The following is a 72,089-nucleotide window of genomic DNA, read 5'->3' as shown; positions in this document are numbered from 1 at the left end:
TATATGTACAGTTATTGGATGCATCACAAAGAGAATGTCTCATAGGAACGAAATTGGACCGAATACAATTGGAAACCTTGAAGAGATGTAGAAAATATTGAAACTGTAGCATGATATATTTGGAACATACATTAAATCAACTTGATATTTTTTCTTTATACGAATGCCAATTATGATAACCGAAAAAGCAGCTTGCATAAAACTATTTAGTTGAGATTTTAGAGTATTTTCTATATTCAGAGCCTCCCAGAGGTCTGTCGAATATAAACCCTATAAAGTTGCAATGATGTAGTATTGCAAAAAATGACCAAAAACCTTTTGAATGTAACGAAACCAAGACAAATTTGAAAAGATCTGGGAGCAACAACTATCTGCAATTATATCGATACCTTATGATGAGAGACTAATATTTCGCCATTTTTTGATCTGCCATAAATTTTTCACACGCATTCCAGTGCACATTCTATACACGTTTTGTTTTTTGAAAATTTTAAACGGTTTTTAATTATTCTTGGAGCTCAATAATGTGACTTATTTTGTGCACCTGCACCTTTAAAATGTCTTTCTTTCAATCTCTCTCTCTCTCTTATTAGTAAGTGCACTCATATTCAAGTTTTTATAGCGATAGAGGGTATGAAGGTGTGGTTCATTAAACGATATTCATTTTGGAGCTCGCAATTCTTCCTGATCTTCGCCTCTCTGCATTATTATTTAGGTTTCAATACATTTTCATTCATCCCCCTTGTACATTTAACAATTTAATTTAGTATATCTCATTGAGATTTACGTTCATTTTGTAGAGTTGATACCCCTTATTCTCTCTTCAGATGTACAATGAGTAAAAGCTTCTCCATTTCGAATTGATATTTTGCATCGAATCTAAATCAAAATTAAATAGGAAAGAATTAGATTTTTCTTAAAATCTTCAACAAAATACGGAATATTCCTATACATATATAATATATATAAAAAATTTGATACATTTAACAAATAATAATAATAATAAGTTTTCATTAAGAAAATGAATATCCTTGTAGGATAAATAAAAATTAATAGCTGTAAATGTATATATTTATATGTACATATATTTTTATTTAAATTACGTACAAAAAATGAAATAAGTAATTCTTAAAACTAGAATATAAAATTATATATAGTTGAATTTTCTAATATAATAAAATAAATATATATATATATATATATATATATTTGTGTGTATGTATATAAGAGTAACATTAATAATAAAAATAATAAAAATAAAAATTTATTTAATTTACTTTTTATATATAGATATGTAAAACAAACATAATACATAATAATGGTGAGAGAATGAAAGAGAGACAAAGAAATAATATATATGTAAAATGGTCATGCCACTAGTATAAAAATTTAGTGTTAAAATAAAATAGAAATGAGATAATAATAATAATATTAGAGAAACAAACAAACAAACAACACAGTAAATAACATAATAATAACAGTAACAGTAACAGTATATAAATCTATACTGCAATTAGAATAAAATTTTATCATATACAATATAGAGTAGTCTAGTAATGAGAGAAAATTAAGAAGAATTTCTCTCGCAAATTTTATACAATATATTATTAATCTAGGCTACCATTTTGTATATAATGATTTGTATATAATGTATATTAAAAATTTTTGTTATAAATTATGTATTGCTAAAACAAAATTATAATATAAAAATTTGTTAGAAAATTTTAAAATATTTTTCTCTCAATTATTTATTACGATCAATAATAAATTAAATTTTCTCTCTTTCAATACCATTATTTGGGGCTCTTTTCCTCTATTTGTATGTACAAGCATACCATTCAAAATCATATATTATGAAAATATATTTACCTATACATTCATACATCCAATTTATTATGAAAATTTTTTAATTTATTATTCCAGCATTTTATCTCTCAAATCACCAACACATTCAAAAAAAAAAATTCTATATAAAAAATATTATATAAAAACAACAACAAAAATAACAAATATTTAACCTTAAAATTTTTATCTTTTTTTAAACACACACACACATTATAATATTATCCCTCTTTTATATATAACCTATAAGTTTTACAGATTAAAATGTATAATATGTATATAACATTATAAATGTATATGTAAGTAACAAATAAATATATAAAAATTTTTCTGCATTACAATAAATTTAAATAAGTATGTATGTATATATGCAAATACATACGAAAAATTATAATACACAACATATTCTTTCTAAATTTGTATATGGGCTGGCCTCATTTCCATATCATATACATTTAGTATGTGTATTGTATATAGCCGCAAAATTTTAATGCGAATTTTCATTATAAATTAAACAAAAACAAAAAAAAAAATAAGTATGTTTGTATATATGCGGATACGTATAACCTGAAAATGAGACATGACAGCAGTATTTTTAAATAATTTCGTTAATTTAATAAAAATTTAACGAAAATTTTCATATAACATACTGTATTTGCAGTACAACAAATATACTAGCACATTATTAAATTAAATTTTCGCATATAATATAACAATAATGAGCTTTGGCATTAAATATCTATACAACAATAATACAAATTGTAAAATAATGCTGTTTTACAGAATTATATACTGCAAAATTAAATACTAGAGCATTAACATTTTGAACTATGGTATATACCAGTAATTATACTAGTACAATTACATATGACTGCGTGTAATTTTTAACGACGAAACAGAAAATAATTTTGATGATAGTGATAGCACGAAAAAAATTGAGAGAACAAAAAAAATAACAACCATATTTCGTAATATTTTTTCTTGTTATTGCCAAAGGGACGAAATTGCAAAGTATACACAATCAAAACAAAAACAAAAATTAATCTACTTTTTAACGAAAAATTTATTTTTCTTCTTTTATTATAGCAGATATTTTGCACTATTTTTTAATGGGAATAACATTGAAGAGGAATAATAAAAAAATAATTAGACGAAGAAAAATGAGAAGGAAAGAAATAAAGAGAAAATATAATTTCAAAAACGTAATAAAATCCCCAGAACGTATAGAATTTTAAATATAAGCTTTTTAAATCCTCTGCATAGCGAACACACACACATACATACACAATATAATCATAGAATTTTACATATTTATTTTTCGTTTTTTCTTTGTACTCATTTTCCATTTTCATTTTCTTTAATTTACATTTATTTTCTTTACAGAAACCGGACGAAATTTTACAAAAATACATGAGAGAAAATTTAAGAATAAATCCCTATATACAGAATCTGCACAAATATTTTAATTCTGTTCAATGAGCAGATATAAAGCAAGTATATCTGTTATATATGTATGTATATCAATGTAGTGTAGTATCAAGTGCCAGTGAGCTGAAAAATAATAAGAATTACAAACAAAATATTAAAAAATAGAGAAATATTTTAAAATTATTTACAAAAACAAATTAACGAATGTCAAAAAAAATATAGAGAATGTAATTACCGAAAAAAAAAGAAAACGGTAAAGAATATTTTATAATTAAAATGAAGGACAGACAAGATTTTTTTGTTTTTGTAAAATATACGTGCACACACACACACATATTCTATATTTTGTAATGGGTTCTTTATAACTAGTCAATATAATTATGTATGTGTGTACGTATGTGTTATACTTGTATATTTTTCATTTTATCCTATCTATATTCTTTCTTTCTTTTTTTCTTTCGTTGTAAGCTCATCATTTGCGCCATTTAATGCAGCAATCATGCGCATGCCTTACTATCATATACGCGAAAATATAAATTTTTAGTAGTTACTTGTTGCTGGTTTATTATATAGGTAAAGCTTAAGTTTTATTTTATGTTTTTTGTTTGTTATTTTTATTATATTTTGTTCTTATATCATTAAATTTTGTTTTTTATTTTCAACTGTTCTACTGTAGGTAACTATATGTACATACATAAAATTTTTTAAGGTTTTCTTATTTAAAAATAATTCATAATGTTTCCATTTAGCTTTGTCATGTCTATATATTCATTTTTTGCTACAAAAATAATAACTAAGTTATAGATATATGCATGTGTATGTGTATATGAATAGATTTATATTATTATTAATTTATTTACAGGTATACATTTATTGCGTTTATATTACAGGAAAATTTTATATACACACATATATAATTTACATAAATATTATTATTCAATAGAATTAAAAAATATATTAGAAATATTTTTAGTATCTTGCATAAAAGGCTTTATAACTGTTATACGTACAATACTCGTATATTAAAAATAATTATAATGATGTAAGAGAATATTAATAAGAATGTAATAATATTAGTGCATATATGTATGAAATAATCATATTGTAGCAAAATTTTGAAATGTGAATGGTGTTTTTCGTTGTACCTCCTGTACCATAAAAATTTTTTATATTCAATGACTTGAACTGACAACTTGACAAAATTCTGTAGAGAGCATTTTGGAAGTTTCAAAAAAATTTCATGAGAAATTGCCGAGACAATAAAAAAATAAAAAATGAAGAAATTTGGAATTCTCGTAAAGTTCGAACGCTTCTTTCTCCGAAAAAATCATGAGAAACAAATAATGCTCTCTACCTTCTTTCAAAAACTATTTTTTTGAAGTTTCTATCTTCTTGGAATGAAAGTTATAATAAAAAACTTGGGTGTGCTCAAATTTCGCCCAATTTTCGTAAAATCCCTGTAGCCCGATGCTATATAGCTCCCACATCGTTGCTGAATCACTCTGTATAGAAAACAAAAAAAAATTTTTTTAATAAATAAATTATGAACAATATATACAAACAAAAAAAAGCGGACATGAATTTCTAATTTTTAAGAAAATTAATTTTAGCTGAACGAAATTGTATTCAATTATTGTACTGGGAGTTATACTGGGAACAATACAGCATTACATACGTATACAGTTGTGTACAAGTAAACTGTATGTATTTGGGAGGAAAATTGTATACAAATATCCTACAGATATTAAATAAAGAATATACATAGGTACATATGTTCCTTCTTCTCTTTTGTTCACTCTCTTTGGGAGAATAGGGCTTCCACGTAGCCTCATGTTTTTTCTGTGCCCATATCTTACAGCTTACATTTATCTTAGGGGTTCCACTCTAGTGCCTTATGTCATATTGCAGCCTACGGTCTCCTTAAAGTATGGCGTACTCCCCAGAAAACTGCCAGCTTTCTTCTTGTCTGTGTCATTACGGGCTCTTCACTTTCAAGCTCCCACAATTCCACATTGGAGATTCTTCGTGATCAGAAGGGCATATTCTTCTGAGATATTTATTTATGAATGTCTGGACAATATTAATATTGAACTGACCTGCGTGCTAGGTTTCACTGGCTTACAACAATATTGGTTTTATGCAAGCTCCAAAGAGCTCTAATTTACTTCTTTTACGTCAACATTTTTCCAAATGCTGCTCCAGCAAGCCTGATTCTATTCAAAATGTTTTCCTCTGTATCCCTCCAATTATACTACCGTGGTAATTGGGTTTTGTTACATTTTCTATAGTTTTATCATTTATCTTGTACCATTATTATCATCATATGTAAATGTATGATAATATAAAAATAGATAATTAAAGTAATAAAAATTTTGAACTAGGTGTGTGTATATACATTAGACTAATTGATTTGTTATAGTTTTCTGTTATAGTTTCTGTTAGGATGTAGTAGTAGTATTAGTAATATATCCTTTTTTTCTAACAACAAACTAATGTGATGTGAATACAATTTTGTTTGTATATTTGCTATATATGAAAAATTTGGTAGTTTGTATATAATAGTTATATTGTGTACTTGCTGGTACATTGTATTTTGTATTTTATACGAATTATTTTGTATTACGTGGACGTGGCAGGTACCCTCCCAATCTCCTTCACTCATTAAATATACGACAATAGTACGAATCCGATTGTAGTTCATCTGCGAAAACAGTGAGAACAGGGTTTCATTTAACGTAATGGACGAAATGCTTTCGTATGATGTCATCTTTCTTAAATCATGGAGTGAAAATTGGGCAGGATCTTAGAAAAGGAAGCGCACTTTAAGAAATTGGCTTCGCCATATCTGTTCACAAATTCTTTTCTGTAAATGTGGGAAATGATTGGCACATAAATTTAAATGCAATTTACGCTTACTGGAGCGTATACAGCTGAATGTTCTGTGCTGAATGTTCTGTAATACTGTTATAAATGTCCACATTCTCCTTCAATACAGCATTATTCTAAGATTAATTATTTTATTATTCCAAAAATTAGTCAAAATAGTTACAACAGAATAACAGTGAAGAGCTTAAAATTATGCTCTGTGTTCTCCATAAATTCAAATTAGGTAAGAGCAATTTTACATATTCAAGAGAAGCAGAAATTTTCTTTATATATCGGATAAAGACTAAAAATAAAATTAGTATAAAAAAATATTTTCGTCCTTTCAAAATTTTTTTTTTTTTTTTTTTTTATATCAAATTAAAATTTAATTAGATATATTGAAATATAATATTGATATTGATCAAATATTCATTTAGAATATTAAATTTCTGATTTTCAACAAAATTTTCTTATTTTATATTTTATACACAGGCATAAAAAATCTACTTATATACCTTTATATACCGTATATAAAGCCTTTATATTATTGAAATGTTTACCTAAGCAATTACACGGAACATTAAGATTTAATAATTGAAAGTACTTGGCAAAAAAAACGTTCATTTTATTTTTTTGTTTTGTTTTTCTTTTGTTTTCAATTACATTATCAGAAAACAAAAAACTCTGTATTAGTGTGTATGAGTGAGTAATTTAATTAAAAATGAATGGTTGTTTTGTTTTTTGTACAAAATATTAAAAATAATTTAAATTAAGCGCCACTTGATTTAAAAAATTGGTTTAAAATGAATGCTATATAAGTGACTCTCAACCTGTGGAAATATTTAATAAACAGCAATTTCAATAAATAAGTATATTTTATATATATACTAACTTTTTTTAAAAATGAATTTGAGATAACTATTACAGATATTTTTACAGAATACCCCACATTGGGCGCCATTTTCTATTTTGGTGTATTTGATGTAATGCGATGGGATTTGCTGGAGGTTATTAGCTAGGATTTCGTTCGTCATAACTGCACTACCAACTTTAAATTGTAAATTTTTTAGTTACAATTCAAAAGACTGGTTTAAGGCTTTTGCATGCCTTTGTTCCCTACATTGGGCGGCAATTTTTCTTACAATTTTCATTGAGTTGGTGTGATTTTGCATGTAGTTCACTATAGGTAGGATATTCGGCCACCTAAAATCTAAAAATTAAAATTATTTATGGCCTTCGGGCGGCTTCTATACCCTATATTGGGCGCCACTTTTTCTTATAATTTAGTTGAGGTGGTATGATATAGCATGTAGCTCACTGTAGGTCGGGTATTCGGTCGTCAAAGATCCAAAACATTGAAACAATTTAAGGCTTCCGCACGGCTTTTGTGCCCTACACTGGGCGCCACATTCTTTTATAATTTAGTTATAAGGTATGGTGTGTAGCTTAGCGATTCACTGCATTTCCGAATCCACCTAATTAGTGGTGGGTAAATACAGAAATTAAAAATTTTACGCTGTGAAATGAAAATTTTAAACTAAAACAAAAATCAACAAAAAATTTTAAATAAAGAATTTTCACAGAATTTTCTACGTAACCACGGCATTCTTCTATAATTAATGATTTTGTCAAAAATTTTGGGTTTCAAAATCAAGACGTTAAAATTGAAGAGGGGGAAAATTTGATTTACAAAATTGTTTATTGGATTAAAAATCAAATAAAAACTTTTTTTTATTAAATTTAAGAATTTTTTCTTTTTGTTTTCGTTTTTTTTTTTTAATTATATTGTATAACAGAATTCAATTGATCCTTTTTCTGTTGGTTTTCTCCTTTTTTTTATATGGGATGAAAATTTTCGCATACTTTTATTTTTCCACTTGGTTAATTTTACTTGACTTTTGTTTCTTTTTCAATTTTTTTTTTGTTTTATTTAAATTGATTTTTATATTGAAAGCTTATAATATCGAAAGAATTGTTAAACTAATAGAATTTAGGACAATTTTAAGGTTCAAAATATTTAATTTGCTTTTTCGTTACGTTTTAATTAAAATATTAAAAAAATCATAATTCAAAAAAATTTGTTGTTTGATGAAGGTTTTCCATGTCGTAAATACGTACGACATGTAGTTATTTTAAGTTTGAATATTAAAAATTTTGAATATTTGAATTTTTTAATTTAAAAAGTATTTTTAAAGTATCATTTATCAAATGTCAAGTAAAAGATGAATTATATTGCATAGCATTTCCCTTCATTAGAGGGAAAATTGTACTTCAGAAAATATTGCATACAATACGGGGCGTATTATAATTGCACGCCATTTCTCCTGCCGAATTGCTTTTTTTCGGGTTAAGAAGCGTAAAAAATTTATTTTTAATAAAATTTCGGTTTATTGGTCTGTCACTTTGTCTACGCTTTTTCTTCCTTCATCTTACAGCTCCAGTGCACAAAAGTTTAAATGAAAATTTATTGATTATATTGAGTAATTGAAAGTTTTAGGATTACCATAACTGAACTTTTACAAGTAGATGTCAGCATTTGCCAGATTTAACCAGCAATAATTAACCAGATTATCTTTCTTTTTTTTTTAGTGGAGTGAAATGTACGCGGTGAATACGGTCAATGCGGTAAACGTGGTGAAAGCAAATTGAGGCTATTATAAGTATTTTATTCGAAACGTTATAAGATTCTTAACAAAAAGCTATAATAATTTTAAATATAATTCCTCTTCAAGGTCATATTCTCATACTCAATAAAATGAATAAAGCACCGCAAAAGCTCAAAATCAACAAAATTAACAATAAAATCTTTATGGAGAATAAAAACTATTCAATGATAAAATTGGAAACTTTTTTAACAAAAATTTGTTAAAATAAACCATAAAAAAAAGTAAATAATGTTTCCAATGTAATTTTGTTTAATGTTTAGTTAAATTTTTTTTATGTAAGTACCTAAAGTAAAGTCTAACATTTTACATTTGTACACAAAACTTATTTGCCACTTCATTTTGTGTTTTCATTTTTCTCTTTTTTTCACAATATTCTTTAACATTACATGATTTTTTATTATTCGATTAACTATAAATACCTTATAAAATCCAAATTAAATACAGACTTATATTTTATTAAATCAATATTGATTTTGGGAACAAAGAAACATTAATATCTTTTAATAAAGTTTTGCCAAATTGAAGGATAAATAAATTTATTGCCAAAGAAAAAAATTATTGATTCAAGGGTATTTTGTTAATTACGCTATAAAATTTAGATGAATTCATTTAATTTTTATAGTGTATGTATTCTTTACGAATGAGCACTCTGTTGTGTTCGAATTAAAGAAAAGTTGAAGAGATTCCTTCAAAAAATTGTGATTCCATCAAATGAAAACATGTCATCTTAGAAGTTTTTTGACTGAATATCGTCGGCTGAGAGAGCTGAACTTAAATTTTCCAAAAAATACTTGAAAAGTTCACAAAATACTTTAATTATAACTGTATATAAAAACATTTTATGCATATAAAAAATTCGCATATGTCCCATAATTATTGTAATATTCTAATGATTAAACAATATTGGCTTTTGTATTTGTATCCCAATACATACATGTATTTGAATAAAGTTGTAATTTTTACGTGACATAAGTACAAAAATTTGTAAATGAAAAAAAAATCTTTATACTTTTCTCATTTATTTCTGAATGGTTCTATTTTATTTCTCAGTAACAATTTATTAAGATTCCAACCGATTAAGGTTTTCTTATATCTTCGTGGTACAACAAAGAACAATGTATAGCAATGATAAAAAATGTTTACGTATTTGCGTTCTATTTAAGATTATATAACACCCGGCAACAAAAATTAGGAGTTGAGCTCCACTTGACCAGCATCCACCCTCAACTTTGAACTCCTGTTTGCTTCCCTGAACAGGACTTGCACTAAATTGAGAGTGACAAATCGAGAAAGGCCTTCATTTCAGCTGTTGTGCATATGCATTACAACCTCTTACGCCTCTTCAATTCTTTTTGTACATTGTACGTGAACGTTTCATGGAATCCTCACCGTGGCATGCATCTACCTTAATATGAAAGAGCTCAATTTTTAAAAATAGCACGCGTTAATCTCACATATCATGAAAATCGTGGCAGTCGTTGCCGTGACTATCTCTTTGTGTTTGTTCCACCAGAACCCTTCGCCAAAAATCATCCCTAAAAATCTTCTTTCAGTTCGATGATTTCTCCATACAGAGGTATTGTACGCATATGTTCGAGAGTAAGAGTATTTCTTTTCTAGTGTGAGGCACCACCGTGGTCTCAATCTCAACGCCATCTGTGTGAACCCACAGATGATCATGTTACACAAAATCTTCTCGAACTTCCCCCTGGAAATAATGAAATTTAATTCACATAAGCTTGTCGCAAAACCTCGTTGACCAACACATCCAGAGAGAAACAGCCAGAGTTCACATTACAGGTGAAAGACTCTCTCTCTTTCTCTCTCCCCTCGTGAAAATTTTCTTGTTAGAAAAACACCTAAGAACGAATGGAAGTTTCTGCTGTTCATGACGCCAGTATGTTGCACATCTATAGAAAAGCTGCAGAGATTCCGCATGGAAGTGAACGGGGCAATGCGGACGGCTCCTACCATTGCATTGGAGGTAATGATTGGCTTCTGTTTTCCGATCGATGGACCTGAGATCGAGGTGGCCTGGTACTTGAGTTGAGTTCGAGCGTGTAGTATGCACGCGGGTCTAAAACGGGTGTGGGTTCGGGTGTATAGGATGCCCGCCCGGACACGCGTATATATGCGACCCTTGACCCGTATTGCACGGTGTTACAAGCCGAAATACATGCAATAGAGATCTGGCTGAGAATCAATTTAGAAAGGGGTATGAAGACCGACCGTATGTGTTCTCGGACAGCAGGGCTGCATTATTGGCGCTTTATTCGGCTCAGGTTACATCCATCTGGGGCTACCTTGCTGCACTTGCGGAATTTGCATCGGATAACAGAGTCGAACTCATTTGGGTGCTGACCCACAGTGGTCATGCGGGCAACGACATTGCCAACGGGCTGGCGCGGAGAGTATCTGGGATTGACTTTGTGCAGCTGCTGCCTTTCTGTGGTCCGTCTCAGAATCAAGGCCTATATATAAAAGAGTTAATATATAAAAAAAAGTGCTCTAACTATTCCGGATATTAATTTGTATATAGCGTATAACAATATTTTAAAAGAAACGCACCCAATAGAGCAAAAAAATAAAATAAAATAAAAGTAAAACGAAAAAAAAAAAATTAATAATGAAGAAAAAAAAATTAATTTTCCAGGTAACCTAGAGCTAATAATGACATCTTACATATATATAAAAAGGTTTATAATTACCAATACTTATTTGTAACTATAAGAATATAAAAGCAAAAAAAAGAGAAAAGAAGAAAAATGAATTTTCCTTCTCGTTTTTCTTTTCTTTCTTTTGCTCTTAATTAATTCAGTAGATCCTTAGATTTTCATTTCTATTTCTTGTTGTTTTTTTTCCATTTTTTTTTTTGTTTTTCAATTTCTAATAATGTGTGTTTACTTTACAGTAAATTTCAATATACAAAACATATGTGTATGTCCATATATACATGTATACATACATACATTTTCATACAATAGCCATAATGTAAGGTGAAAGGATATAAAGAAATGAACCAACCTAGGTCTACATACAATAACGTAAACGTAACGTAAGTTATACAAAAAAAAAAGAGTAATAAAAAGAGAAAAAATTCAATTGACGTCATAAAATGCAAATAATTTCTCTTTTAGACTGAAATGTGAAAAGCAAGAAACAAAAGGATGAAGGAAAAAAAATTCTTGAACTGAAAAGGAATAAAATAATGATTACACCAAATATCAAAGTACCCATATAACCCTGTATAACGTATATGATGCCCTAAATTGTTGTCAAGTACAAAATAAAGTTGACTTAATTAAAAAGACAAAACAAAAATGAGAAAGAGAACAAAAACAGCAATAATAAAAAAAATATCCTTTTTATATTTTTTTGTTCTTTTTGGTGCCAATGGGCTGATTTTATATTATTATTGTACACATTTCATTTTACCTATCCATGTGTGAGTTTGTGTGAGGATGTACTGATGAAAGCATACATTTTGTATAACAACGCATAGCTATAAGGTACAGGCTTGAATGTATGTATGTATGCAAGAATAAATTTTAATACATACTGTACCATGTACATGGGTTTGTATGTGTATATGCATATGAATATTTCCTAAATTAAATATTCTAGAAAATTATTATTAAACATGTGAAATAAAAAATAAGAGAAGAAATGGAATTTTCATTTTAAAGGATACTTGTTTTTTTTTTTGTGTTTCTTGTTATTTTTTGTTTTTTTTTGTAATGCTTAATTGTTTTGGTTTTTTTGTTTTTTGTTATTTTTTCTCTTGTAATTTTTTTTTAAGAAAATTTAAATTATGCATATAATATTTTGTAATATAAAGAGTAAGAAAAAATTAAATTCATTTCAAAGTTGTTCCAAGCAATTTTGAGATTAAAATCACAAAAAAAAAGTGAGATGAAATACCTGAATACAGAACTGAAGTTAGTTCAACATGCTATAAAAGTAATTTACATTTATGTTACAAATGTTATTTACAGAGATAAGCCATTTAATTAACTCGACGACACTGTAACAAAATGTTACTGCTCCTCATGAATGAACATGTCGACGAACTGCGGTTAGATTAGCATCGGGCAAAGACAGGTCGGCGCCGCAGCGGGTGTTTGTTTTCATCAAGACTGTCAAAACTGATATATTTTTTGCTATCACCTATCGTTTGCCGGGTGAATGTGGCAAAAATTTGTTCAAGAAAATCAGGTTACCGTAATAAAACTGAGGCACTCTGTTTATCTCCTTTTGACTCCTTTCGATGTCGCGAGACACGTCTAGAACATATGGTAGCAGTTTATATCGGACACGTAATCAGGCTGAGTCTTTCTTTTAATACTTAAAAAACAAAAAAAAAGACGGTTTTTTACTATCTTTGTGATTGCCCGATTCTGTAAAAAGTTAGATTACTATCGTTAAGTGAACATGGTGGGACTTGCATTACCTCTAATAAAAGTATCAGGGGCTCTTAAATGCAAACAGTTCCCTTAGGAAAACGGGATTACTCTAGTGGCTGGTTTTTTTTCTGAATGCACAATGATGGATTGGTTTTTGAGAATTTAAAATTGCAAACAGTCAAATTCTCTCTTCCAGAGAATTTCTCTCACATAAAATTCTCTTATACATCATGTTTAATTACTCACACCTAGGTGCAATTGTTAAAAGATTCTCTTTTACCTACATATAGTGAATTAGGATATTTATTAATTAACTAACGACATCTATTTGCAATTTTTTAGCAATATTTTATATTTAATTACACATACATGCTCATGTGTTATGTGTTATAATATGTTAAAATTTTCAAATACATTATAAATGTTTTGCAAATTCAATAATGTGCTTTCAAATTCCTGTGAAAAATACAGGAATGATAATATTAATAATATTTTGTGTAAAATAAACGTTTTACATTGTAAAAAATACAATATTCAAATGCCTGTATAACACTTATTATATAATAATATTATCATTATTACTGTGTGTATATGAAAGTAATATACATTTTATTGTATATTGTATACATTAAACATACATACATACATATATGTATATATGTATATTTTTATTATTTTATAAAATAAATAATTGTAATTTTTTAATTAAATGATAACATTTTAATTATGACAGAGGGTGGTACACACATAAATTGTATATTAAAAAAAAAAATATTACGTAACTACTATTAAAAAAATAATAATAATAAAAAAAAAAGATTTAAAACGTTTGTTACTCTGTACGGCTACGGAATATAAAGAACTTGTTTTGTTTAATTTAAGGATTTTATAAAATGTTTTTTTTCTTTTGTTTTTAATATTTGTGTTATACACAATTTTTGTTTTTGTTTCTCTGCGTTGAACAATGTTATTGTATTTTGTTTACATTTGCTTTTTTGTTTTTGTTTTTTTTTTTTTTTTTTGGAATTTTCGTAAATTTTATATAATAATATTATTTTGTAAAAATATTTCCATTGGGAATTAAGAGTGTTATATGGTTGAATGTGTTCAAAATTTTGAATATTTTTCATTAGTACTCGTACTTTTTTTTCGAAAAGCTTAATTGAAATTTCCAGTGTTCCCGTGGATTGGCATGAGAAAGACAAAGTTGAATAAAATCTATTTGAATGTCCCCCATCATTAGGTATAGAGTACGTCCCTACAACAACCTCTTGAAACCCCTCCGCCCTAATGAATTCGAGTAACTTGAAAGGTTCGACAGACCACAGCTCCACTGATGTGAGTACGTACTTCCACAATATTTCCCTTCTCCTGCGGGTGAGTATATTTCATAAACAGGACAATTTTATTATCGTGTCAATGTCAATGATTTATAATTTGGTTTCTTCTCCCAAAAGTATGCAAATATAGAGCACACAACAGTTTTAACAGAATAGTGTGAGTTACTCTTTTTAATATTGTTTAAGAGAAATGTGCTGCTTTATACAATCTCATTTCTTTACTGAGTCGTGACTAATAACCTCAATTTCACGCTTCACGTAAAAATTTCTTTGTAATTGTTTTTTTTATATACAATACTCATAGTCACTTATATTAAACACATTAGTCACTATTCTATATTAATTATAGCGTATTTTCATCACATTAAACAAATTTTTTTTGAACAGCTCAAATATTAATCGTCTCTTAAAATTTATTCATTTTATTAAAAAATTCTCTAATATGCTTATAATTTAAAATGGCAAAGAAATGGAAAAAAAGAGAAAAGCAAAAAAAAAGAAATTGTAAATGGTTATTGTAAATAAAAGTTAACAAAATAACAAAGTCATTTTTTAAAATTAGAAAGAAAAAAAAATATGATTTTTCAGGCTCATAATTTTTGATTAAAAAGAAAAAAAAAATTTTGTTTTCCTCTTTGTTTATTTAATTTTAAAAATAGACTTTCTATTTACTCTTTTGAATAAAAATTGACGCAACTGTATATACGTATAATGTAGAGGACTACAAACATACGAATATTTGCTCGTATTTGTTTGGTATATACCTATATATGCATTTAAACAAATACGTACTAAATATTTACAATTTACAATAAATCTTTAATAAATTACCAATTTTGTTTACATAAAATATTTAATAAAAAATATATATGTATATATGTATATATAGAGTCAAATATATCCTTAAATATGATGGCAGAAAATAACAATAAATTTCCTATACACACATACATAATATTTAGAGAATATTCTCTATTTTTTGAAAATATACGCGTCATAAAACATTTTTAAAGTTAAAAATTTAATGTGACATATTAGGCGTTATAGTGCAGGAGCAGATCAAAAAATATAGAATAAAAATGGTTGTAAAATGAGAATTTATTTTTTTATTGATTTCATAAATCATTAATAATATATGTAATTTAAAGCGATGGAAGAATGCAAAAAAAAAAAAAAACTAAAACCAAAAATATTTTCATTTAATATGAGAAATTTTAGAAAGGTAAAGGAGGACAAAAAAAAAACCCCATATCAGGGGATCAAAAGAGGAATAAAAAGCGAAAAAAATTTATTCAAAAGCATTTTTTGCATATCTACAGACATCTATAGATATATATTGTTATATTTTTATTCATCATCCCAATTCTCACTTTACATAATATATAAATATAATAAAAACGATATATGTATGTACATATATATTTATATTAGTATCGTAAAATACAAGACGAGAAAAAGTAAAGTTGTTCATGTCAAGTTTATGGTATTCGTATGAACTTGGTATTCTGTGGGCGAATAAATACGGCACAGGCGGCTATTGGGCAGATTATGACTTTAATTACGCTGATTTTGTTTTACAAATAGTTACAAACGGAGTAGCGAATTTGTGAATACTCTCCGAACATATATTTGCACGGAAATAATGGTCACCGTATTACCATGCCAGTAATTTCAATAATTTCCAAGATATAACCAAATAACTATTAAAGTTGTATGGTAGTTATCAAGAAATTCCAGTGATTTTTATCCCAAATAACAGCCCCAATAAAACTATTGTTTGTACGAAATTTCGATATTATAGTTTCAATAATTTCTGGGCAGTTACCTGAATCACTGCCTAGATTACAACCAATTTAAATAGGGTTCCGGCATTTGCAATGAGACTAGTGTTTGAGCTTAGTGTAATTAATTTTTGAGTTATCGATGGGATGGGCGGACAAACGATCAGACAGACAGCCGAAAAAACATAGTTAATAGACTAAGAATACGGCACTGATCAAGACATCTTATGTTTATATCTCAAACCATTAATGTTACTAACGGTAGGGCAAACTTAGAAGACCCACCTTCCCAACATACGATCGTACTGGTATAAAAAGCGAAAATACCGAAAAAGGAGTGAAAGTTCTATTTTATGAGGCAATAATGAAAATTTCATGTTTTATATTTCATGGTTGTATGCATATTAGCGATATTTCGGCAAAGCAAATCAAAAAAAAAATTGAATTGGAATATTTAAAAACCCAAGCGAGAAAAATAAACAAAAATGAAAAACGAGAAAAAAAGACTATAAAAACAAACAAGAAAAAGTGAGAGAAAAATTTTTTTGCCATTTTTTCTTTTATTTTTTATTTTTTGCTTAAAACGCCAAATTTGGATCGGGCAAATAGACATCAAGTCTACGGCTTGTCGTTTAATTCATTTTGTTTTTTTGCTTTTATTAATTTTGTTCCTTTTTTTTCTGGTTTAGTTCTAATTTTTGCCATCCAAAAGCAAATATATAAAAACATAAGAAAAACAAAAAAAAAATAAATTAAAAAATATTATAAAAGCGAAAAAAAAGAAAGTTTAATAACGGGTTTACTTTCAGATATAAAGGAAAAAAGGGTTTTCCAATACAAAATAATTGTAGAAAACCCGGTCTTAAATATAAAAACGGAAGTATTAGAGCAACAAACACATCTTGTAGTACAGTGTTTTTCTCTAACAAAAAGTACAATGAATGAAATCAGATATAAATTTCATGAAGAACTATAAATATAGGAAGTTGAAGCAGTATCTCCGAGTTCAAAATTTTGAAATCAAATCAGCTGGAGAGGACACGAAGTAAGTATTATATCTAATCGACAGCGCGAGAAGGTTCAATCGGTGTTATATGCAATTGAACGAGGAATATTGCAAGAAAAATCTCATAATTTTGATATGTTAGAAAAAAAGTGAGTATATAATCTAAATCCTTATGCTCACTCCTAAAATCTGTCCTGGTTTTCAATTTTAAAGAAGTAGTAATACTGTTACTTACGCAGTGGTGAGATTGAAGACTGTGGTAAGCGAAATATTGCCCGAAATAAAGTAAATAAAACAGAGAAATTTTGAGAGGAAACCCTATACTACCCAGAAAAAAAGGAAATGTAGAAAGCAACATCGCGTAAAGGTTTTGATATTATACAGCAACATTTTATGGAATTAATTGCTTATATAATCTTGCTATAAACATCAAGATCTTTTTAACACACTCTATTTGATTTCTATTATAAAAATGAGTACTTGCAAAAATGTAATACGTTTTGATTACAAGCTGATTATTAAAATTGAAATTTATAATGTAAAAAATATGTAGAACCTTAAGGCAATATTTTTTCTCCGTTTAATATGTGTGTACTTAGAGAGTTTTCCTGTTTGATTATCTGTTATTTCCCGAAAGGTGTTATAAGGTCGTTTTATTTTATGTTTATATACACGCACATACATACATAATATTTTTTTTATTAAAATTTCTCTTAAAGTAACCATCCATTTTGCTTTTCATTTGATGACATTTTTTTACACACTAGTGTTTAATTTACTTAAGTGCTGCATTTTTTGTATGATAAAAAAGTTAATAAATTCCTATTTAAAATTTTATTCTCATTTAATGGAATGGAATTTTGTGTGAAAAAAACAAATGTAGTATATGTCTGTGTGTGATAAAGAGAAATTTAAGAGAGGAAAATTGTAAATAAAAAAAAAAAAATTTAATTGACAATCACATTAATGCAAAAGATACAGGTCTTCGTTAATAGATGTCTCAAAATTAATAGATGCCTCAAAATGTTCTAGCCACGAGGAATTATGAGCCATGAGTAATCGAGACAGGATCCAATAGAAATTCAAATAAGAAGAAAATGGAAATGAATTAGTCAGATATTAAGGCGTCCAGTAACATTTATGGAACATCAGGTCATGGAATGGAGCCCCCAAGGGCGAAGAAATGTAGAGAAACCAAAGAAGAAGACAGAGAGAACAAGTGTGCACAAAGAATTATTTGTCTTAGAAGAACAATAAGAAATTAAACTTCAATGTCCACGCCTTAATAATTGGTCATTCCTTTACATAAGACTTATCATTAGTAATTGGTCATTCATTTACATAAGACTTCGTTAAAATTTAAATATGTTTAACTCTCAAAACTCACATTTGGTTCAATATACTCAAATGGCAATCGACCCTGAGATTCTTAATGAGATAGTCTGAATAAAATCTTGCAATTAATTTAACAAATTTGACAAGATTTATAACAAAAATTTATTTTTCATCAATTATTTTACCATTAGTGTCTAGTACTTCTTATTCTCTTTATTCTCTTTTTTCTTCGATTATTTAATGATTCATATCCCATTTAAAATTATCGTAGTAACAAAATTACTCAATAAAAACGAAAGAAAAATAACAAAAAAAAAACGGGGAAAAAATTGATTAAACAACCATATTTTCCTTTTCTTTCTTTCAAATTACATTCTACCGTTATAATCATCATTATTCTTTATTAATTGATGTTGGTATTTCAAATTATTGTATACCGTTATATACCAAATTACCTAATTAAACCAGTATCAAAAGTTCCTCTTTATATAATAAAAATTCTGTGATTTAAAAGGATATGAAAGAAGAAACGGAAGTGCGAAAAAAGAAAAAGACAGATTTGAAAGGTAAGAAACCAAAAAACAAAATGAAAAAAAACGGGAAAAATTGAGTTGATCATGTCAACTCTGCAATACCTGCACAAACTTATTATCGCTATGGACGAATTAATATGCCATAGCTGATAGTATTGGTTAGACCGGCTGAATATTCAACCAATACTATAGATATAAGGAAGAATATAATAAACTTCGAACACACATCTGCAGGGAACATATTTGCCGTATTACCGTATTCATGTATGCAAAATTTCAGTACTGTAATTCCAATAGCTTCTAAGATATGATCAAATTTGGATATCATATTTTGAAGTTGTAGTGAAGCTACCCGAACCACAGCCGTGATTACATCAAATTTAAATAAGATTTCGGCATTTACTATTGTAAATCATTTGCAAAAATTTCGTAAGCTCAGCTCAATTTTTGAGTTGTCTTTAGAACGGGTGGACAAACAGACGGGCAGACATAAAGTCAAATCGACTCAGATGTCCACGCTGGTCAAAAACATACACTCTCATATCTCCGACCATTATTTTTTAGTGTTACAAATGGTGAAGAGAATTTTTCGTACCCGTCGAACCTAAGTAAAATAATGAAAAACTTGTTCTTATTTATTTTATAGCGGTTAACGGTTTATTCTACTGTATATTTTTATTTTTAACTATTATACAATTTTTTTTATTCTATTTTTTGAAAATGTTTTACTGTGATGCTTTCCTTATTCTGTCGGTTTAGAGAGGTTAATTACGCGGTATCTTTTCGTAAAGTATTAAAGCACAACAACAACAATAATTGAGTAAAACAGAGAAGAGAAAAGAATACAACAAAATGAATTAGAGATGGTAAAGGTTATAAAAGAACAAACCATAACAAAATATTCAAAAACCAAAACCAATAAAGAAAATATAAAAAACAAAAACGAGCAAAAATTTTAAAAGAGAAGGCACGGCACCACTACCTACCCTAATAATTATTGTAATTTGTCGAATTCGAGAATAAAAAAAAATGAGAAAAAAGTTTTTGCGTTCTGCCATTTTGGTTTTCGATCTACATACACAAACATACTTACTACACATTAAATTCGATTTGAGAAAAATTTATTGGATATTTTTGTTATACATATAGAAATGTAAATGTATAACAATTTATAAATTGAAATTTGAATATTTAATCTAAAATTAATGTTCCAAAGGAAAAACTGCTCCATAATTTAAAAAGAAACGCAGAAAATATATAATAATATAAAATAAATTAATAGCTACATAAAAGAATGGAGGCAGCACTATGAAGTTTAAAATTCTTCATTTAAACTGACAAATTCATTTATTCTACCAAAATTGATTTCTTAACCAATAATAGGGTGATCTAATATAAAACTGTTTGACTTGGGGGTAGCACTGTCGTTATTATGTAGAATTTTTTTTAAATTTCCCCTATAAGTATGCAATATTTTCAAATGAAAATTAAAATATTTCATTTAAACTGAATATATTAATTGCAGATATTCTTCTGGAAAGCAGATTTTTTTATCCCAATAGGTGAAGTCTGGCAGTATGAGCGGTATGGAAATGACGGAGATCCATTATTTAAATGTAATGGAAAGGGAGAGAATAAGAGTTGGATCTACGGTTATGTCTTATCCCAGACAACTAAGCCTGACTCTAGTAAACTTTATAAACTTGCAACAATCTAAATTAAGACTAGTTTAATTTTTAAATATAAAGTTTTTTATTTACATTAAATTTTTCACATAATTTAATTAAATGTTTAGAAAATTTTAATGCTTGAACAAATAATTTTTACCTTGTATGTAACATATATAAGGAAAAATGAGTTACGTTTACATTAAATTGCGTTAAATGAGTTTTGTCTTGTGTATTCAAAAAAATAAAAAATGTTACACGCGAGAATACACGTGCCAAATAAAATAAATAAATTATAAAAACGTAGTTGAAAATATCATTAAAGGTAAGAAAATGTTTCTTTATATAAAGTCTAATTGTATATTAAAAATTTATTCCTTAAATTATATATAAGTTTGAATATTAACATTAAGATTTTTAGACTGCTTGGACTATTCTCTTTGGAAGAAACGAACATTATTGGAATAGAAGATAATCAAAGGCAAGAAACAAAGACATAAAAAAGAAGAACCAAAGTTGCGATGACGAGGGTTAAAGGATAGACAACCTCTGACTATTTTAAGCACAATAACATTATGATTGTTATGAGAAACGGAACAATACTGTTACTCGTATTATTAAAATTCGGCCATGGGAGCAATTAAGTTGGAGTCTGCTGAGATTGAACACAATAGATAATATGCCCTTTTAACTACGTGATAATCGAATTGATGACGTGGCCGAACTCAACTATCTGGGCAGCATCATAGCAGGCGATGTAAGAACCAAACGGGACATATATCAAAGATAGCCAAAATGCAGAGCGCTATTCAGAGGATTTATTGCAGCCCTATGTTTCCACCGGAAGCAAAAAAAGGAGAAAAAGAAAACTATAGCTCTTCAATTCTTCAAGTATAAAGAAAAATATCTGTAAATGTATCACTTAATAACTTTAACATTTGGCAGAACTGCTGTCAAAATATTAAAGTTAAAGAAATTTTCATATTTCGCGACAAACTATCGTATAGCTTCTAAACTCATTGTAATCGCATACGGCTACTATCTTCTCTTGGTTCCCTTTTTACATCAGTTCCCTTTTAATTTAAATTTTAAATTCCAATTTCATCACGTAACACCAAATCCTAGAGTAAAAATTTTCAATTTTTTATCACGCTATCCTTTTTCAACTGCATTTTTTTTTTAAATTCAAAATATTATTTTAAGGCGTCACAAAGATTACAACGATTTTTGAGTGTTTTAATGTTAAATTTTTTGTTTTCGTTCTTACAATGAAATTCTATTTTTCTTTTCTTTCAACTAAAACTTTCATCAATATTAATTAATTTGACAATAAAAAAAAAATATTTTTCATTACAATTTTTCTGTCAGTTTTCTTTTTTATTCGTTTTCTTAAGACTAATTGTGACCCTCTAGAACTTTTTCAACAATATTAAATTATGTTGTAAGTATTAAATATTTAATTTAAAACCCTTTCGCATGTTCTTTTAACAACCCTTTCTTAGGTATCTAATCGAGCTACATATACAAGGAGATATTGGTATCTGTTTTTAAATAAATTAGAAAGAGAAAGAGGCAGAAGGAGAAGTAGAGAGAGAGAGAGTGGGTGAAAAAGTTGATTTAACTTTAGAGTATAAAAAATGAAGTCACGCACAAAACTAAATAAACAGCAACAGCAACAGAACAATAAAATAAAAACAAAACAAAACCACACGCTCGTAATAAAGTTAAGACACACAAAATAAAAAAAAACAAAAACAAGAAAAAACAAAAAGAGAAGCAAAAATTAAATAACGGTATTTGTATCGACCAAACAATGACGTTTTTATTTGTTAACGGAACATTTTCTTTTCTTTTTCATTTCATTTTTTATATTCTTTTTTTTTTGCACACTTCTTCCATTTTATTTTGTTTGATTTTCACTTAACCTTTTTGACAAAAAAAAGAACAAAAAAAAAAAATAAACAAATTTTCATCTCAAAGAGCTTTTCAATTCAAAACAATTTTCCACATTTTTAGTATATTTGGAATGTTTTGTATATGTCAAAAGTTTTGAAACAAAAAAAAAAACAAGAAAAACATAAAAAAAATAAAATATTTAAATAAGAATTCTAAAGGACTTCCCACTTTTATAGTTTAATTTTTCCCTGTTTTTTTGTTTGTCTTGTTTTTTATGTTGAGTTTTACATATTTTTAGTGTTTAATAAAAAAAAAAACAAGACAAAATGAAATTTTATTGTGGAAACTTTGACACTATGAATTTTTTCGTTTTTTATTGTTTTTGTTTTATGTGTTAAAAGGAAAACTTTTTTGTTTTTTTTTGCAATTACTACACAAATTGTTAAAAAATGCCATTTAATATTAAATAGGTTTTGCCCTTTTTTTATTTTCGAATTACACTCTTCCCTCCCGTTACTCCAATTCATTCGGAGGCCGACAATGTTTTTTTCTTCTGGAGTTTTACTCCAGATGATGTAGTTTTTCTTGCATGATTTTGTGTGTATTGTCTTAAAACGTCGTCTATATTGCTCTCCTTATTTGACTCCGGTCGCCGATCTTATTTTGTTTGGAATAAATTTATTTGCTAAGGATTGCCATGTTTCATCTCAGTTGAAATTATCGAAGGTCTTTTCGAAATCGACGAAAGTGATTGCGTGCAACTCAGCCCGAAACACACTCGGAAAAGTTCACATAGGTTCGGAGAATTTGGTTCTTGGCCCAAATACCTCCGCACCCATCCCAATACTGGTCTTTGACCCATCTGCGTGCCATCTGATAACGTGTGTTCCCACTGGGCGACCAGAAAAGTCACGCTCCCAGTCCGTTCTGTTACTCAGCAACGAGGCAAAATTATTTTCGTACCTCTTTACCATGTCGTCTCGAAGCATCGATAGGAGCGGAACCTCCCCGACAAGACGACCTCGATCTCTCACTCCGATTATTCCGCCTCCATTTCTCCCCAACCTGAAAATGGCAGCCCCCGTTGCCATCTCCACAACGAGGTGCAAAGGGGTTAGTCCCAAAATCACCTCCATTACCACCGTTGGACAAGTTCTCACAGCCCCTGTGATGCAGACGCATGCGAGTTTTTGTAATCGTTTCAGGTTTTTTCTAGCCGTACCAAGAGCCACCCTTCTTGCCCATGCCACTGCTCCATAAGGCAGGAGCGGCACGACCATCATGGTATACATCCACAACATGACAGACGCGGAGCAGCCCCACAACCTGCCCGAGATGGCCCTGCAAACCATAAGTGCCTGGGTTGTCCGTGTACATACAGCTTCCTCGTGACTTCGTCAAAGAAGCTTGGAATCAAATACCGCACTATAATGTGACTAGATATGATAATTGTTATTGATGGTAATTTTTAAAAATAATTTTTCTAATTTTTCCATGCAACCATTATTATCGTCCTTATTACAATTTTAATTATAATATTGTGTTCTTCCTGAAAAAAAAAAAAACAGAAAACAATTGTTATAAATACCCGGTAATTTAATTCAATCTACTATATATTATATTAGATATAAATTAGATAATTATGGCTATCATTCATATACTTTCATATATAAATTCACAATACAAAAGAATATTTAAAGGACTTGTACGTGTACCTACGTAATAATTGAATATCTTTAAATTGCAGTTGCTTTTGCAAGCAAATTTTTTTTTTTTTAATTTAATTTTAATTTTGATTTAATCACAAGCATGTGTGTATAGAGTACAAGTATTAAATTCAATGTCATTTCCTTTTCTCTGCATATTATAATTAACTTTGAAAAAATGCTCATAGGTGGGGGTACTTTCGTTTTTTTTATTAAAAACCCGAAAGTAGAGAGAAGTCAACTCAGCATGTTATCAGCGTCATATTTCTTCTTTTTCTTCTTCAACACATTTATTTTTACTTTTTTCATTTTTAATTATAAAGTCGAGAAGTTTAAATAAAAAAAAAAATTACATCATTATGAAATTGAATTAAGGATAACACATATAACAGAGAATCATGTTATTTTTAAATACACTTAAAATACTGCAACACAAGGATTTATGTATATATATATAGTACAAGACTAGTATATTTAAAAAATAATTTTGTTTTAATAACTGAGTCTCATGCTAGGTATGGTTTATGATATAATTTTCCTTTTTCTTAATTAATATCATTTTGATTTTGATGACGCAAAAAAAAAATGAAAATATACATGTGTATATACTTGTGTACATAATATTTATATAAATTGTGTTAATAGGCCAAATAATATTTTCGTATTGTATAAATATATATAAATTAAATGCATGTGATTTTGAATATCCTTGGCATATTTAAATTAAGAATATTTACGTAAAAGAAATATCTATGTATGTATGTATGTTTGTTATATTTTAAGCTAGATAAATTTGTATTTAATTATTGCACTATGATTTCTTTTTTTTCAGGCAAGGTGACAACAAATCTCTCTGGCTTGTGCAGTTGTTGTCCTCAATTCAAATAAATATTTCATAAATGTATTTCACATATCTATCTGATGTAGGGTGTGAATACAAGAAAGCTATTATGTCCTTTAATAGTATTATTTTAAGCTCTTCATGGAGCGGAGGAGGCAGCTAATCTCCTTGACTTATCTATACTTAGAATAGTACAAAAACGGCCGATCATGCGGTTTTTAGTCTGTGGTCCATTAAAGGTTATGATGTTTTGGTCGAGGATTTTTGGCCTTTTCTGATGCCTGACGAACTTCAATGGACGTAATACGTAGCAGAGATTTGTCAGAGGTTTAAAAATAAAGCTAATAACAAAAGATCCTATGAGTCAAGGTGAGAAGAGCCATAGGATACCGATCCCATTGGTTTGATTATCACTCCTTATGGTTGAATCTGAACGGAATTAATTTTCCTAAAAATTTAGCAAAAAATATTTTTCGAATTCTTGCCGTATTATGAATTGTTCTTTCTGATATCGAATGAATCTCGCCCAAATGCAAATCCCTATTTTAATATCTGTGCGGAATTCTGTGTTCGTCGATTTATTTTCTCTATTTGTTTATAAAAAACTTTTTAATACAATTTCCTAATGTATCTAAACGTGCTGGAATAAATTTAATCCTTTTTCTATTTAATATTAAATTTTGTTTGCTTTTCCTACATTAAATTCAAAAGTTTTTTTTCGTTCATTTTTCGATTCCCGATTTTAATTTAAAATTTATTTTTTTATTTATGAAAAAATAAAGCGCATTTCTTTTTCTATAATTTTTTTTTCTTTTTGCACTTTATTTGTTGTTCAGTGCTTTATAAGTCTGTTTGCAACCGGAAATGACAAAAAAAAAGGATTCTATAGAGAAAAGTTCTTTACATCTGCTTTATTTCTTTTTTTTTTTAAGGCAAAAACACTGAAATATAAAAATGAATATCGGAAATTGAATTGAAATAAGAAAAGCAATTTTAAATGGCGACGGCTATATTTTCGCTTGTAAATTGTATTGCTTATATTTTATATACTATATAAAGTACGTGTGCATCTTTGGGAATTATAATGGAAAAATATGTTAGTAGAATTTTATTGGATTTTTTTTTTTATTAACCCAAATTGTAAAAACATGGACACAGCATTCATTGTTTAAGTTCTTAATTTCGTGTAATTTGTTGTTTTTTTTTATAGTTTTTATAATTGTAAAATTGTTTGTACATTTTTGTTGAAAATGCATTAGAAGTATAGTATAGTCGACCCTTCGTTTGTAATACCATTTAAACACTCTTCTTATAAACTGGACACTAAGCTTCATTATAGTTGTGGTAATATCATCATTCAACACACATTCAAAGATAAAATATTGAAAAATATTTCAATTTCGATAAATATGTGAAAAGAAAAATTTTGCTATAAAATTTAATTTGCTATTTTAACGTCCTTGTTCCTGGACCCCAATATCGGGAGCCAATCTTATTATTTTCCTTTAACTGAATGGGAAATTGTAAATAAATTTCAAAGGAAAGCAGACGAGCAAAAACTAGAACGACTAACATTTAATATCGGGGAGTGTGCGCTCGCCATAGTTTGGATTTGTCATCCACATTTCTTTGGATTCCGGGATATTATCTACCATGCATCGACTGCAGGTTGAAAGCCCTATCTATGGCTGTGCTTGCATTTTTCCTCAATACTGCTGCTGCCAGTTGATGAAAAGGAAGGGGACTCATTTTCATTACATCTGCGAGAGTGCGACCTTGGGCGGAGCCAGACTGATCACATGGATTGAGATATCGAAGAGTAGTAATGGGGATTTAATTAGGAATAGATCTCTCAAAAGGACCTGGTGGCTGAGATAGGTCACCTGTAATGTTACGCTTAATGGTGGTCACGGAGTGTCAGTCGCATAACGGCACACTTGTGCTAATTTAGGTGCGTTAGACCTGCCGATGCGGCCACCCAATAAACAGTTAATATTAAAACTACTTCAATACACAGAAACCTAAAAGTTAGTCGAATCAACCCTCCTATATTTTATTTGTTTATATAATTAATTTTCGAAAAACGAACGATAAACTTTTGTTAAAAACTAAAAAGAAAATATAAGAAAATTGAAAATTTAATTATAAAAGAAGAAAAGACAAAAAGGACACCAAATTAAAAAAAAAGCAAAAGCAGCAAAGAAAAAAGTCTTTTTGGCTTTTTTTTTTACAATTTTTTTTTTATTTTGTTTTTTTTTCTGTAATCCTATTTTTATTATTTTGGAACTTTATTTTTATTTCATATGTCATTTTTTTTTTTTGTGTTTGTTCCATTTTTTTCTACATATACACACATACTTGTAATACAAGAAAGAACACGTACATTGTGTGTATATGTTGGTTGTTTTTAATGATAATAACGGGAAGAAAACGTGACATTCATTGACAGTTACATCACTTTTAATGCTACTTTTATGTAACTAATTTTTAATTTTCGGGCTTTTTCTTGTTCAATATAAATTGTTATTTTATTTTATTTATGTTTGTTATTTATAAAAAAAAATATAACAGAAGAAAATAAAAATAATTACAATAAGAATCAATAAAATGACAGCAATAATAATAAAGTTTAAGCTTTGTTTTTATTCGAAATCATGTTCTCGTTACACTTGTCGTATATAAGAAATGTTTCACTTTAATCTTCTTGTAATTATTTACGTATTGCATAACTATTGGATGTGATTATTAATATTGCATTGCATACGAAACAGGATAAAAATACGAAAAAAAGAAATTATTGTTTTTCAATTGAAAAAACTGGCAAATTATTTCGTTCTCTTGTGAAAATTCACACCCTAAGGCTCTGATAATTCTTTAGTATATTATACAATCTTACGTAAGTAATTTTTTGGATTGTTACCCTCCTTTTCAGATTACAGCCCTCCGAAAATGAATAAAGTAGATTTTCGTATACCGTCAGAACTGTCCATCGAAGGGATGGAATCAAAATAATTCCAAAAGCAAATAAAGTAGACGACAAAATTATTGCACAACATTAGGAGACAAAAGATTTTGAGGATTTTTTGTATATAACTGTAGTAGGAGAGGGACGCAATGAATGCACTTTTCAATATGTGGAAGTTGAATGCATGTTCCCAGTCACACCGAGATACGGAGAATTGGGTAGCCGGCTGTCTTGCGGGCTGTCTTCGCGTAGGTGGACAGACGGGGTCTCTACTACTACAACTGCTACCATTACTGCTACTACTATACATTAACTAAGAACAATGAGCATTTGTAAAAGATTTTTTAATATTTTTACCAACTTTCATCCTCCTCAATAAATCAATCTTCTATCAAATATCGAACAATAAGAAAAAAGTTTGTAATAAACTAAAATTTTAAAAATTTCATTTTAAGAAGCTAAAAATATTTGTTTCTTAATTGCTATAAAAATAGGAAAATAAAAATAATTTCTTTGAAATTCCATCAAATTATGGAAAACATGAAAACAAAATCAAAATTACGTTTCAGCCTTAATTTATGCTAAGAAAAACAAAAATATTTTTTTATTGCTGTTTTTTTGTTTTTTTTTTTTTAAATTTTCTTATTTATTTAAAAAGTTTTTTTATTTTGCTTTTTATTTATGTACTACGATTATTATTTTTACTTTTCCAATAAAAATAAAAAACGAGATTTTTTTTTTACATTCATTGAAAAAGTTCAAGGGCGAATTTTTAGTATTTTTTTTCTCTTCTTCATTTTCTCCAGCTTTTTTTTTTTTTTATAAAAACCAGATCAATCTGAAATTCTTTTGACAAAAGTAAATTTCAAAAACAAAAAAAATTTTTTTTTAGTATGACAGAATAGAATGGGTGAAAAAAGTTCAAATAAAAGAAAAATATTGTCCGGCCTTTTTTCTAATTATAAAGTTTAAAGAAACGGTCGGGTTGTTTTTCAAGATTTAATGATCGGCGGTCCAGAAAGTGTGGATAAAAAGTAATTTAAAGTAAATTTTTCTTTTAATTATTAAAGCTTTAATAAAATTACCAATTCCATGAATATGACAATCCTGTCTCCATTTTTCAGTCCTTGGTGTAGAAATTCAATTGTATACGCAAAAATAAAAGTTAAATACCGCAATTGCTGGTTGTTGGGGGCAATATGCTCTTGAAACAAGAGTTTTTATTGTAAATAATGTAATTTTGGTTCAATTATTACCGAAAATACTGAAATGCCTCCTATGCATGTTTCAATATGTTTCAACATTAGTAGAATTTTTGGAAAAAAAATTGGTGGTATGGCGCTACATCCTCTGGATTATGCCTGATCGTTTCTAAGGTCGTATCCGTACTGGACTACAATATAATAGTAATGAGGTGGCTGTATTGTATAGCAATAAACTATTTAAAATTATTATCTTTATGATAATGACGTTAGTTATGTGATGCTAATGTTAATCTACAATATAGTTACAGAGTATGAATACGTGATATCGCATTTGACAGTTTTGCATTTAAAGATTATTATTAATACGATAGCAGTGCCTAGAATCTATTATAAACAACTTTGATAACGAACAAGATGTTGTGAGTGGTTGAGCATCAGCTTTCATACTGAGATCCACTGAGACTGGTATATTCTTGTTTCATTTTTACATACACCAAATCCTTCAGTAATGAATTGAACATAATCTGAAATAGAAAATCTTATTATTTATAACTAAAATAATTTCGGAAATTTAGTTAAAATAGATCACTAAAAATATACTTATCTAATAATATTTTTTGATTAAAATCTGAATAAAAGATAACAAGAAAGTTTATCAAAAATTCTGATACGAGTATTTTTGAATCAAAATTATTTCATTCAAGTGTTATCAATATTTTTGCCCTAGATATTTAAACGTGTACTACTTATGCATGTATAAACTCAATGAATATAAAAAAAAAAATGTAATATTAAAAATTTCCAAAAAAAATTTTCTAAAAACTTATTAATATTATAATATTATATATATATATAACAAAATCTCTTATACATATTATATAACAGATTTTGTTATATACGATCAATAAAAATCAGAAACAAACAAAATTATCTAATAAAAAGTTATAAAGCACGAACTGAATAAATTCACAATCAAAATTACATGTATATGCATCTGTATACCGTTTACAGGTTGTCTCGCAATTATGTGCATTGCTGTATACCACTGAATAGATACCTCATCAGTAGGTTAAAATTTGAGTATTGAGACAATATTTAGGTTCCAAAGTCCATGAGACCGGTTTTTTTACTTCGTGTGTCAGATGAGCACATTATTAAATATGATTTGGAAATTTGAGAGTATTTGCCTTATTATGAATCTTCAGATTTCGGAATCACATGGCTTTAAATTTCGAAAAAATTTGATTTTTTAATTTTTAATTTTCCAAAAACGCCAGTATTAAAGGTGACGTATAACAATGCAGCTTTCTTGATTTGATTATTATTTGAGCATAACTGGCAACCTTGTGAACAGAGCTTAAATTTTGTATATGAGTCTTTTTCTTACCAGTTATGGTTTAGGAGTTTTCGGAAAATGTTACGTACTGCAAATGTTTTTTTTGTTTACTAATTTTTTCCTTTGATAACTCAAAATGGTGTCACTCTTCTGCAATGCAAACGTTCAACTACCCTGTATATTATATATAGGAATGTAATAAAAGAAAATCAATTTAAGTATTCTTAAATTTATTCTATACTTTTTTTCCCTTCTCATAGATCCTTTTTTTGTTTTTAATACAATGTTAACTTCTTTTTCATATATTTTCTCTGCATCAATACTGTTTCTCATCATTAATATTTGTCTCTCCTCGCTGCTCTATATATGTGATTCCATTGCCTTATATATATACATATATATATATATATTTATGGTCGTATTATATTCTATTCTAAATAGGTATGTGTATTTTGATTTAATGAATCGTAATATCGACTTTATGTCGCAGTCATTGGTTCTCGTCCTTATTAAAATACAAAAAAACAAAAATAAAGCATAATCATATAATATGCATATGAAATGTATATATAGTTTTATCTTTGTTTTATATATGAATGAGAGTAAAGAAGAATTATAATTTAAAAGGATAAATCGAATAAATCGTATATATAGTATGATATATGAGAAATATATGTAGTATATACATGATTTTCAAGTCTATTATCCTTATGCCCTAAAGCTTATACAATTATATTCATTATATATCTTGTACATACTTGTAGCTATGTATAATTTTATATAATATTGTACGTATATATATATATATATATATATATATATATATATATATATATATATTTACGATATATATAGATACATGTATATATATCGTACCTTATTATATATATATAATAAGATACGATATATATACATGTATACATATATATACGTATATATACTTAAATATATATACATATGTGTGTATATATATAGTAAAATGTTAATGTTATTAAACAGGTACAAGTTCATGCTTTGAAGTATTTATACTTTTGTTTTGGTACACAAAAAAACAGGACATTCGAAAGTTACAACAAAAAAAAAATGATAAAAGCCTAATTTAAGTATTTTAATCAAATTTTTAATGAATTTGTTTATTCCATACTTATAATTGGGTATTTTGTAATTTCAACACACACACACTTTTCTTACTAACTTAATAGTAAGAAACACTATATTGACTAACACCATTAATTCGACGACCTTCTTATGAATTCTTTTAGTGTGGTTTTCCAGTATGGTAACTAACTAACAAAAAAAGTTAGTTAGTTAGTTAGAATCTTTTAGTAAATTGATCGCAAAGTAATTGAATGTTAATCTCAGGAATTACTCGGAATCAATTCAATCAATTTACTAACGATCAATTTACTGTCGATTAAATTTACTATAAACCAAAAATTATGCTGATTTTATATAATTTTATTGCGTATTAATATTAAAAAAAATTAAATCGAAAGTTATAACAATTTCCTCTTAAAGAGTATATGATTATAGATTCACAACTTTTCTTCACACATTGCTACTCATTATTGCTTATTATTATTTATAGAATTATTAATTTTGTATTGTAATGAGCAAATTTTAAGCAGAAAATATTTGTCAAATCTGAATCTGAAGAGATTCTCTAAGATTGATTATTTTATTGAATGTGTACCTATAAGAACTTGAGAACAGAAAATATTCTTATTCTGAAAATTTTATTCAATTTCACAATTTTACTTAAATCGCAATTTTGAGACTCTTTTCCAAAACTGTTGACAGCGTAACGTTCTCCTTGGTAAGACGCTTTCCTCCATTTGCTTCGGTTTCTGTCAATATGATCTTAATTTAGTCGACTGCATTCACGACATACCATATGGCGTATAAATTTGTTTTTATATCTTCCCCTCCTTCTTCTCATTCACAGTTTCGAATTTATTTGGAAGACATAATTCGCTTAAAATCCAATAATAATTTGCTAAAAATAAGAGAAAAAGAAATTGACCTTCTCCTTCTTCTTAATTTTACAAAAATTATAATTTATTTTCTCGTACCAATATTTTTTTAAATATTTTCAATAATTTATGAGAGGCATTTAATTAAAAATTTCAAATGTTTTAGTTTTTTAAATATTCATAAATATTCAAATTATTGCTTGTTACTTAAAAAATATGTAAAAAATTTTATTTCGGAATTCGATATTGTGAATTCAATATGGTGTATTTGAGAGTTTTGCATATTGTATAATTTGATTTCAAATCTCAAGAAATATTCATTTCAATTGTCACGTTTTAATTTGATTTATCAAATATGGTGTATAAAATAAATTTGTTATTTTTATTCAAGGGTCTTTCTACTTTTATTTTATTGTAAGTAGATAAAAAGTATTTTCCAAATATTCATGTAAGATTTTCATATGTGAATAAGATTTTTTAAATAAATATGAAATTATAAAGGACCTTATTGAAGTAGATAAAATTGCAATAAATTTGCATTACAAATTTTTCGAATTTCTCAACTAGAGAACTACTGTATTTTTAGTTTAGAAACTTAATTGTTCATCCTTGAAACAAATTTAACCTTGATATTGTGCTTTAAACAAAATGTGAAATTATTGTATTTAGAAATTCTAAATTAATTGGAATTGTTCGATTTTTTTTTTTTTGGAATTTCGAAATTTAATTTTTTTTCGAAATTTAAATATTTTTTGATGTTCGAAAATTTGAATTTTTTCGAAATTCAAAAGTTCGAATTTTTTCGAAAATCAAAAGTTCAAATATTTTTCGAAATTCGAAAATTTAAATATTTTTCGAAGTTCAAAAGTTTAAATTTTTTAGAAATTCAAAAGTTCGATTTTTTCAAAATTCGAAAGTTCGAATTTTCGAAATTTGAACATTTGAATATTTTTCGAATCCGAATTTTTTCGAAGTTCAAAAGTTCGAATTTTTTCGAAACTCAAAAGTTCAAATTTTTTCGAAACTCAAAAGTTCGAATTTTTTCGAAGTTCAAAATTCGTTTTTTTTCGATATTCAAATTTCGAATTTTTTCAAAGGTTCGAAAGTTTGAATTTTTCCGAAATTCGAAAGTTTGAATTTTTTCGAAATTCGAAAACTAGTTCGAACGGAATTTTTTGCAAAAAGTTTATAATAATGACGTAACCATATGCAAAAATCTTTCTTCAACTGTCAAGTAGCACTTCAAATTTGTTGTCTAATGCGTCGTATGCAGATATACCTCAAGTCGGGGGAATTAATAATATTTTCCTTATAGGTATGTATGTATGCACATTTTTATAAAAATTTATTGTTAAACTTCGAGAGTATTGCTAGATCAATGTTGAGTCTTATAATAAAATTATCTATTTTCAGATTATAATATTATGGCAATATCACTTCTAATACAGTTTTTGGAGAATGGTACTATTATTTTATTACTCTATTACTATTCGACCTTTGAACAAATTTAAAAATTCTTCACCATAAAATTCAATAATATTCAAAGTCAATTATTTTTTTTTATAAAATTCAAAGAATAACTGAAAAGAGCAATTGGACAAACTATAATATGAATAGAGTAATAATAAATCGGAAACTAGAATAATTTTATTATATAAGAGTGCAAGTATATCGTTAGAATATTTTCGCTATATTGAATAATACATAAAAAAAAACAAGCCCAACAAAATCATAATACGAAAATACCTTAAAGACAACAAAAATAAAATTATAATAAAATAAAAATGAAAAACATGTACATTGAATGTAAAATACAAAAAATAAAACGAAAAAAAAAAACAAAATAAAATCTCGTTAGCATAAGTCACGTCTCTACGGATAAACTTTAACCCAACAACAAAAATAAACAAAAAATCTATAAAGAAAATCAAAATTGCGAATAATTTTCAAATATTCTCTTTTTTTTTGTTTTTCTTTTGATTTTCTCTTCTTTATCGTTGTAACACGGGACAGGTTACATTGAAACAAATGAAGTAAATGCGTATACATATATGTATAGGTATATGTATGTGCATTTACACGTAACAATATTCTCATCAAGAAGGTATAAAATGAGCTTAACTATATAAAAGTTTCTTTTTTTGCGTTTCTCTTCTTTTTTTTGGAATATGATAAAGTCACTCTCGATAAGACACGACACACTTATTTTAACATTTACCCATACTTGAAAATAAAAACTAATTTCTACAATAATTCTACTTCGTTCCGCAGTCAATTCCATCCTCCCGCCCCCAATCCTCTTTTTCAGTCTCTCGCTCTATCTTCCTCTAACTCTCATCCACTCTTATTTTATTTTTTTCCACTCATATTTTTTTGTATTTTTTTTTTGTTGTTTTCTCTGTTCTTAATCTAATATTGTTATATTGTTGACTGATTTTTATATTGAGTGCGTGCAAATTCTAGAAAATGAATATTTTTATTTTTTTTTTGGAAAAATAAACGGTATTTTAGAGAAAGAACTTTTTTTTAGCTAACCTACCCGAAATACCTATATACTTTATATTTTATGGAGAAGTTCGTGAATAAAGCAAGAGAATAGCTCTTTATTACCGTTATATATATATATATATATATATATATATATACATATATAAACATATATATATATTTTTATATTATTATTTAAATAATCCGTAATGTACTTATATATAATAAAATATATTTACAATTTATAAAGTAGATGAATGACAAGTATGTAATAAAATTAGGTGGTTTTAAGAGGCTCATTTTCAATTTAGTATTTTATTCAGTTAAAAGTAGATACTCATGTACGTACATGAAAATATAATAGCTAGCTACGTAGCTATGTGATAAAGAGAATACATTTAAATGCAAAAAAAATATTCGAAAAATATTGCATACTTTTAGGTGAACATTTCTATTTAAGTGAAAAAAATTTATAAGGATTTTTGTAAATTTAAATATTTTTTAATATTATGTAAATTAGTTAGAAGAGCACTAAAATCAATCAATTTATAAAATTGAATAAAATTACGCTGATTTTTTATTTTGTTGCATTATATATTACATAGATATATATATATATATATATACAATAAAGTTGCTTTGTAGCGAAATTTTCTTAAAAAATTTATTTTAAAAAAGAATTTTTTTTAAAAATGAAAATTTAAAGTTGTAAAATTATTATATTTATAGTTTTTTTTTCAGCGGAGACCGAAGTCCTTAAACCCTTCAATCGTCGACCCGTACGATCTTTTAATATACCCACCGCCACCTACATTTGCACTGTATTGAGCGATACTTCCGAAGCATCTCAGTTGTAGACGAGCTACCGCCGAGCTTTCCGTGTTCCACAGCTTCGTCCTCTTTCAAGCAGAGTGGCAGATATCAGCTCCGCCTTCTAATGATCGACCGTGGCCCGCTATACGGAATTATTCAGGACATTCTCTGCGATTTTCGTTTTTGATGAGAAAGTAAATATTATGTGAATTTTTCTGTAGTGGGCTGGAAGAACAATCGGGTGTTTCCTTGGCGAAATTATTGAAATTTGTATGTTAAATTAGTTAGTATCAGTAGTCTGATAGTAGTCGAATTTCGTGGAGAAAGGTTTGTAAATTTGAAAATAACTGATGGGTTTACTTTTTGGTCTAATGTAATACTTGACAGGGTATAAGACGAACTCAAATTGAATTAAACTACTCTTTATCTTTATATCCTTATAACCGAATGCCAGATTCTATATAATCAAACCCAAATACATGTATCTATTCAATGCTCTTATTAGACATGAAATATTTTTCAAGTACTCGTAGTCAATATTCCACATATTGCGAATTCATTAATTTTTATATACAGATCCTCTGCTTTATGATTGTATAACAGAATTCAAGTTATTCGAATATTTTGTTTTTTTTTGTTATTGGTGTATCATTGGGTTTTTATTATTATTGTTGTTGTTGTTCCTGTTGTTGATGATGTTGATAACAATGGTAATGATGTTATGGTATTCAAAGTTTATTTTTTTTTGTGCCGCGCCACATAGCCATTCACATACATATATAAAACAAAAAGGAATAAAAATACCAAAAGAAAAAAATAAATTTATATATTTTTCACTTTGGTTCTTTGTTTTTTTGGTTTGTCCCATTTTCCCTCTAATGGTAATGTTCTTCTTCTGTTTTTTTTTGTGGAAATTTTATAGGGTACGTTTTTCAATGTACGTTTTATTGGTTCAAATAATTTTTTCTTCGTTTTTTTTATACATACTTTGAGGTTATTTCGTTTCGGTTTCATATTGTCATATTTTTTTGTATTTTGCTCTTTTTTTCTGCTTAATTTCTCGTACCATACCAATAGAACAAGAAGAAGAAGTAAAAAATAAATAGAAGAAATAAAAAATTGAAAAAATTTAGAACAGAAATGGAAAAGAATATAGAGTATAGTAGTACTCGTAAAAGCTGGAAAAATATAAATAAAAAACTAAAAAAGAAAATTGTAAAAAAATGTTATAGCGCAGTATGATGTCAGTATGCTGACGGGGACTAAATTTAGACTTGAAAAAGAATAATACAAAAATATTTTTATATATGCTTTTTATTTTAGTCAATGCGTTTTCCTTTTTGTTTTAGAGATATTAAGAGTCAACTATCATTACGTGTAACCTAATACAAAAAGGTCTATATAAGTTATAGAGTAGCTCTATAATATAGTAGACATAGAAGAAAATTTTGAAATAAAAATAGCAATTGAAGTATTTTTATAGTATACGCAATTATATTTTTTTGTATATGAATTCCAAATATAATAAAGAGTATGATATGAGGTAAGGAAGTCATTTATCAAAGAACACTTTAGTTGTAGAAGCAGAATGGCACGTATGTATGAATAAAAGTTATAATTAAACATACTTTACGTTGCAAGAGGAATTCAAAAATTTTCCAGACAAATTGAATTTCAAATGTAAAAGCTACATGGGCAATGAATATCAAATAAGTAAGGGAAAATTAGTTTAAAATTTATATGGGAGGAAAATTCATAAATATTCTGTTATAATAAAATTACAGAAATAAAATCGATAAATTGTTGAATATTAAAAAAAAAATTTGAAATTTCTAACAAAAATCTAAATAAAATAAATTTGAATACATAAATTTAAATACACCGTAGCCAGCCATGGCTAATTGTAGCCTTCCCATATCCTTCCTCAACCCGGTTCCAAGTAAATACCCGGAAATATTCCCCTGATAGTTTGATGTGAGCTCCTCAGCACTGAGAAAGTCCCGTCCAAACCATATGCATCTTCTGACGACCAGAGCAGGGCAGGGAAACAGAATATGTATGTATGGGGAAAACCGTGTCCTCATCGTCCCGGAAGAATCTACATAAAAATGACAATGCCGAGTGAGGAAGAAAATATAGATTTATATCGGACAATAGCACGAACCCAACTACAATCGATTTCCAGCATATATTTTGCTTTACCAATTAGATTAATTGATTTATTCCTCTCACACAAATCTTATATCACCTATTTTAACTCACTTATAATATCACCACTTTAACTCACCTGTTTATTGTTAAGAGATCACAAGCTTTGGTAAATGAATTTAATTGAAAATGTTGCTAGGATAATTTGAATTGATGGAATAATAATTTTGATTGTGATGATTTGAGTGTTTGTATAAAAATTGTAGCGGTAATTTAAAATATCTGATGATCTAAGCAAATTACTTCTACAATACTATTCCTCCTCCTTTTTTTCTCTTAAAATTTCAAAGTTCTTAAAAAAATCTTAAATTACAAGTAAAATTATATGAAGAGTAAATGTTAACAAACAAAATGAGAAATGAAAAAATTACTCACCAACATCAAATTTATTACGATTATCCTTTCTGCTGATCCTTATTTTACATCCCATTTGATATTTTGAAATTTTTTTTCAAAATTAATAAAAACATGTTTTTGTTAAGTGTATGTGTGCATAAAAGAAAACTAATAAAGTACATTTTCAGATTATTCCCAAAGATATGGTGAAAATTAGATTTTTTTTTATCACAATGGGTGGTTAAGTTGCAAAACAAAAATTTTTTGTTAATAGTATAGGTCATAATTTTTAGGACCATAAAGGCTTTAAGTTTACATAAATTGTAAGTACAATATATGGACAGTGTATGATAAAAGTCCAATATTTTAGTTTATGATTAATTTTTGGATGTATATTAGCCAAGGAAACTACTCGCTTGAAAGAAATCTGTGCTGCAGAAGGATTTGGCTGACTCTGACCGACAGCAGTGATGTGTTGATATCAAAAGACGAGTTTAGCATGATGTGAAAATAACCGCCCTAATTTCTAAGTCGGTTATAGATTCCCTGATGGACTCAGTGCCTTCCTGGTAAAAATTCTAGCTTTGGACTGATAGTCCGAGTACAACGAATGCAAAAGTACAAGTTTGCGTTCTCAATCAGTCTGCACTGAAGTCGTTTATAATTCTCTATAATCAGATCAAAGTCGTCAAAATGCTCTACAAAAGGAGATGGCCAAGTTTATTGAACAAGGCCAAGCAATTGGACGTTTTATTTAAGAAACCAAATTGATATTGAAATTTCAGATGATATTTGATTCAATTAAACTAATAATTACTCGTAACTCAATAAAATGCGGTACACTCTAAACTTTTTTCCAATAAAATTATTTTACAATATTTTTGAGGTTGCCCCACACGTAAATTTTATACATAAACTTTCATATATGAAATTATAAATTCTCTTTCAATAATTTAAAATAATGACTAATACTGAGTACAGAAGCATAAAATTATACTATGTAATTACAATGAATATGAGTGGTTTTATAATCTTATATATAGTTGTAGAACACTTATTTGACCACAAACATTATTTAATGTGTACAGAAATGCAAAATTCAAAATCATATCCTTTTTTAATTAGTATTAAATGTACAAATAAAAAGAGAAGATTTTGCATAATTCTATATAATTAAACAAAATTTCTATGACATTGATAATTACTCGCGCGGCGCATAACATAAATTATCATAATAATTCCTTTATCCTTTAAAAACGATTATTGGTTTTGTAAAAAATTATAATCAGAAAACACATTTCTAATTTGCATTAGGTGTGAATTATGAAAAGATTACGTAACTTTTAAAAGGATAAAGCATAAAAAGAAAAATTTAAGAATATGAGAAGAAAAAAACGCATTAACAAAACAGCACATAACAAAATTGCGTGCCATTCAATTTCCATTTAACTTTATTAAACAAAAATTTCAATTTTAAATTTAAATTACCATTACTATTAAATTCAGGATGCGAGGTTAGCAATTTTAAATTGTAAAATCAGCTTTTCATTATAGCGTTTCTTTCGCTTCGATGGTATTTTGTAAAAAGCACGTGTGCTTAAAATATTCTTTTCATATTTTCAATTTTTCTTCTCTCATATTATATTTGTTTTGAAATTTTTTTGAATAAAATGGTTTAAATCAGACGCGTCGTCTTGGCTTTTTCGGTGCCCCACGCGCTTTGCAAGAATAGCGCCTCTATACGCAGTTCATTATACGCTGTAAATAAAAAGAAAAAGCATTTTTGAACAAAAACATGTAATGAAAAAAATTCCGCCTCCGTTTTCCGGCGCCCATTACAAATGCTTTCTTTGTAAATATGGTAGATCCGCCCCTGGGTATAATATTCTTTTGTTTGTGTACATGTATTTTGAAAAGACAGGATATTTTTTGCTTTTGCGTTTATATTTTTTGTGCTGTATGATGAAAAAAAAAACCACAATTGCCATATTTGTTTTGTTTGCTCTTTTCTTTATTCCAACATTTATTTTATTCCATTATGTCCGAAAAAGCTTTTACTGCGTTATGTGTGCCAACCTTTTATATACTCGCATACCTCATTTTGTGTACTCATATTATGCTCACATTTATATTCAATGCTCAATATAATAACAAAAAGAATATTAAAAAAAATATTGCGTATACTGCGATTCAGTGAGGAAAAAATGATTTTTTGTCATTGTTTATGTTGCAAAAATTTCAAATTCGATGCCCCATTTATATGAATTTATTATCCATCACATTTATAGTAAATATTATATAAATTATATTAAGGATACAAAACCAGGTAAAAACAGAAAATTTTGCGCAATAAAAGTAAATTATGAGTGTATAGGAATAGAAATCTGTAGTAGCTGTATAGCTCTTCGTGCAATTATTGCGAATATAACAAAAATTGGTGTAATCAGGAGGAAACAAAGAAGAGATACATAATATTTTTTTTAACAATATCAACCTGAAGGCTACCTTAACTACTTACTCTTATTACGTGCGGTTTAAGGTATATTTGTAACAAAACAATAAAGTATCATAAAAATTAGAAATTATAATTTCAAGGTTGACTCATTCGTGTATTCACTAAAAGCAATCATGTACATATTTATTCATACTCTATGTCATCATAATGGCTCTCTCTATATATTATATAGTAAATATATATGTATGTACTTTCAGTTCAAATCTTATTAAATACCTTACTTAAGGAAAAAAATAAGGCAATTTACAAATGATATTTTCTGTGTAATTATTATAGTTTTGGTTTCGTGGTACTGAGAAATGAAATTGAATGTAAAGAAGATGAAATTTAATATGCAGTTAGGATTTATAGAATATTTTTTCTTTAATATATGGTTTATTTCGTGAATTATGTAGGCTGTTTTCAATATTATATATAGATTGTTGAAATTAACCAAACAAAAATTTGAAAAAGTGAACCCATCACAATTAAATTTTGAATGGCGCTAGAGCATTAATTTAAAACACAGCAAAATATTTTTAGCAAAATATTTGACTTTTAATGTCAAGCTATGATGGAAAGAACACGACAAAGAGAAGAGAATAGAACTAGAAAGCAAATACAGGAAAACTGTTGGTTCTTAGGTCGTAGTTCTAAATTGACAACATACCACAAAGTGTTGATAAAGTTCAAGTGATAAAGCATATATGGACGTATGATATATAGCCATGGGGTTATGGTAGACAAGCACATATAAGGCAAATGCAGCCTTTCCAGGGCAAGGTGCTTCGTAATATGGTGAATTTTCCTTGGAATGCACACAATAATGAATAGTTTTAGGAAGTTATCATAGTATTTTTTGTGGGGTTAAGATGAAAAGTAAAGCGCAAATTTAAAATTTTCACACGTTCTCTCTTCTCTTCTACCCTATTCTCTTCTAATATTTAAAAATTTTATATAAAACTAAAAAATATATCGGAGCATCTTTAATAAAGCACTTGTTCGTCCGAAATTTCATCAATGAAACAAAAGAACAATAAAGTAAAAAATGAAAAGGAAGAAAAAAGATTTTATAATTTAATTCCGATTCAGTAAACATGAAAAAAATAGTTTTAAATGAAAAAAAACAATCGGAAAATAGAATTTGCCAAAATAACAAAAAGAGAAAAAAGATATACAATACATAAGTCATTAAGCAGAATGAGGTTCTGACAACAAGGGCACAAAAAATATCTGGAATTTTATTATTTCCCGGGTCTTTTTTACATATATGAAATTGTCACGATACTTTGTATTGTTTTTTGTTCTAAAAATTGGCTCGTAATTATTTCCAATTTGGCAATAAAAAAACAAAATATAGTCAAGCACAGCAATTCATTGGTGTTATGTAGATTGTTGATTGTAGATTTCAAGGGAACCGAGTAGGACAGGAGTAACCCCCCAACCCACCGCAGCCATTCTTGAGTTATTGTAATCTCCCACGCTCCCGCCTATAATATCCCCGTCCCAACCACAGTCGCAGAGAATGGTGGTCCCATCGCCACTCCCACAAAATCTGCACAGGGTGGAGCCCGACTTCCCTAGCCTATGCAGGTGGTACTTCACTGGGCAGTGCCCGGTGAAGAAATTCGTAATAGTGCGAACCCGGCTCCTGCTCATCCCCAGCAACTCCGCGACGAATCAGCCGTAGCACGCCGAAAGAAACACCTTCGTATGACGGAACCCTTTCGTGTCCCGCCAGTGACAGTCGCATTCCGCCGCAAGCAGTCAGGCAAGCCTGGCCCCCACGGCGGAAGAAGGCAGACCGCAGAAAGGCAGCAGCTGCACAAAGTCAGCCCCAGATCCCCTCCGCGCTAGCCCATCGGCAATTTCGTTGCCCGCATGGCCACTATGGCCCGGCACCCAAATGAGCGTTACTCTGTTCTCCGATGCTAATTCCATAAGTGCAGCAAGGCAGCCCCAGACCAGTTTGGATGTAACCTGAGCTGAAAGAAGCGCCAGCAGTGCAGCCCTGCTGTCCGAGAACAAATAGATGGTGCGGTTTCTATACACCCTTTCTAAATTGATTCTCAGACAGATCTCTATTGCATGTATTCGGCCTGGAACACCGTGCAATACGGGTCAAGGGTTGCATATACACGCGTGTCCGGGCGGACACCGTATACACCCGAACCCACACCCGACTCCGTTTTGGACCCGTCCGCATACCACATGCTCGAACCCGACTCAAGTACCGGGCCACCCCGATCCCACGTCCATCGATAGGGAAACAGAACCCTGTACCTGTGGTCGAGGTTGTACTGCGGCAGACAGGTATCCGACATGGTTATTCTTAGAATCGGATTGATCTCAATGAAATCTCTGTGAGTCCCGTGGGCCAACTTTAGGCCTGCCCTGCCCTCGCCACAGAGTCGGTAAGTCACTAGCAGAGCTTCCTTCAATATATGGAGGTGCAGTGGCGGCAACCCGATCATCACCTCCAATGCAGCGGTAGGAGCCGTCCGCATTGCCCCGGTCAGTCCCACGCAGGCCAGCCTCTGTAGCTTTTCCAGCTTGGCCCGCACACTCGCCTACTGAGCCTTACAGTACCATACAATCGACGCGTAGGTGACGATGGGCTTAGCAAGGGCCGTGTATAGCCACAGTGCTATTCTGGGACTAATTCCCCAGCTCACCCCGATGAAGCTCCTACACGTCCACAAGGCCGACGTAGCCTTCTCGATAACTCTATCTATATGGGTATTCCAGGAGAGACGATCATCCAGTTTTACCCCCAGATACTTCACCTCCCTAGAGTAACTAATACGTTCACCAAACAGAATTGGGCTCGTTAATCTATCCTGCTTCTGCGTCTGGTGAAGGCGACCAAAGTGCTCTTGCTTGAATTTATACTTAACCCAGCGCCTTCGCACCACCTCTCCACAACACGTAAATTTTGCTGTGGAAGATCAGAAGTAGTGCTCTCAAATTTTCTCCGTACGACGAAGACTTCATCGTCGGCGTATCGCCAGACACGTGCCCCGGAGCCCCTGAGAGTAGCCATTAAATCACCCACTACAATGGACCACGGGAGAGACAAAAAAACCAAACCCTGCGGACACCCTTTTGCAGCGGAGATGAAGAGTATATCGTCAGCTATGGTGGACTTAATAATCCTATCCGATTAACCCATCTGCTAGCCGTCGCATCAATCCCTCGTTTGTGCAACGACTCACAGATGACATGATATGGGGTGTTGTCAAAAGCTCCCTCTATATCAAAGAAGCAGCCAACTGCCACCTCCCGCACTTCCAGTGAGTTTTCAAAGACCCCCACCAGACTCTGCAGAGCGAGTACAGTAGACCTTCTCGACTGGTAGGCGTACTGAGATTTATGAGGGATTGCTTCCCAGTGCATCGTCGCGTATAAAACTATCAACCACTTTTTCCATTGCTTTCAATAGAATAGAAGTAAGGCTGATTGAACGGAAAGACCTTGGGTGGTTGCTTGGTCGCTTACCCACCGTCGGAATATACGTCACTTTAGCCACCCTCCATGCCTGAGGGATGTAACTCCATGCATAGCTGGCACGAAAAATTTCCAACAGTGCTCTGGCGATATGTTGAAAACCCCTCTGCAAAAATGCAGGATATATCCCGTCATTACCAGGAGATTTGAGGGGCCTGAAAGAGAAAACAGCACATCTAATCCTGCCCATAGTGAAGACCAGGCGGAATCGTTGCCAGTCATCCCTCCTGGGCAAGGATGCCCTCGGTTCAATGACCGCATTTGAGTGATTCCGAAGAATTTCCGAGTCAGGAAAGTGCGTTGACGCCATAAGCTCCAACGTCTGCTTTCCGTTCTCAGTCATAGAGCCATCAGGCCGTTCCATTAGGCCCAACCCGCTGGCATACTTTTTGGGAAGCACTCTGTGAAGACGCGCACTGCCGGAGAGTTCATCAATGCCCTTGCAGAATGCCCTCCACGAAGTTTTCTTTGCTTTCCTAATTTCTTTATTGTATTTCGTGAGTGAGTCCTTATACTCTTCCCACGAACCCGCCTTGGCCTTATTGAATAGCTTTCTGGTCTTTAGTCTAAGCCTTGAAAGCTCTTCATTCCACCACGGGCACTTCATATTTCTCCGCCTCGGCTTAGCGCGGCAGCTCCCATGGTAGGCACTAGTAATAGCCGCCGTCAGAGCCTCGCTGGCCAGTCCGATATCCATCACCGTTCTGACAGAAGCGGGAATGGATCCAATCCCATCCATGAGGAGTGTTTCGAATTGAATCCAATCTGTGGATTGGGGTACCCGATACATTTCTTCTGCCAGGCCCCCGGACACCATGATATCAAACCTAATCTGCCTATGATCGGACATGGATGTCTCATTTGAGACACACCATCCACTAACCCTACTGCCGATAAACTCAGTGCAAAGGGTGATGTCAAGGACCTCTTCCCTAATTGCATTTATGAATGTCGGCCTATTGCCCTCATTCATAACCATTAATTTATTGCTATATATAAATTCAAGTAGGCAATCACCTCTTTTGTTTATATTACTGTTTCCAGAGACGGTGTGGTGGGCATTGGCATCACTTCCTATTATAAGTTGCAAGTTCCTCCTTTCACAAAAGTACACTAGATCCTTCAGTTGCTCGCCTAGGTGGGCACAGTCTCCCGGGAGGTAGGATGAGCACACAACGAACTCTGTCCACCCTCCGGAAGACTTCACCTTCACCAACGCAACTACATGATCCTTAGAACAGTAATCTGAAATGGGAAAATACGTTAGCCTTTTATTAAATAAAATGCAAGCCCTAGGCCTGCCCCCAATTATATTATCATACAATAGCTCACCTGTTAGGCCCTTAATCTGATCCTTCACTATGTAAGGCTCTTGGATAAGGGCGACATCGAGGTGATCCTTCCTAAATATATGAACTAGAACATCAGTAGATGCCCTAGCATGCTGTATATTTATTTGGACGCACCTCACAGCCATATCATTTCCTCCGGATCTTGTCTATGGGCTTTGGTCCTTTAGACAAAGGCTTTGCATGAGCCTTGCTTCACATTGCCGCCTTTTTACGCATCTTGGTGGGAGCCTGCCCTGCCACAGTCTCTTTTGCCGTTCTAGGTGCCACACTAGCCCCTCCAACAGCAAAGATCGAAGCAGTGCCGGGCTTCCCAATGGGTTTAGACTCTTTTGGTTCACCCGGAACGCTTGTATCCGAAGCTGGTCAATGGTTCTTCCGTTTCCCTTGCCACCATTTTCGGAGCGACTTCAGACTTCCCAATGAGTTTTGGCTCTTTCGGTTGGCCTGAAGTTCTCGTCGTTGTCGTGGTGGGCGTTGGATTTTTATTTTGTCCTGCCCTGCCGCCAGCACCTTGAGAGGATTTTCTTCCTTTAACCCGAACGGTAGCACGGAAGAAGTTCAGAAAAAGTCGGAACTCCGCTTTCCGTAGATCTTCCAATCCGGAATCATCCACGAAAAAGGTGATGGAGCAGCCCCCGTCCTTTTCCTTATCCATCCTCAGCACCCTCCAGTAACTCATCTTGAGGCTGGGTTTTTTCTTCCCTATCCTACTTAGAAATTTGTCCCTGGAGAGACTAACGGTTGTCTCATCCTTTGGCACGTAAGTGACGCAGATATGCTGTTTGCGCATGTCGTCGCCATCCAGTACTACGACGTTGCAACCGTCCTAAGGCTTTATTTTCCTGCAGACACTAGTTATCCACTCCCTGGTGTTTTGATTGTTGCATGTTACGGATATCCATCCATCCCTTTGCAACGCTGGAGTGAATTGTGGATGAAAATCCACAACTTTATCCATTTCATCCATGATGACTAGTTTGATTTTCCCCATCTACACTTCGGATAGCCTGTCCTCTGGATGCAGTTTATAAGTGATGGCCACCTTGACCTGTGCTACTGCATCCCGATAAGAAGTCATTTTCGGGTTTTATTGAGGAATGTTCCCAGGGACCTTTCCCTCAACATTGCTCTTCATCGACCTCTTTTTTGAGAGCCCTGCGCAGGCCCTCAGCTTTTCTAGCCTTTCTTTCTCATATCTGCGGCGTGAGAAGGAGTTCCTCCTTTGCGTCAGTCGAGAGAAGCTCTGTTTCCGCAGACCCTTGAGCACTAACTGTTTACATTAATGTTGTCCTTAGTATTGTTGTTGTTGTAATTGTCACTGTTGTTATTGTTGCTGTTGTTATTGTTCTTATTGTTGCTGTTGTTGTTGTTGTTATTGTTTATGCTCTCCATTTTGTTCCCACGATCAGCGCGGGAAAGTATAGTCACCCATGGCAGAGCCCGGCATACCATGGGAAGGCTCGTTTAAACTGCAGGGCATGGTTATCCAGAGTTCGCATACTAACGACTTAGCCACGCAGTCATCGGCATATGCTGTTCCACCTTGACTTGGGACGCCTGTCGTCAGCTGACGTATAGATATAGGGCTGAAACTCACAAAGCAAGAAGCTCGCCGCGAGATATGACCACGACACGAACGTAACTTTGATCGTTTCAATCACCCCTCTATCCTCCGCCATTACCGGAGCCCACCACTAGGAGGTGACAGTGCGGTTTTGGGCCCCTTGGTGTTATGTAAGTATGTATTTTTGTTAGTGTGTGTGTCCATTTAGATACGAGTATAAAAATTATACTTACATAATCGCATATGAACTACCTATGTATTGTGCACCACACCTGTGCCTTACCATAAAACATACCGTATGTTCATTGTCCTTATAAGCTTTGTTAATTGTTTGGTTATATAGCAACATCTTACACCTACGACTTGGAGCAGCCAGTAGTTTTCACTATATTTGTTTTCTAATTCTAGTTCTTGAGATATTATTCTCATCTTGGCTAAACATCCAAAGTAATTCTTAGGAATTTTGCTGTACTTTACTTTGGATTGTTTCTCTAGCACCAGTAAAACTTATAGAATCTTAGTCATATTTAAAAGTACAAAATTTCTTCAAATCACCACAAAGAAGATTAAAAATTTAAGCTATAATAAAATCTTAATTAACTTATCATGTCACCTTTCCTATATATTCAACACATGAAAACGCGTTCGTGAGAGTGCGTTAAAATCATTGTTTAGAAAATTAACCAAATAAATTTTTTGAAAATTCATTTGAATTTTTTATGTTTCAAGTTCAAATCTTCTATATTTTTATAGAAATTCATTAAATTAAAGATTATTTTATTACGAGTATCATATTTTGATTATAAAAATAAAAATCGAGTAATCAAAAGTCTGTGGGATTTTTTTCATTTTATCCCCCCAAACGCATAAAAATTAATAATGAAAATTGTCCATTTTATGAAAATCGATTAAAAATAAATATTGTTCCCAACGATATTCTCATTTTATTGAACAACAAGATAATTAAGTACCTATAGCAGTAATATCAGAGGATATTTGATAAGTTGTCAAATTTTTATTTGTCAAGGTTTTTTAAGAAGAAAAGCCAGAAATTTTTGAAATAATAGACGAAAATTACCCCATTGTTTTGAATTATAAATTACACTTATGGTCACATGAAGATGTTAGGACTGGAAGGAAAGGGTACTTGCTGGTTATCTGGCGAAATGGACGACACTTAGGTGAATCATTTCAGTGAGTATGAGGCATTCATCAATGGAAGAAAGGAGTTTCAAGAAATGTTGATAGAAATCCACTCCCACAAGATACTCGAATTTATCATAGAAGTATCGGTTTCGATGAAGAACTTTTAGGAAGAGAGGGGGCGCGATAGTAGACGGAGAGAGGGGCCACTTTCAGATATTGAGTAGCCTATCCAAAATTTAACAATCTTAGCTAAATTTGATACACAAAACGACAAGGGATAACCAGTCTACCATACACTCGTATTTTTTACCATTACACAATTTTTTTTTATCATTTTAAATTATTTCAGATCAGTGAGTACAACTAAATTACCTTTACTGTTATCAGTTCATCAGTTGAATTGGTTTTGAATTTTAATATCAAAATTAAATTGTAATTTAAAAATACGCAATTAAAATATAAGAGAATTCTGACCATAAAATTACCCTCAGGAATTAAGTACATTTTATTAGGTGTTTTATCGCTTTACATGACTCTGCGTAGGTGTAATTTAGGTTTCGATTAAAAAAAAAAATTCTTTTTTGTATATTCATGTAATATAAATTAGGACCTAGTGTGTATTAGAGTATATTTATGTATGTAGTAATAAAATTACATTAATTTTATATTATTTTATTTTTAGCTATTATACAAAGACAACAAACAGACGAAAAATTTTGTGAAAATTTAAGAGTACACATGGGATTAAATGATTTAAATGAGAATGAAGGTTCTTAGCATCTTCATATATGTATGTATAAATATTTGTATATTGTATATAATGAACTTTATTGTATATAATGAAAAATTATGCTAAGATAAACTCTTTATTACGTGCTTAAAATACCATTAAATATAGCTTACAATAATATAAAAGAGAATACTATACACACATATATAAACACATTTAAAAAAACAAAACTTATTAATCGTGTTTAAATAATAATAAATTTATTTGCGTAAATATATAAGTGTGCAAAAGATGAAAATAAATAAAATTTTGTGGCACTTTGCGAAAAAACATGGTGGACACTTTTAAAAAATAAAATTGTAAATTGAATTTTTCTATAAAAAAAATTATTTACATTTCTTTAGTGATAATTAGACAGTAAAACAAAAATGGGTGAATTTTATAGATCGAAAATGAGAAGGTGGGTCACTGTGTCAGAAACTAAAGAGAAATTTTAAGAACTCAATGACAATGCAAATTATTCATTATTATTATAAACAATTTAATTAGCAATTATTTTAATAGTTTAAGAGGTTTTCTAAGAAGTTCTTTGTGATACGAGTATAACCCATTTCATTTGAAAATTTTAAAGTAATTTTTTGTATGTCAGACATATGTTAAAGATTTTGACATTTCTAATTATCATTTAAATCTGTAATTACCCATTATTTGCTTAAAAGAATTCTTAGATAATTGCACTCATTTCAAGAATTTCATTTAAGACTTCAAATTAATTTTCGAGTAACTTGGAGTAGCATGCTAATAGGATGCCATTTTCTACAAAAATTGTGTTAAATGTGACATTTAAACATTTTATAGACTAGATACAAGTAGGACCGTCTTATATTATTGGTGAATTGTTATATTCTAACAATGCAAATGATTATCCCTTTTTGCTTTTGATTCATTCACTGACAATTGACGGAACGTTATTTAATTGTCAAAAACTTGAAATATCAAATGTTATAATTTTAATTTTCTGTAATTTTTAATTTTATTCCGGAATTTTAAAGCAATTTTTTAAATTAAAGCCATATTTCAAATTCTTTGATATCTTCCCAAAATCTTTAATTTTAATGATTAAGAAATTCAACTATTGAGAAAAATATGTACTAAAAATTATTTGGAATATGACCTATATGGGAAATATTTTATGTATAATATAATACATTTGATGTACATGCGGACGTTAATATAGTGGTAATATTTGAATTGTTCATTATATTGGTGATTATTATTAATAATATGATTGTTTTTGCTCATGATTATAATGATAATAATGATGATAATGATGGTGATGATGATAATGATAATAATGATTATAATAATAAGGTTAAATTGTGTATATGTAATTTTGTTTTTCCTTGTTGGTTTTTTTGAGTTTTTCACACATTTTTATTATATTTTTCAGTATAAAAGTATGTGTGTGTATATATTTTTGAAATGTACCGAAAAGGATAAATAATAGAAAATTTTATTTTTGCGTACATTTTTGTTCTATTATTTTTTTTTTTTGTTGTGCTGCCATCTTTTGTACAAATAATAAAAACCTTATGTTGTGCTACTACCGTTTTGACATTTTATTTTCATTTCTTCTTATAATATTTTCCCTCACATAAAATACTTAATAATTTCTTATTTTTTATGACTCAATTCAAAATTATTACATACAGGAAAAAAAAGGACATTTAGTTCAAATTTTTGTTTTGTTTTTGTTTTTTTGCCCTCAGTATAATAAAAGTATGTATATATGAAAAGAAATAAGAGAATTACTCTGAAAAAAAAAATAAATATAATGGTTTTGGTACAATGTCATTATTAAAGTAATAAAGAAGAAAAATATGGTATATAAACACGTAAAGAGTAGGGGGAAGGGAAATGAGAGAGAAAATTAAAGACTCAAAAAGAAATTCTTTAACTTTTAGCTTTCTTAAATTTAAAAATTCATTTAAAATTCTTCATTTAAAGAAGAAATGAAGAGGGTTTTTTTCTCATCATAAAATTCCTCGTGTAATTAAAATAAAGAGCAACATTAAAGTATAATTAAAAAAAAAACGTAATAAAATGAGAAAGATATTTAAATTTTTAATTTAATAAATAATTATTTTTCTCTAAATATGCCAAATCATTGCGATCCTAAGAGAATTCGCATAAACCATGAAACATGCATACATACATGCAAATTATACCTAAACCGTAAAATATCAAATGACAAAATATTAGAAATTTAGGTCCTTTAAAATTACACACACTGGTTCAAAAATAATTTATTTTTAAACTTTTGTTTTTCTCTAAAAATTTTAATTAATTGAAAAATGAAAATTAATTTCAAAAGTTATACTTAATAATCTTAATTAGTTAGTGTTTGAGTATTTCCAACAAATAAGAAGAGGAAAAACCAAACGGAATCACTGTATTCTAAAAAGTTTGTTGCAATGGAACGACCAAAAAGTTTACTGTGAAAACAAATACTAACGAAATGAACGAAATATGAATGAGGTGTAAAATCAAATATAGAAAATTTTATAGGCTCAATATAACAGTTCAGCATTGTGTTCAATTCCTTAAATTTTTATTAGTAAATTCGCCTTTCGAATAATTTTTCAGAAGAATAATGAGCTCCCATCACCTCGGTGCGTTTAATTTTCTATATAGGATTTCATCTCTACCAACATAACTATAATCAACATTGTAATAAAATGTAATATTAAAATATTTAATTACAAATTAATGAGAATAATATGAAATCAAAACAAATCCTTTGAGATCTCGTAATTACAAAATGGAATTAAATAAATTAATATGAAGAAGAAAATTGATTCCCATAATTGATTTTTGTTTTTATTGTAATCTTTTTTTCCAAAATTTTATATTTTAATATTTAAGGCGAAAAAATTGATTCAATTGAAGCTACGAAAAATGTAGAGTAGAATAATCCGTAGGAGTAGAATAATCCGCAGTATAACAGTTAAAAAATTTAACAAATATACTTTTATACTGCTGTAAATGTGTATACAAATAGAGAAATTTATTAAATTTTGGAGGGGAGGATTGGAAAAGTCGCGGCTATCAAAAGATGCATTTAATCCAAGTAAGTCGGTTGTAATATGGATCCCCACTTATCCACCCTCACATGAACCAGCTTGAGTTCTTTATAAATCGGTTAAAGCCTCTGCTCCATAAATCGCAGAGAGAAATGCGACCATCTCCTCCTTCTTCTCCTCCGTCTCTCAGTCACAGCAATAGTTAGTGGGTTGTTCCATCCTCCTGACGTGATCACCTATCAGACAGTGTCCAGTTATAGCCCGTATAACAGCTCCCATCTCACCCTGCGGAAGAGATATCAAATCCGTCGTGCGACATGGATCTAGCTTAGGTAAAAATTGTCTTGTCGCACAGCATGTCGTTGCATTTTCCCAACTGCTATTGATGTGCTCGACTGCACTCAGGAAGGAACCCAAGAGTCATTATTGGATTGGATAAATTACAATACAATTTGAGTTTTTTAAGGGATGTTGAATAATTTTTAACCCCTTTAGGAATTAGGGAATTAGATATAAGGAAATTTAGAATAAATACCAAATTGTTTTGGGATTTGAACACATTTTCCTTCCGATTTCTAAGTGAAATATTTACCAAAAGTGCATGAAACTGCATGGAAGTCTTTAATTATTCTCATAATTTTTACTTCATAATCGAAGTTTAGTACATTTTCGGATTCAAAATCTAAAACGAAATTCTTTGCGTATAGCTAGCACAATTAATGAATCTTTTATTCTACATTCATCACAATTTTTTTCTACTAAATTACAAAACTTTTTATAAATTTAACGATCTTACTTTTACTTTATAGCTAAGTGCCCTGCAGTGGCTAAAAAAGAAAAACATATTCATAAAATGAAAAAAATTTATCCAGAAAATTTTAAAAAGTTTATGATATTTGAAAAGTAAATTTTTTTTTGATCTTCTCTTGCTAAATCTAGATTGCAATCCATCATAAAACTTATACAATTTTTCTTTTTCCTTCAAAAGTGTAAAATTACTCTTCTGTAGCTAGTGTAATTTGTATTACATACAAAATTTTTAAATTTTTATACGTAGAATCTCATATTTTTTTCATTATCCTTAAAAATGTATACTCTGGTATACACCTACAGACTATAATAAAAAAAACTTAGGGTTATGCAAAGAAAACAAGAAAAATTAAATTGTATGAAAAACTTAAAAGAGAAGAATTATAATTATTATTGATACTAAACCCAACCATATTATATACGAAGATATCCGACCACCGCATCATTATTTTCCATTTTGTCTACCAGATGTTCGTTTCAGTTATCTCTTAATTTTTATTAGTTATTTTGACTTTATTATATTTTGCAACATTTATTTTTTTTTGTAGTTTAACTTGTTTTTTTTTTTTTTTTTTCTCTCACTCTCTCTATACTTGTATGAGAGATAACCTCGCAGAGTATAACATATTTGTTTGTTCATTTATAACATTAAGGAAAAATAGTTTTAATAAGAGGAAAATATGTTGTCTCGTAAGTACAAGAGGAAAATATACTCTCCGAAGACTATAAATATTTGTAGATTTGTATATTTGTACCACGGGGGCAGCAGTGCACCGTGACCACGTATAAGGATCTATTGTGTGCCCTCATCCGAGTGCGGGGCATGCCCTACAACACACGCTCGAGACGCTCGACCCCCTGATGAACTCAAGCAACTTGTGAGGACCAAAAGACCATAACTTCGCCACCGTTAGAACAAATCCCCCCAGCACCTCCCCCCTCCTATGAGCAAGAGCATCACACTCCCCCAGGAGGTGCACCGAGGTCTCTTCATACTCCAATTATCCTCATTTTCCAGGCCCAGCCTACTGAGGTTTCCCCTAAACCTGCAATGAACCGTCAAAATGCCGGTGTGGACTCTCACCTGGTTCTTGCCCATCCCTATAATTTTCTTAAATCGCTACTGGTCATCCCTGGCTTGCCGCAGCCCCGGAAGACTTCTCCAGCGCTCCGACCGCCTTCTTTCTGATTTCATCCTTAATTTCCAACAAATAGTATGTGGTCCGATTCCGCAGAAGGGCTCCGGCCCAAGAAGAAATGTGTGGCATCATTTCCTTCTACGACCACATGGCCCGGCATCCAACTTAGTGTGACCCGGTTGCATCTGGATAACTCATTGAGCTTCTCAAGAGAGTCCCATACTGCCGCGGAGGATACAATCCATAATTGTATTAGTAGTTCTTTAATTTTCCGTTCTCTTCCTAAAAGTATGCAATTGTAGTATATCATAACACTAAGAGAACAATGTAAACAAAATATTGCTGATTTTCAGTAAGTGTTTTCAATATCATTGAAGGGAAATGTGCTTCTTTGCAAACCATTAATCTGATTTGAGTTTATATTTTTTTTTCTCCATGGTAAAAGATTACAAATTATAATGAAGATCCCTTAAAAAAATTTTAGTTTTTGGAATTACAATCCATGGCCACATTTTAATATTTTTTTTTCAACTTTTTCTGCTTCAGTTTTAATAACATTCTTATAACACACATACTATAACATACCTGCATATTTATATCATGGTTACTTATGTATTTTTTCTCTCTTTCTTTCTCTCGCTACAATTATTATTATCATTAGTATTATTGAGGTTACTGACGGTGATGGGGGTAGCGGTCGTGGTGGTGTTATGTAGAAAGTATCCTGAAAAGTTGAAAAGTCATTATTTATGACCTTGAATAGTATATAAAGTTTGTAAGAAGAAATAAGAAGAAATTAAAAAAGGAAGAGAAACAAAAAAAAAATTAAATAAAAATGTACACACATAAAACCGAGTCAAGTTTGCTAAAACATAGTAAATTTATTATTATGACAGTTATACCTTAAGGATTTTATACGCGAGGACGAATTATTTATATTGTGTAAGTAGTGCATAGTAGTTGTAATAGGATAAAGTAATACAATTTAATATATATATTTTTTTTATTAGAATATACGTAGCAAGTCCACATTCGTACACAATTACTAGACTTATTTTTATAACATATATGAAATTAAATTTAATAAGGAAGAAAATAAAAGGATATTGTTTTCAATTTGAATGATTGTTTAAAAAAATATTTTGAAGCCGCATACTCTTTGCACTTTTACAAATAATGGCAATCAAAATAATTCTTTTAATGCCATATTGTTATGAGAGTTTAAATAGAAATTTTAAGTGATGGTATAAATTGCATTGCAGATGTATAGGGCAACCGAAACGGGATTTCAGCATTGAAACATAACAGAGAATAACAGATTGCTCAAAACATGCCATCGACTGATTGTCGTGGTTGTCAGGATTTTCGGGTGACCGATCAAGTGCAACATATATACTAAGATGATAACGTGCCCTGATCCTACTGAAAGGAGAAGAAAAACTTTGGATAATCCCAATTAAACATTTGGTAACCCACACTAATATTCTTTTAAACAATAAAACAATATAGGAAGACTTAATAAACTGGAAAAAAATTATTTTATTCCCGTTAAAGAACTATACGTAATAAAAGTTTTTAAGTCATTAATTTTATCTTTATTATACTTAGTGCATGCAATTGCCTGAATATTTCAATGTCGCATATGAATAATGAAATGTGCCCCGCGCAAATAATTTTTTTTGGTATTTGAATTCACAATTTCTTTGGACACAATAAAAATTAAAAAAAAAAAATTTTAACATAAATTCATTCCGAATATATTTCATGTAGATCAGAAATCTTAAAAAACCTGAATACCCTTTAAGGGTTAAAATAATATTTTTTTGTTTCTGTAATTTTTTTTATCAGTATGCCGTGTAAGCGTATATGTAATAATAATGTCTTGATATATGTTTCGTAACGTAAGAGTCAATAATAAAATTATCCTTATTTTCACCTGAGCGCGAGTAATGCTCATATCTTTAACCTTGTATAATAAATGTAACGTACATACAAAATTGTATGTTAGGTACAATGTGCTTTTATTTATTTATTACGCTTACATATTTTTTTTTTTCGTTTCGTTCTTTCTTGTTATAAAAAATTGAGAAATTTAATGGAAAAGGGTTAAGCTTTAAAAAATCTGAACAGAATAAATTTTTTCTCATATTTTTTGTTTTTTTTTTTTTTTTTGCCGTCATGTCTCACAAAATAAATGAAAAAACTTCATGCAAATGCAAAGATATTATGCTTGCATGATATTAAAATCGTTATATGTGTGTCGTACTGTACTATTATTTATTATTGTGTAATTTTTTGGTGGTGTTCGGTAGGTTCTATTTTTAAAAATTGTTAAGCCGATATTACCGTACGATAATTAATGTTTCTTCTTTAGTGAGTCGCCTTATTTCTTCGGAGGAAGTTGGGATATTTTTGTTAATAAATTCAAAATAAGATGACTTTATAATTGGCTGAGTTTTTGTGGAGGGAGTACGACAAGAATTATACTTTTTGTCCTATTAACAAGTAGAAATGAAATTTTATGTCTTAGGTTTAAGTTATGTCTAAGAAATTAATGAAGAACAGTGGTAATAAAGTTCGAAGAACCGGACTAACCAATTAAAAAAAAAATCATTATATCACTATCGACTGACAAAGTCGATGCGTTAAAGGAGAGGATTATTAAGTCCCCCATAGCTGATGACACGCTCTATATCTCTGTTGCAAAGGGGGTGCCCACAAAAAAGGGTGTTTTCGCTCCTCTTGTGGTCTATTGTGGTGAATGACTTGATCGTTGTCTTCACACTGATGATGTGGCTTTTGTTGTCCGGGGAAAATTTCAGAACACGATCTTTGATCTTCTACAACGGAATCTAAGGTTTGTAGAAAGGTGATACAAAGGCGTGGTGCTAAACATAAATGCCGGCAAAAGCATATTGGCTGCTTTCACAAAAGGTTGAAGTAGGGAACGATTAACGATCTCACTCTGTTTAGTGAACGCATTGCCCACTCAAGCGAAGTTAAGTATTATGGGGTAAATCTATGTATATGACCGCTTCTCCTGACATATTAATAAAGACAGGGTCATCGAAAGAGCAAGGGCGGTTATGTAGGCGTGTAGGAGTTTTGTTGTAAAGACCTGGGGCATTAGTCTTAGGGTAGCACTGTAACTATACATGGCCCTTCCTAGGGCGATCGTCACCTTTACGTCTGTGGTGTGGCGCCGCAAAGTGAAACATGTGGATTTTCGAGACAAATCGGGGTAAAAATAGAGTAATTACCTTCTCTGAGAGTGCCTGGACCAATGCGGTCGGCTTCCACGGCTGTTCTGGAGGTGTCCGTTGCATCTTTTCACTGTACGAAAAGCTCTGTTAACAATTTTTTACTTGTGATGACGCCGCAGGGAAAAGATTAGCTCGACGTTTTTGATCGACGCGTGTGGGGACAGGTTGGTCTAGTTTTTGAGATTGGTTCTGGTGAACAGGCGATATTAGCTAAATTTTTTTTAATTTTTAATGGATTTCTACTGAAATTTCTGGTAAATTTTTTTGAAATTTTTATAGGATTTAAGCATATTATAGTAAATACATATGTATATACTTACTATGATATATATAACAATTAACAACTATGTTGTCTCTGTAAAAAAGATTTTCTATACTAGTATATTCTTTTACTCTATATAATTTTTTTGTTTAAATTTTATCACTTACCCTATATATAATAAACATTTTAAATTTGTGACCTTCCCATATTTAGTTTGACTATCTCTCAGGTTCCTTGTAAATTTTATTAAAAACGTATAAAGTTTTTGCACTTGCATATATGGTAGATTTTAATGGTAATAATATATTATTAATGATAACGAGTAACGTTGGAGAATAAGAAAATTTGTTACCAAAATGGAAACTGAAAAGAGAACAAAAAACTAAAATAAATGAAATTTTTGTGTTGAATATTTGCGCTCCTTTCATAGTGCATACCACCAACTTTAGATAAAAAGGTGATAATTGTAAAATTCTATATTTGTATTATTATGTATGTATAGTGAGTACCAAAAAGTTTTCCTTCTTTTTTTGGTAATTTATTTTGGGAGAAGAGAAAAAAATTAATTTCGAAAAAAAAAATTTTTTAAGTGAGAAAATAATTTTTAAATTCGGCACATTCAATTCAGTTGCATTTTTGAACTAAAATATAAGAGGGGAGGAATAAAAACCACTAAAAAGTTTTTCACTACTTTTTTCCTTTTCTCTCGCTCTTCTCTATTTTTATCACACAATTATTTTTATTTGTTTTCGAGTTTGTTTGTTGAAAATTACCTGCAATAAATCTGTTAAAATCGCTATATTTGGATGACATTTAGAAAATTAGAAATTTATAGTTTGGACTATAAATTATTCGAGGACTTTAATGGAAAAATAAAAAAAATCAAGAAAAAACAAAAAGGAAACTAAGAACTTTTTAAGCGGAAGGTTAAAATAAAATGGTGTTATTATATGTTGAAAGATTGAAATTAACAAGAAAAAAAAGTATTTTATGGGGACGGAGTTGGTAAAGCAAATTTGAAAGAAAACGAAAAGAAAAAAAAATTAATTTCAATTATATTAGACAAGTTGATTTAGCAGTTATCAGGGTAGGCTAAAATAAATCGAAATGACACTGTGATAAATTAAAAATTTTCAATTGAAATTTTCGGTCATTTATCTCAGTTATTTTAGATATACATAGTTGTTGTAAGAAAAATGTAAAATTGAATTTATTAAGATTGTTCCAATAACAACAAGAAGATCGTAGTTCAGATGGCAACATTAAGTTGATCCCAATATAACAAAAAAACTTGTCCTATATGACCATCGAGAACACAAGGAAATAATTTGCGGAAGATGAGATATGAAAATTGAGACAAATTGTGAACTAAATCAAGCTGTTTTATAGCTGCTGACATTGCAAGAGGAAAGGGGTTGCCACATTTGATTATTTGGAAATTAATTCAAAAAATTGTTAAGGTATGGGCGTTTGTCTATATCTGGAACGAAATTTATTCGAAAAATCTTAAAATAATGAGAATTTGTTTGTCTAGAACACAATGAATTGCTATAATTCAAAAGGTTACAATTTATTACAAAACTCGCTACCTCATAATTGTAATAATACTACTCTTTACCTATATGGTTATGTATGAGTAGCATTAAATTTTACGCTAAAATATAAAAGTAAAACGTGATAAAATTGTAAAGAACGGAATAGTGTTAATTAGATTAAGTTTTTTCAACATTTCAAAGAATGAAGAAAATTTAGTTTTTTTTTTATAATTTGCAAATATTTAGAACGTAAAAACCATAGCAATCATTTCTTACATAGTAGGGTAAACGCTTAAAAGAATAACTTGTAAATTACGTGAAGGTGTTATTCAATATAAAAAAGGTGATTCAAAATTAAATTAAAATGTGAAAAAAAAAACAAAACAGAAAAACACAACTTAATTAATTAAAAAATTCTTAATTAATTATCGATTTAAACAAGTTACATATAGTTCAGGATTTTAACAGTAATGTCCATTGACTTTTCTATGATCCAAATGACTAGAAAGGGGCATTTTTTCAAGTTGACAAAAAAATATCAAGTTGATCAAATTTCAATGTCTTCATATCCGTACGAACGTATGTCTTTGATCAGTGCCGAATTTTAAGTCGATTTAATCATATTATATCTGCTCGTTTGTCCGGCCGCTCCAACGATAACTCAAAAACTAATTGACCACACAAATTTTCACAAACAATTTATAATTCTAAATGCCGGAGCCTTATTTAAATCGAATGTGATCGAGGTAGTGGTTCGGATTATATATCTTAGAAACAATTGAAATTTCTACTTCAAGTCTTTCTCATTCAAGTTTACAATTTAATTAAGAAATTAGTTTTCGATTTGGTTTTGAACACCAATTATTTTGTATTGATGTTTTTAAAATTGCAAAATTTTATTACTCAGGAAACAATACCTCAACTCATCGTAATGGCGTTGGCATTATAGCTACGGATAAAATTATAGATTATGTAACAGAATGTGTATCGTATTCAGACAGAATCATGCTAATGAAAATAAATGCTAAACCAGTAAAACTCAACATCATTCAAATATACGCCCCTACTGCTGATTCATCTGAAGACGAGATAGAAGAACTCTACGAGCAAATTAATTATCTCATGAAACAACTAAAACCTCATGAAATCAATATGGTGATAGGAGATTTCAATGCAAAAGTTGGAGCAGGAAGAGTAGATGGAATAGTTGGGCCTTTCGCTTTGGGTTTGAGAAACGAAAGAGGTGATCGGTTGATACAGTTTTGCCAGGAACAAAAACTTAAAATAACCAATACATGGTTTTGCTTACCGTATCGAAGATTATATACGTGGACATCACCCCAGCATAGCAGAGGAAACATTATTCGTAGCCAAATTGATTACATATTAATAAACAAACGCTTTAGCTCATCTGTAAAGTCGGTCTGTACATATCCAGGAGCCGATGTTCCATCAGACCATAATCTTTTAGTAGCTAAAATAAACATCAAACTAGCTAGAACTAGAAGAGAACACCGTCAACCCAAAATAGATGTGGAAAAACTAAATAATACGGATATAAAGAATCAATTGGCTACTGAAATTAACAACCAACTAAGATCTGTTATGGAAGAAAGCGAAAATATTTGGGATCATGTAAAATTAGTTCTAAAAGACACTTCAAAAAAATATATTGGGTCACAAGAAGTACGTCGCAAAACAAAAATGGATGACACCAGAAATATTGCAGATGATGGAAAAAAGACGTACTTTCAAAAACAAAAACTCTGCAGAATATAGAAGTATTCATCACCAAATAAGATCTTCAATCAAAAAGGCAAAAACAGATTGGCTCAGTAAGGAATGTAGTGAAATCGAAAGACTTCAACAAAATCACAACGATTTTAACTTACATAAAAAAGTTAAAGAAGTATCTGGAGTGTATAGAAGATCACATACAACCACACTTCGTAACGAAAATGGGCAAATCATTATTGAAAGTGATGAAATAAAGAAGGAGTGGGAAAAATACATTAAGAACTTATTCTCAGATACCTCAAGAGATTTACACCCAACTGAAACATTCAATTTGTTATCAGAAGTCCCAATAACGATAGATGAAATTAAAAAAGCAATAAAATCCATGAAAAAGAACAAAACGCCTGGACCCGACGAAATACCATAGGAAATAATTAAGCTAATAGATGATTCAAATCTTAATCTGCTTAAAAGAATTTTCAATAGCATTTTTGAAACAGGAAATTATCCAGAAGATTGGCTGAATTCTACTTTCATTCCGCTTCCCAAGAAGTTCAATTCCAAAACATGTGATGATCACCGGTTAATAAGCCTAATGAGCCATTCTTTGAAAATATTTTTGAAGGTGCTACATAATCGCATATACACGAAATGTGAACCACATATGGGCAAAACACAATTTGGTTTCACAAAGGGGACAGGTACCAGAGAGGCTCTGTTTGGCATTCAGGTACTTGTGCAAAATTGTCGTGATGTGCACAAGGATGTCTTCTTATGTTTCGTCGATTATGAGAAGGCTTTTGATAAAGTTAACCATAATAAGCTAATGGAGATATTACGAAGAATAGGAATTGATGAAAATATTATGCTATGTGTAGAAAATCTGTACTGGAAACAATCAGCAAGTATAAGAACTAAGTATGGCATGACCAACAACATACTAATACAAAAAGGAGTTCGACAAGGATGCATACTATCCCCTTTACTTTTTAACATCTATGCAGAGGCCATTTTCGAAGAAGCAGTTAACGACGTTGATGTAGGGATAAAAGTCAACGGCACTTTTTTAAACAATATTAGATACGCGGATGATACAGTGATTATTGCAGACAACTTAGAAGACCTACAACATATTGTCGACAAAATAAACCACCATAGCAAAACATTCGGATTAAAAATGAATGCATCTAAAACGAAGTACATGATCGTAAGTAGAACAAGAACGCCGTACACAGCGGCCAGGATTGAGATCGACAACATTCCAATCGAACGCGTAAAATGTTATAAATACCTTGGATGCTGGTTAAACGAAGACTGGAATTGCGAAATGGAAATAAAATGTCGTATTGAAATGGCAAGAAATGTATGAAATATAAAAAGATTTTGTGTAACAGGCAGTTAAATTTGAACTTACGCTTACGATTCATGAAGTGCTATGTGTGGTCAGTACTCCTGTATGGAGTGGAAGCATGGACCTTGAAAATCAAAGACATCAATAAAATAGAGGCGTTTGAAATGTGGACGTTTAGAAGAATGTTAAGAATCTCATGGATGGATCGCGTTACAAACGAAGCGGTTCTACAGAGAATGAATACAAAACGTGAACTATTCCTGAGTTTAAAACGTCGCAAAATGTCTTACTTTGGCCATGTAATTCGCGGAACAAAATATGAGCTTCTTCAACTAATAATGCAGGGGAAGATTGAAGGCAGAAGAGGAGTAGGGAGGAAGCAGTTGTCGTGGCTGCGAAACATCAAAAACTGGTCCGGAATCAACAACATCGGAGATCTGGTACATGCGGCAGCAGATCGAAACATCTTCCGTGATCTGGTCGCATCGATTCAATAGCTATTGACTGTATAAATATGATCGCCAACATCTGGAAACGGATAGGCAGCAGAAGAAGAAGATGTTTTTAACATTTTTTTTTTTTCAAACATTTTAAATTTTAATTAAATTGAATCAAACCTTCTCAACACCTTTCTTTGTCGTACATTGTTATGGGCACATCCAACATTTATTCTTAACTTATAACTGCATATTTCTGGAATTATGCAGTACTTTTACTATAATATGCATGAAAAAAGAATGCAAAATGCTCTTCTCCCTCTTTCTCCTTTCCAACCTTCCCACTTTTCCTTTAACATTATTGCTTTTTGTTCTTGTGTTCTAAATTCCGCATTTATTACACTTTATAAAGTAAATATCGATATTTTTTTCAATCCAAAAAAATTCTTTCTAACCGCAACCATTCGTCTTATAATTCCATAAAATTTAATTTACATTTTACAATTTATTTTAATCATTTTGCTATAAAAAAAAAACAAAACCAAAAAAAAAATTTCCTAAAAGGAAACCTTTCGAATTACAAATATTTCTATATTGGTATATAGGTGAACCGTACGTAGTACGGGGAGACAAAATTTCTAGTTAAAATATTCCAATTATATTTTGTGTACTGTTCAAGCTTTACTGTTGTTATACATATTTTTTCATGCACATAAACATACATGTATTGTACTCGTATAAATGTAAATGATAGCAACAAAATTGTTGTGTCTTTTTTTTTTTTTAAATTTTCTTAAAGATATTCTGAAAATATCAACAACATTAACAAACAATTATTTTTCTAGTGTAATAATTTTATACTTATATAGACAATCTAATGTAGTATGCATAATTTTCTTGTTTTCATAATAATTTAAAACATATAAACGATTATAAAATCGTAGTTATATAGTAAGTATGTACTCCTAGTCAAAATATAGCGCACAGCAGACAAAATATACAAGTCACAACGAATTACAGAATAATGCGCAAAACTGATATTCGGCGCAATACTGCTTTGCAGATTATTGCACCATATAACATCAAAAAGAAAAAATAAGAAGTAAACCAAAAACAATAAACAAAAAAAAATTTAAATTAAAAAGAAAATCCAAAAAGAAAATATTTGCAATAGGAAAAATTGTTACGGTATGAAAACAAAAAAAAAACGAAAAAAATTTCAAGAGTTTAAGGAAGAACACAGAGAAAAAGAATTAAAAGAAAAAAATATAGTCTGTATTGAAGCCAAACAAAATCAAAAAAAGCAAACAAATTTACAAAATAGAAAAAAATTCAACGAGTAATACAAGAATTCCAAAAAAAAAAAAAATCTTAACTATACGATGGCATATAAATTTACTTTTGTATTCATTTTTGTGTTACCATTATTGTAAGACCTACAAGACGACATAATCATTATGCAATGCAACAAAAAAAATAACAACAATTTCAAATGTATAAGAAGAAAATTTTATTCAGTTATCTCAAAAAACAATAGGAACTCGGTATTTAGTTATTAAAAATGAATAAAGTATTTGAATTACGTAGGCCCCTTAACTCGCTTACTTAAAGCAGTTGGCAAAGTGGAATAACTGTGCAACCTATATGGAGAAACAGAATAAAATAATAATCAAACCTATTTTTATAAGAGGGTAAAAAATATGAAATGGAATAGAAGGAATAGAAAGAAGAGAACAAAAAGGAGGGGGCAGAGGAAAACGAGGAAGATGGGGAAGGCGAATGGGTGGAGATAATAGAGAAGGATGTGGAGGGAACAAGGAAGAGGAAGAAGATGAATATGAAAATTGAAGAGGAATGAAAGAATAGCAGGAGAGGTTGAGATGGAGGGGAAATAGAAGAAGATGTGGAAAAGAAAGAAGGGGAAGCTGGTGAGGAGAAAGAAAGAGAAAAAGAGGAAAAGAAAGAGACAGAAGGGAAGGGGAATAGGAACAGGGAATAGGAAAAGAGAAGGAAGTGGTGGAGAGTTAGGAAAAAAATGAGAAGTTGGTAAAAAGAAGGAAGGGAAGGAGGAGGAGAAGGAAAAAGAGAAGGGGTAGAGATGGAACTGGGAGAGAAGAAGGTAGCAGCGAAGTCCTGAAGAGGTGGAAGGGGGGGGGGGTGGAGGCGGAAAAAACAAAGAGAGACTTTGCGGACAGACAAAAAGATTTCAAGAAGGAATTTGTCAACAGACTAGAACAATTTTATTGCAGTTCACTGGACATTATCAATATCGAAATTTCTAATACTATCGAAATTTCTTAATAATAATATCATTTATTCAACACTTAAATAAATGCAATAATATCCTTGCTTTTTTATAATATAACAATATTCTTATACTTGTATTATGTATGTAGATATAAAGGTAAAAATCGTATTATTTAATAAAGTGGAATATTTATTCAAAGTATTGAACTAAAAATAAATATATAAAAAATCGCAATGTAAATATACACATATCACATACATATACATTCAAATCGTATTGAAATAAATTGTTTGGAACCAAAAAATTCATACCGCATCTTCTCTCTTTATTATCATTAATACGAATTTTATATATAGGTATACCATACATAATATGGTAAAAATCTTTTGTTCAAAACTATGCTGCACTGCTGATAATTTTAATCTTAAATAAAATACATAGGGATTATTGGCAAATATTCGTCGTAGATAACCAAATATATGTATATAGTGTTTTACTAATGTGGGGATACTTTTAACTGTATACATATGCATATAAGTAAGAAAATTAAAATGGAAGAAACAAAAATAAGAAAATGACTTGAAATAAAGAAGCTATAAAATATATTGAAGTATTTTGTGTATACATGTACATGTATAACATGTGCGACACTGTATATACTCAATATACAATAGTATGTGCATAGTATTTGTAATATGAAGACGATACTTTTAAAACACTCTATTTTAAAACAAAAACATACGATTGGCAATAACATACGCTCTTTATTTCCAAATTGAAGACATAAGTGTGTATAAAATTGTTAACTCATTTTTAATGTATTCAAGATATTTTTGCAATTTAAGTTTAAAAAATAAAGTTAACAATGCAGATTATTATTCACTTATATTCGTAAATTTAACAACCATAATATGCAAAGAGATTATTAATACTTTGAGAACAATAAGAGTGTTGTAGTTCTTTTTAATAGTTAGGTATTAAATTTTATTGAATAAAAAAAAAAAAATTTATTAAATGGTGCTAAAAAAATACACTTATTTTAATAAAAAGTTAAAATTAATTAAAAGAATCTAATTAATTCGAAATCTGGATAAATATTTGAGAACAAGTAAGCGGACTTACTTATACGTTAACCAAAATCATTAAAAGTTGCCAAAAATTCAAAATTTTTTTTTTTCTGTGCAATATCAATTTAATAACTATAATTAAAATTTAATAACTATAAGACAAATTAACGAGTTAAACGAATACAAGCGAAATCAGTTAACAACAGATTATAGATTCATGCAAGTGAAATTTTCTTTCACTTGCTATACTTTTGTTACTGTATATAGATTAGGTTAGGTTAGGTTTGGTTGACGCAGCCATCCGAGGATATTCACATGCCACTTGGGCCCGTTGTGATACCGTAGGACCTCTATATCCCCAACCCCTCGTGAACCAGCCCGAGTTCTATAAAAACCGGTTTAGGTCCCTGGCATTTACATCCGCCAAGTCCGTAACTCGCAGGAAGAAATGCGACCCAAAGAACCTTCACCTTCCCCGTGCCAAAGCCGGGTACGAACACACAAATTGAGCCTCTGTTTCCTCCTCACCCTCGTCACAGCAGCCCCTGCAGAGGACGAGGCCTCCCATCCTTCTGGCGTGTTGCCGTATTGCGTAGCAACAGCTCGCACGTACTTAGAGGCATCCCCAAGTCCTCCTTTCCAGGTAGGACACTAATGTCATTCCATGCCTCGCGATTCATCCGCCCTGCAGGTTGATTTCAAACGATTGCGCCGTCTCATAAAGAAATTATCTGCAATCCCGGACCGTTCTTGAAGTGGACGTGTTCAAGGTCAATCCTAAGAATCTAGTCTCAGAGGAGAAAGGGAGCCCCGTTCCATTAAGTTTTAGCGGAACCACACTCGGTATAAATATGACCAGTTCCGTCTTACGAGGGTTCATTTCTAACCCCCCGTAAGCGGTCCAGTCAGAGACGAGATTAAGAGCTCTCTAAATCAACTCATTTAGAGCGCGTAGGTAAGTAACCTTCTTATATCCCTCCTCTTCCAGGCGTAGTAAAAGTTGATTCACTACAAGATTCCAAAGAATAGGGGACAACACGCCCCCCTGAGGAGTGTGTCTTCCAACAGACGTTGTTGAAGACCCCCTCAATATCCAAAAAAGCAGCCATAGTGTACTATCTTCTGTCCAGGGATCGCTCTATGTAGCTCATAAGCGAATGCAGGGTCATCTCCGTCGAATTGCTGCTGCAATATGCATGTTGTACACGGGGCAATAGGTTTAGATCTAAGTTGTTCCGTATGTATGCGTCTAGCAGCTTTTCCGGGATTTTTAATAGAAATGATGTTAGACTGATTGGTCTATGGTCCTTTGGGCAACTATGAGTGCTTATCCCAGGCTTAGGAATGAAAACCACCTTAGCTACATTCCAGATTCTCGAAATGTGAATTATTAAGTCAATTCAGCGCTGATGGATTACTTTCAGCCAGGGAAGGATAACTTCCATTGCGTTTTGTAGTTCTGCCGGTACTATATCGACCGGACCAGCCGACTTGAATAGCCCGAATAATAACTCTTTTCGAGACCACGACACCCCGAACATGACTGGGCAACAGGTCTTATCCATGTCACCTCAGTGTCCCGGCCCTGGGTACCTGGAAAATGCGTGGACAGCAGTAGCCCCAGAGATTCCTCAGCAGAGTTGTTCAGTAAAGTGCCGTTTCTATGCCATCCATTGCGTAATAAACGTTAACAAGCTGCGGCTTAAATCTATTGTGTTCGATCGACGAATCAGATCTAATTTTTCGTTTAGCTCTCCAATAACTTATTACCCTAGCTAAGTACTATTAAAAACAGTACTATCGAAATTTTAAATCAAGGCTAGCCATTTGTAGAAAAATTCGTGAAGATTTTTTAAGAAAAGGTGGAGGGAGAAACAAACATTTCTTTATTTCCGTCTTTTTTGGAGCTTCTAGCATATTTTTCACTTAACATTTTACATTTATACAGTATAACAATTTTTCTTAACAAACACTTTCAAGAGATTCAAAGATATTTCTTCATAACAATTTCAAGAGATTCATAGAATCTCTTCACAAAACCCTGTTCTCACAAATCACTTCACTAACAACGTACTAAAGTTCATTTCTAGTTTGATTCGTCTAGTAGCTAAATCTAGAAAAATGAACAGATTCTTCTTTAATTAAGAGAAATTCTTTTAAAATTTCATATGAGAAGAGATTAATGCTTTCCATAAAAATTAAATTAATATTAAATCGGATCTCCACATATATCAATCACTCAAAAATTTTACTATAATTTATTCTTCCGCTTTTTCGAAATACAGTCAAAAATCCTTTTATTGTTTAAATTGTATAAAATCATATTATAAAAGTCCTAGGGATATAAAAAGTATTACTAAATTATTCAAATAAAAATAACTTTTATGTACAATGCATGCATCCATTTTAATGTTCCGGGAGGAAGACGATATTTTTTTTACCGACCACATTGTATACAATAAGGAAGGTGATGTGATGACATCAAAATTTGCATGTCAAGTTTTCTATGGAAGCGCACTTAATCATTGTAAAGAAGCGTAATGAGGTCTAATTTGGCATTCTGCATAGTAGGGAAATGTACCAATTTTCAAAGAGATATTTGTCTGTCAGTCTGGAGACCCGCATCATAAGTTCGCCCAAATCGATTTTTGTGAAAAATTTGTATCTAATTTAATTAAAAATTGTATCTGATTTAATTTCGAGGATTGAACGGTTTGATCAACTTTTTAGGTCTCCGGAGCTGAACTTTTACTACGAGATATTTGGACATTTTTTATCGTATTTAAGTAACACTTTCGCCAAACTAGACCTTGCGGTCAGTTATATACCGATCTCATCCGTCTTTTCTCCTATATTTAATTTTTCAACTAAAATCTCAACTATAGATGAAACAACTTTGTAAATATAATATTTTTGTAAATTTTGAAATTCCAAAAAATACACTGGAAAACTAAAAAGATGAAGTTAACAAATATTTTTCTTTTTTTTTTATTTACAAAAGTACAACAAAAAATATTCAAGTTTAATGTATTTTTTATAATGATACAAAAATCCTTAATACACAAGCATTTTGCACACACATATATTTCTACTTATTTGCTATGTCAATCCCGTAGTTACAGTACCTCCTGTACGTGTACTTATTTATAATGAAGGTTACATAGGATAACATTTTTATTCTATAAATTGAGATAAATGGTACATTGTAATAGTTTAAATATCAAATTTTGTTTTCGTATATAACTACAGTATATGCATATACTATTGTACCTTATATATAATTTACATGCTACATAATATTATTACCGAAAATACATGATTAAGTTTAAGTACAGAAGATAAAATTTTGTGTGTTGTTTGAAATCAACATTAAAATCAACATTTTAGATGAGCATTGCATTACATAGGGGAATACAGTCAAGTTCAAATTAAATTTGACTTTAAAATCACAATTCATACAGAAGTTTTTGATTATTTATCATGATCTGTAAAGCAGTCCCGTAAAATAATGTAATAAAATCATCCCGTAATAGCAATATTGAGGGTAGGATCGTTACCTATCCTATTATTATTGTTTTCATTTAGGTTTTAATGTTAAAGAAGTTGCCTGTAAGCAATTGTTTATTGAAATGTTTCAACGTATGTACAGTCGTAGCTGAGTCCATAATTCGCGTAGAGTCGAATATTTGGCAAGATTTTCTATACAAGATCAAGATTATTAACAAAAAAAGTATTTATCTCTTTTACCACTTCTTTTTGAACTTTCCATGGAAATTATTCATAATATGCTCCGGTTTCAGCAACTGATAGTGCTAAAATGAGAATCATCTCAAATCATTGTACAAACAGAGAAATCTGAAGATCAGAAAATTTAAAACAATTGGAAATCCCATTGAATTTTAATGCTTGAATATAAGGCTCAAAACAAGATTTTCGGAGGCTCAAAACAAGATTTTCGGAGGCTCAAAACTCTGTCAGATATTGAGTATGAAAATTCGCTCATTACGACTCTTAAATCTCTTACGGGCTCCTGCTTCACAACCGCACAACATATTTGCGTCATATCTACTCTTATTCGCCGTCTGTACAGCAAATCTGCATTAGCGTTTCGAAATTTTGTTAGTGATGGTCGACAATCGACATTCTATTTGTGTTTCTTAAAAATAATAACTCTTATATTGTACTTTATTAACTGTTTTATTATATATACCGCGTTGCATGTTTTTATTGCACTTTAATATTATACTAGTAAATTGTTATGGTATGCACATTATTGTGACTGATAACCATTGGCAATGCAAAAAATTTTATTTGTAGCTTTTGGCATTTTAGAGCTGTAAATAAAATTATCTATATTTTTTTCCGAAAAAACACAAAAAAACTTTTTTTTTTCATCGAATTTCACATAAAACTTGTCATAAATTTTGGCTGCGCGTATGTGTACATCATTTTATATTCGCTATAAACCTACATATGCACATATGGGAACTACTGTATTGTTATCCTTTTCAAAACGGAATATTTAGAGTCATTATCATTATAAATGCAAGCATTATAATAATAACAATCTTCGCATATATATATATAGAAATATATATATAAAATATAGGGAGATAAAATTAATGTGACAAAACTTATAACATGGATAACTTCCTCAGTGGAATTTTAACTACTAATTAATGTTATTTATTTAACAAAATATAGAAAAAAAATAAATGAAAATGAAAAATTCATAGCTTTTAGGAAAACTGTCATATACTTATTTAGTATGCTTGCTTTAGTATAAATATCGCAAAAGTATACATACACACAAATACGAGTATGTCTAAATTTATTTCCATTGCAATAACTAAGATGAATGAGTTTTGGAAGATGAAATACATTTGGAAAATTTCTTTGTTTCCGGTTTTAGTAATCAAATTAATCGAATGTGTTTGTGATAAGTTCCAAACATAGTTTTCAGTATTCCATGAACCATTACTGGATAGGATTCCACTCCAGGGACTTCCTCTGAATGCTATTCTCTGGCAGGGTATAATTGATCCATTTCCATTTTCTTTTCTTTATTTGGATCTTTATAGGTTCTGTTAACTTCCAGAGCTCTGAGATCCAGTCTTGGCCAGATTACCCTGTATCTAGTAAAATTTCCTACTTCTGTAGTGTATATTTTTAGAGGAGCATTATTTCCGACTTTAATTCTCATATTTTTTGTCTAAGCACTGCCATATTGCTGCTTGGTTGATCGTATCGAAGGCCTTTTTGAAATCCTCGAAAGTGATATGCAGTGATGAATTTCTTTCGAGTGACTGTTTCACAATTATTCAAAGTGTGTCAGACTGGTCAAAAGTGTCAGACTGTCTGTCCCTGCCTTATTTTACTCTGAATTCTGGAGTGCACTATCAAAACAACAATATAATTGAGTATAATTTGCAAATTATTATTAATTTAATTATAAGTTGATACGCAACAGCACTTCAGTTTGATTGATAAGGAGACTTCATCTCAATTCAGCATATTATCATCATCCAGCATATTATCGTGGAAGGTATAAAGATTAATTTTTATTGTTTAATCTTTCTGCAATAAATCGTATTGTTCACTACCTTTCATTACCACAACCTCCTCAGATCCACAGAGTTTTTACCTTGAGAATTCACAAAAGTAATTGAAGAACATACAGAAAAAAGAAAATGTTATTTTTCCGCATATAGTCTTGCTATCTTCGAAAATTT

General features: G+C 30.2%; 1 protein-coding gene across 1 annotated transcript; it reads left to right on the top strand.

Annotated features, from left to right (window-relative positions):
* The first annotated feature begins 22,503 nt into the window (after positions 1 to 22,503).
* On the top strand, positions 22,504 to 61,681 carry LOC129619326 (craniofacial development protein 2-like). Its single transcript, XM_055534566.1, has 5 exons — positions 22,504 to 22,581; positions 49,045 to 49,048; positions 49,378 to 49,464; positions 60,425 to 61,152; positions 61,202 to 61,681. Exons 1-5 carry the CDS (start codon positions 22,504 to 22,506, stop codon positions 61,679 to 61,681), a joined length of 1,377 nt encoding a protein of 458 aa, XP_055390541.1.
* The last annotated feature ends 10,408 nt before the right edge of the window (positions 61,682 to 72,089 follow it).

The sequence above is a fragment of the Condylostylus longicornis genome, unplaced genomic scaffold (assembly GCF_029603195.1).
Source record: "Condylostylus longicornis isolate FDR11 unplaced genomic scaffold, ASM2960319v2 ptg000011l, whole genome shotgun sequence".
Taxonomy (NCBI): domain Eukaryota; kingdom Metazoa; phylum Arthropoda; class Insecta; order Diptera; family Dolichopodidae; genus Condylostylus; species Condylostylus longicornis.
This window is presented reverse-complemented; position numbering and strand designations above follow the sequence as displayed.

What these genes read in the sequence shown, in the direction of transcription:
- LOC129619326 (XM_055534566.1), top strand. Translation starts at nt 22,504, where the DNA reads ATGAAGTCACGCACAAAACTAAATAAACAGCAACAGCAACAGAACAAT. An exon ending in TGATTTAAATGAGAATGAAG is followed by an intron (nt 49,465 to 60,424) that starts GTTCTTAGCATC and finishes TTTATTACTCAG; the next exon opens with GAAACAATACCTCAACTCAT. An exon ending in GCGAAAATATTTGGGATCAT is followed by an intron (nt 61,153 to 61,201) that starts GTAAAATTAGTT and finishes TTGGGTCACAAG; the next exon opens with AAGTACGTCGCAAAACAAAA.